Genomic DNA, 72089 nt, shown 5'->3' with positions numbered 1-72089 from the left:
CTTTCTGTTTAATGTATAGTGAATGTATCATACATGTCATTGTTGACCTTGAAAATTGTGAAAAATTATTTTGTCTCAAGTTCATTTATCATTTTACTTAAACCCATTCTCTATATCAGTTTTTTAATTAAATCTATCCATAGCACCATACAGAGGAGAATTCTAACAATTGCTATAAAGACTGAAATAGTCTCCGGAAGATGAAAAGATAGTTCTAATCCATTTAACTCTGACCCACTTGGATCCCCACTGATCTAGCATCTAACTAGGAGCAATCCTATAACTGGAGAAGAAAACACTAAGCTAGTTGTAGAGATTACATTTTGGGCAGTTCTGAAACGTCATTTGTTCACCTCTGCTCCTATAAATCAACTCCGGTGGTCCATTATTTTTCATTTCAGCAAATAACAATAAACAAATTCCACTACACAGAAGCATTTTATTTTATGGCAATTTGAAAGAGGATGAACAGAACATTTTAGTAACTTGAAGATCTTCATTTATATCAAAGCTCAGTTATTGTTTCTCAAAGTAATTATCTTGCCTAATATGAATGTCCATAATTGAAAGCAAAGAACAGACAACATTAACTATCCATGTTAGCTGGCATCTGTAGTAATACTATTTGCCAGGAATTTTTCAAGGGGGTATTATAGATATTGTCATATGGAACCAGATTGTGTCGACCACAGTGTTCCTCATAATTAAAAAGATTGGTCACAGGTGTAAATTGGAGTACACAAGAAAAACAGTAAAAAAACAGGTTTTTAGGCATAAATGCAGCTGCACAAAGGATAGAATTCAGGTGGGCATGCATTACGAAGGAAAAACAGCTGCATATCTGCTTCCTGCTTTATGAGTATCATGAGTATATTTGATACTCAATTAAATCATCTTAATTATAATTTAGGGTACCACCCTCAACAAAGAATATCTTAACTTTAATTATCTGTCCAGGAGTTACTATTCTGTTTTGCATAGATATGAGTAATCATGTTTAATCATAACATAACAAACCAATTTTAAAACTGCCTTGAAGACATTTCCTATAATAAACAAAACAGCCATCCATGCAATGTAATTTTTATCTACCATTATTTTTACAGGAAGCTCTTACCTTGATACATACATACATACATACAAAACCTAGCAAAATTATCTTACACTGGAGGTAAATGAGGAATAGAAGTGGCTCACCACTGTGGAAATTTTTTATTTCATAACAGAAGGAATTTGAGCAGTCAATTTATGAAGTTTCCTTTTCCTAGGGCTTCACCTTACGGGAGTTATATAATTCTGGCTAAGTTGCTGAATCTCTGTGTCCTCAGTTTCTTGTTCATAAAATGAGAGTGATATCTATTTATCAGGATGATTTTATGGAGTAAATTACTAAATGTAAACTTCTGATAGTAATGCTTAGCACATAGTAAGAAATCAATAAGTGTAACTACAATTTTGAAGATAAAACCAAGAAATGGACCTTTGTCTAAATTATTTACTAAGGTGCATACCAGAACAAGATAATTTAAAAGCAGAATTCAAATTACAGTTTATGCTAAAAGTATAAGATGCTATGCTTCTGTTTCTTAAATGTTTCCTCATTTTTTAATGAATAATTTACAAAGACCTTCAATTAACAAAAAATGTAACTTTAACTAATAGAGAAGACAGAATCACATATGAAAAACAGTAAAAAGCCCAGTGTTACCTTTAGTTATTTGACTTGATTACTAGTAGGGATTTGGACAGTTGAATCACCACTGAGATCCTGAAAGAGGCAATTAAGATCCAGAAAGGTAAAGCATTTCACACAGTCTTCCTGATAGTGCAAATCTGGATCTAGATATACATTTTTGATGCCAACTTTTGTGTTTTTGTTCATTTAACTACAGACTTCTCTATTAATCTACATCACACCCCCACTAACATCCCAACAAGGAGGTACACAGCACACATCTCACACACACATACACATACACACACACACTCACACACACACACACACACACACACACACACAAGTCACAAGTGCACTCCCTTTCCCCCCACACACATACGCACCTGCATTTATGCTGTCGGTCTTTTATACACGTGTCCTGAACTACCTAGTATATCCTTTGTTACTAGTGATGTAACTAATACCCAAATTCGTTATCAAATTAGCACCAGGACAGACTCCCTAAGGATTACTAAAATGCACTTTTAAGGTAACTGAGTATGACATCCATTCCATAAGGGAGATCAAACAAAGATCAATGACAAGAAGTGACAAAGACAAATGCTGATTTATTTTCTATTCAAAATGAGAGCTCCTTCCCCATTCCAAATGTTTAGTCCTGTACCTCAAAAATCCTCTTTAATTTTGCACTACCTTTAAATCATGTCTTTCAAAAGCTAACATCAAATTATTTTTTTCCTCCATCAGATTATTTAACTCTCTCCATCATAAAATGCTGTTCCTACCATAGCCTATATTTGCTTATATCTAAATACCTATAACGCTTCATTATGTTTATTTGTTTAGATATCTGTCTCACATTCCTAAATAGTAATCTCCTTTTATGGACTGTCTGGCTTTGTACATCCAGCATGCAGTATAGGGTTGGTACATAAAAAGATGTTATGGAGGGATAAATACATGAAAATATAAATATGATATAAAGAAGGTACTTGATATCAAAAATTGTATGTAATAAAACATGTCCTGAAGACATCACATGCCTATTTTACCTTTAGTTTCTTCATATATAAAAAGATAATACCAGTAATAGAAGTCTCACATACTAGTTGTACAGAACACAAGAAGCGTTACGTATTCAAACTTTGTTACACTAAATAGTATAACAACATGAGTTGTTTTTTACATGTATTTTCTATTAGCCTTCTGATGGAGAGTTATTTTTCCCTTTAAATTGTAGGTCTAATTAATTCCACTTCTTTTACTTTCTCCAGATCCCACCCTAGTCCAAGTCATCAGCAACTCTGTAATGATTGAGTGTAAGTAGTCAGTCACAGACTATTACATTCTACGCTAGTTGTGATGGGAATATCAGAAATTTTGGATACATACTTCTTTCTCACTAGAAATATTTTTAACCACATTAAACTCCCAGTCTCTTCCCTCATTTTACACTACTTTATATAAGTCTGCAATTAGTATTTATCAAATAATTTAGGTTCATAACACCAAACTAAATTATCTTCATATATTTTATAAAATTCCTGATGTAGTCAAACACTCGATACTTTCGGTGTTTCCTTGGGAGATGGGTGATTAATCTATCCACAGTACTTTCCTCATCTATTCCCCTCCCTAGGTGTGAGCTTCTCTAGACTCTCCAGAGAAATTTTACTTTGGAAGCACCAAATCCGACTTCCCTGATTGCTGACACTGTAATGAAAGAATCTGGGAAAAGTCTTCCAAAGGAAGATGAAGAAGTATTTATGTAACAATATGTCCTCCCTTCTGAAACTCCCAGAAATATCTAAAATACCATGATATTGTCTCACTTACCTAATAGATTAATTAGATTTGAAAGACTTGAATTGCTTATGATGATAATTATAGTTGAATTAATGCCGTTTCTATCATTTTATCTTTGGGGGTTCACAAACACTACATCACACAGTTTCTTCTGAATGTTTAGCAGGAATGGGACAGATCAAAATAATTCTTGTCTTTAATTTTTATTTTTAATTTGGCTTCCATTTTTATTTTAAGGAAAAATAATCTTAAAGCATTTAACCTATACACAGACACACACACACACAGACACACACACACACACACACACACGGTGGAATTTCTAAACATAGATATAACTTCATTGGACATTAACTGGCTAACTTATTTAAAAGTATTTGTACTTGCTCATTGCAAGAAGTACAAATATTCAGGTGCTTAAAAATAAACTGAAAGAAAAATTTGAAGATAGGCAGTTCTATTTGGGAAACAGGGATCAAATGAAACTCTTAAGGAGATGATTAGTGTAATTTATCTGTAGAAAACCTGACTCAGTGTTTCAGACTTCTCTATACATACCCTGAGGCACTAGTCTCATTATGGAGGGAGAAAATAGTGCCCTATATCTCAAGTTAATACTTTTAAACTACAAGATCCTTAGAGAGAACTGTTAAAATTTTTAAATCATTTTGGTTTCAAGGATAGAAAATAATAAATGGAATTCCACAAAGTTAAATTGCTTTCTGAATACTTTTGCATTTGTCAATATCTTTAAGTCAAATAACACTGGATTTCACAGTGTTGTCATAGTTCTTTTTTTAATATCATTAATAATAGCAAATCTCTGTTAGTATTAAACGTGAATGAATTCTGGAGAAACCTAAATTTACAGTTGAACACAGCTGTTTAGTATATTTCAGCAACTCAAAATTATAATTCAAATTATTAGAAGTCAAAATGCAAGAAGATTTTGATATTTCATTACCTTCTGTAACACCAGCTGCTAAAAATGAGCAAAATACTGACAAATCAAGCTCATAATTCCTATTAAGTTAAGCTTATACAAAAGGTGACTTGAGCAAATGTTAAAAAATAAATCCTAAATTCTCTCTCTCTTTGTAATTAAAAGCCCAGCTGAAATTTCTTTTGTTTTCCTTTCTAGGCTTATACAAACACATCCTTTATCCTTTTACCTCTCTTGTTCCACACAATCCCAACAAATGCAAATACTATTAGCAACCTTTGAATTAGGCCTAAATGTTTTTTACTTTTTCAATACGGTTCAGTTATCACAATATGCAGTAAAACATAATAATGAAAATTTCAATAATAATAAGCTAATATTTAATGAATGTTAAGCTCCAAGCACTGTGTTAACTGCTACATAGTATCACTCAATTTTAATCTCATAACAAGCCTATGAGCCAAACGTGATTATCCCTTTTTTACAAATAAGTAGACAAGGCTTAGAGAAGTTGAGTAACTTGCTCAAGGTCACAAAGCTAATAATTGACAGATTTGGTATTCAAAGCTGGATGTATCTTAACAAGTACAATATATTACCCCTATATTATTTAAGAAGAAAGCACACTGCTAAATTGAAACCCATGAGGATTTATATCTTGCCTGTCTACTTCATGATTGCATTCCCATGTCATAGAACAGTGTGGTGCTCAATAAACATTTGTAGAATGAATGAGAGTATACATTATATTGAGTCTAAAATTTTCAATCATCTGAAAAGTCAAAGTCATTGTGTTCTGTGTTTCCAAAAGCAAAAATTATGGTGTTATTGAGACAGGTTAGTTAGCATGAAATCAGGCAGTGAGAGGCGCCTTTGTAGACTCAGCAAAAACAAAACAAAAACAAAACACAGGGCAACCATACCAAGACAACCATACTAGGATAAAAGTGTCATCAATCATACTCAGGGACAAATGGGTTTGTTTCAAAGGCCTTACCCAAGCTGAGCAGGAGAGTGAGTCTGGGAAACATTGTATCCATAAGCATCTACACCCCAACATCCTCCTCCCAGGTAGAAATAAAGGTATATGAACACAAGCTTTTGCCTTAGCTAGTGGGCATCCCAGCTTCAGGTACCCCCTCCAGCTTGGGAGCTGCGACTCTTTGCTTGCTATAATAAACTATCTTCCTGTGCAACTCTTTACCTCTCTTTAGTCCATGTATCCATTCTTCAGCTCCACTAGACTACGAACCCAGGCATTCACTAAGCAATATCCTACATCATTATGGTATCAATCTTTTCATTTTTGTTCTTTTTTCTCTAACTCATTCCCTTTAACCAATCTTACTCCAATATAACATTTTCTCCCAGATTTCTCTTGCTTCTGTTATACTGTCTCACCTTTGAACAGATCTTCATTGTCCCATATTTCTTAAATAAACACTGACTTCATTGTCTGGCATTTTATTCTCAGATAAAGATGTATAATCTTTGGCAAGTCAATTACCATTTAGCTTTCTTCATAAGAGGATCAGAGAAAATAATATATCTACATATTATAAAAACTTTTTTTTTACCTGAAGGAATATGGCAGTCTCTCTGTTCATTGAAGAATGGACCAGCTAAGCCCCTCAACGTCCACTATTCACAAGTGAAGAACGAGGCCGAGAATTCCTTCATAGAAAGAGAAGAATTAGAAGAGGAGCATTATGGAGAGGACAAGAATTGCTAATGTGGTGAATGTGCTGCAGTAGAATACATAGACTTTGAGTACAATTATCCTTTATAAAGATCAGAAACCTTGCCTGGAAGTTCTTTTATTTCTCATTTTTCTATTTTTCTTGCTTCCTTTTTTTCCTTCTCCCTTGTGAGTAGCAATTGTGTAGCACAGGCACAAAAAATCCATGTCAGACAATGATTTTTTTTTTCCATTTTATATCAACGATTAAGATTAAAATTCATGTATTTTGAGAAGTCACCAAATGACTAAAACTCAGTTAGGCTTATTTGTAAACAAGATTTAACAAACAAACAAAAAAATCTGTCTACTGGTCTATTATCTTAGCTCTATAACAATGTTCAAAATTATGTCCCAGAACTTAATGATACCTTTACCCTAACTTCTTAATAGAGTCTCCTCTTCTTACCAAAATACCCACTAAGAGTCCTGTTGATTATTTTTTTCCAGGCCCACCAATATTTATAACATTGGGGGGGGAAAAAACGAAAATCTTCATGACTTAAAGTTATTGTCCAACTTTCCCCCAAAAATATCTTGTAGTGAGATTAGTAAAAACAATGCAAGGGCTATGCACTTTCTAACTAGCATCTGCAATTTTAGAGGAAATTTGGGCAGAAAATTAAGACATCAGGCATGTGCTTGAGGGAAGATGCTATTAGAACACAATGAGTCAAAGCCAACACAAAACGGTCTACCCCATCTCTGGTGAAATTAGGGTTCTTAGCACCAGGATGTAAGGCAGGGCACCACAAGTGTCTGATACATTTATAACAAGATTTTTGGTATACATGCTATATGAAATAAAATTTATTTTGATTCCTGGTTAAGCAGGAGTGATTTTCTTTATTGGTGTCGTACATTACAATTATAGGTTATCTCATGTCATACTATGCTTGCATTCCTAAATTGAACACAATATGTTTAGCATACAGACACGTACACACAAAGTTGGATAAGGATTGATGAAATTTTAAAGGGTTTTTGCATACCAACTGTAATGCAGGATCTCTGGTCCCACACACAGAATGTGGTGAGGCCAAAAAGGAACACCAACGGAGCCATAGATAGGGGGTCCATGCCAATATATTCTCGCTGGTGGCTGGGTTGGAGATACTGGAAGCAGTATCCACACGATCCACAATCTGCTGAATGCTTCTCTGCCAACCATGCTTGCTAGCCGCAGTCTGCACTTGCTAACCACACTTGCTAACCATGTGGTCCGCAATCTGCGCTTGCTTGCATAGCCAGGGCAGTTATATTAGTGGCTGATAGCTAACTGGTTACAGCTGATGGCCATCTAGTCACAGCTGATGGCCATCTACTACCTGAGCCAGCACCTTTCCACGTGAGGCCAAGAGCCTGGAAACTGCTCTCTGGGACTCCGTCCCTACATCAACATTCCAAAATTATATTGTGGCAGGTAGAATAAGGCTCTCTTCCAAGGCATCCACTACCTAATACTTAGAGCCTGTGAATATATTACTGCATACCAAGAGACTTTGCAGGTGTGATTAGTTAAAGAGCTTGAAATGGGGAGATTCACTTGGTTCATCCAGTTGGGCTTAATCTAGTCAAATAGTCCTTAAAAGCGGAGAAACATTCCCAGCTCTTGTTGGAGGGTATTGAGACTATGGAGAATGGTCAGAAAGAAGCAATGTGCTACTTTTGCAAATAGAGGAGGGGGACCAGAAGCCAAAGTATGTGAGAGACCTCTAGAAGCAGGAAAAGGCAAGGAAACAGATTCTTACCTAGAACATCCAGAAAGGAAGGCAGTCCTGAGACATTTTGACATTAGCCCACTGAGACCCATGGTGGATTTGTGACCCACAGAACTGTTAAGATACTAAATTATATTAAACTGCTAAATTTGTGGTAATTTGTTATAGCAGCATATAATACTAATACAGAGATTTATCTTAAAGGTTCCTATTTAATATGTACTCTCCCAATTTTGATAGTTTGATAGTTTTGATCAAGTTTATTCTGGCCTTAAGTATTGTGTTGGAAATCATTGCTTCTTAATACCAGTCTTAGAAATATTTTTTTCTTAACAACTTTGTAGACCCACCTGTAATACCAGCTGTAACATGAGTCATTGGTGCAAGTAGATTTATTTACTAATTCAATTTTTCCATGATTTTTAGGTTATTCAAAAATTACATTTTCGTATGATTTATTTTTCTAAGATGAAAGATCATTTTACCTTTTTAAATATTTTTTTTTCATGATGATTTTCCCCTTTTTCTCTTGATCATTCTTAATTTATCAAACTGATTGAATTTTTTTGTTGTAGTTGTTGTTAAGAATCAGATTTTGATTTTGATTATCCTCTCCAATGATTCCTGGTTTCTATATCATTGAGAATTTTTTCCCTCCTTCTTTCTTTGGGTTTTTTCTGTTAAAATGTGTCTAGTTTTTTGAGAAAATTTATATTCAAATTTTTAAAAACTAAATTATAAATTGTTTAGACCAATTTACCTACATTTCTCTACTATGAAATCCAATGCATTGTTAGATTCTCATCAAGAAAGATCTCTGAAATATTGATATCTTTATCGTCTCAGTTCACTTGGCTTCTGAAATAACATCATTTTCTTAGTTTCCTACTTTCCTCTCCCATTACAACACCTCAATCAAGTGTTATCCCACAACATTCTGTCTTAGAGTTCTTATCTCATTTTATATATGCTCTTTTATTGATGTAATTTCATTGTTAACTCATCTATATCTAATGACTTCCACAGCCATACTTCAGGCTTAGTTCTCTCTTCCAAGTTTGTGGGGAAACACATCATAAATTCAACAAAGAATTAATAGCCTGCATTTTCAAGACTACTTTATACTTATGATGAGGAAAATTTAGAAAGAAACATAAGGAAGCAAAATTTAGTGTCAAATTATGCTATATTGTGTTAGTGAACTAATTTGAAATCTACTTAATAGGCAGTAAAAAAATCATCAAATGTTTTCTGAAGAAGATAGTGACTTGATGGATAATATGCTTTATTTTTAATCTTTTTAATTTTTCAATTACAGTTGACATATGATATTATATTAGTTTCGGGCATACAACATAGTAATTAGACATTTACGTAACTTATGAAGTGATCACTTTGGTAAGTCTAGTACCTATCTGACACCATACATGGTTATTACAATATTATTGACTATATTCCCTATTCTGTATTTTACATCCCCATGACTGTTTGTCTTTGTCTGACATGTTTCACTTAGCATAATACCTTTTAGGTCCACCCATGCTGTTGCAGATGGCAAGATTTCATTCTTTTTTATGGCTCAGTAATATTACATTATCCTCATATATCTACCACTTCTCCTTTATCCATTCATTTATCAATGTTAGTTCATGTAAATAGTACTGTAGTGAACATAAGCATGCATATGTCTCTTGAATCAGGTTTTTGGGTTTCTTCAGATAAATGCCCAGAAGTGGAACTACTGGGTTCCTCTTTGTCTCTTGTTATAGCATTTATTTTACAGTCTATTTTGTCTGATATAAATATTGCTACTCCTGCTTTTTATTTGTTTCCATTTGCATAAAATATATTTTCCCATCCCTTTATTTTCAGTCTGTGTATGTCTTTCAATCTGAAGTGAGTCTCTTGTAGGCAGAATATGTATGAATCTTGTTTACTTATCCATTCAAGTACCCTATATCTTTTGAGTGGAGCATTTAATCCATTATACTTACAGTAATTATTGCTAGGTATGTAGTCATTTTAAATCTATTTACATTTATAGTAATTATTGATATTTATGTAACCATTTTATTATTCATATTTTTTTTTATCTTTTTTCCCCCTTCTTCTTGTTAAAGAAGTCCCGTTAATATTTCTTAGAATACTGGTTGGTGGTGATAAACTCCTTTAGTATTGTCTTGTCTGGGAAGCACTTTATCTGTCCTCTGATTCTAAATGATAGCCTTGCTGCGTGTAGTAATCTTGATTCCAGGTTCTTGCTTTTCATCACTTTGAATATTTTGTGCTGATTTCTACTGGTCTGCAAAGTTTCTGTTGATAAAACAACTGAAAGTCTTATGGGAGCTCCCTTTTAGGTAACTAACTGTTTTTCTCTTGCTGCTTTTAAGATCCTTTCTTTGTGTTTAACCTTTGGCATTTTAACTACGTTGTGTCTCAATGTGGGTCTTCTGGGGTTCATCTTGTTTGGGACACTCTGTATTTCACTTTACTTATTGTATTCTTAATTTTTAACTGGTTCTTTTTTTTTTTTTCTATGTTCATTTTTTATGTTTCCTCTTTGTTAAAGTTTTCACTGAGTTCATCTACATTTTCCAGAAGGTCATTGGGCATCCTTATAAGCAGTTCTTCAAACTCTGCATCTGGTAGATTGCTTGTCTCCATGTTTAGTACTTTTTCTGGAGCTTTGCTTTGTCCTTTTATTTGGGACATGTTTCTTTGTCTCCTCATTTTGGTTGCCTCCCTGTGTTTATTTCTGTTCTTTTGGTAGATCTGTTATGTCTCCCAGTCTTGGTAGAGTGGCATCATGTACTAGATGTCCTGTGGGGCTCAGTGCTGCAGTCTCCCTGGTCACCTGAACTGGGTGACCCAGGTGTGCCCCTTGTGTGTGTTGTGTGTGTCCTTCTGTAGTAATTGAGCCTTGGTTGATGTTGGAATGTCAATGGGAGTGATGGACCCTTTGGCTGATTGGCAGTGAAAACTGGCCATGACTATAGCAGAGAAGCTGTTGTCCAGGGGCTGACCCTATGGAGCAAGATTCACTTTTGGTGGGCTCTGGTTCCTGTCAAATCTTCCCTTTGGGTGTGTCATTTTGTGGAGGTGGTTCTCTGGTGTTGTATGAAGGTGACTACCTGGTGTTTTGATTTTGAGGACTCTTGGAAAGGGCTCCATTACAGACCAAGCTCAGCTGCTGGGTGTGCTCTGCCTGGTCTTCATGGTATGAGCTACAAAGTGATTTGCACATGGATGCCACTTGAGCTGGCTTTGGAAGAGCCACGGAGAGAATTATCAAGAGGTATGCCAACACCAGATGCTGCTTGTTTGGGGTTTGTGAGCCATTGAGAGATCTTAGCAAGAGCACATCATAAACCAAGACAGGTCATTTGTATGAAAAAGTTACTGGAAGTGCCTTGGCTGTGCCCAAATGTTGGGTGGGTCGGAGTCTCAGAGAATCACCAGGGTCGGGTAAATAGTGTTAGGTAAGTTGATGGAGACTCAGAAATGGTGTCCTCCTGTGTGCACAGAGGGCTGCTCATAAAAGGAACAATGACTTCTGTTATTTCTGTTTGGGACAAAGCTACCCTTCAACCCTTACTTGAGGTAAGATAATTCAGTTCCTTCATGTATGTCCTTGGTAGCTTTCATGATGCTGCCTCAGAGTTGGAGCTCAGAATGAGTCTGTCAGAAAGTAAGTCCATGTTTGAGGCCTTTAAGAGGAGAATATGGGACTCCAGACATCTGCTGTCTCACTCAGCCACAATCTCCACTAGTTTTTAGAGCCAGAAATAATGGGGACCTCTCTTCCTGACACTGGAATTCTTGGCTGGGGAGCTTGGTGTTTGGCTGGGGACTCTTACTCCTCAGGGAACAGCTCCACAGCCAAGATATCTCTGCTAAATTTTAACTGTCATGTGTGACTGTGGGACCAGCACATTCTACATCTCCACCACTCCTACAAGTCGCGAGGTGGCTTCTTCTGTATATCTGTAGTTATAGGAATTCTGTTTAGCTAGACTTCAGGCAGTTTTCAATTATGATTGTTCGGCAGTTTTGTTGTAATTTTGATGTGGTCATGGGAGGATGTGAGCACAGTGTTTACCTACTCTGCCATCTGGACCAAAATTTTTGATAATATGAGTTAGTGAAACTAATGTATCACTTTATGGTAGACAAATTAAAGAAAGAGGAAAGAGAATAGAGATGGAGAAACATTCAGTTACAAAATTAGTATAAGGAATCAATGGCCTAAAGTGGGATGGCAAGAATTGAAACGTAAAGAGAAGGAAAGATTCTAAAAAGTGTTAAAACACAATATGTGATGACTCATGAATATTGAAGTGTGAGAAAAAAAGACTAAGTAAAATGCTTACATCTTCATTCTGGCTGAATAGGAAAATACTATACCAATGGGGAAAACAGTTAGTTCATTTTATCTCATATTTAAGATAGAAGACATCTCTGTGAAAAAATTCTGTAGGCAATTTGAAAAATAGTTCTGATGATATTCAAGGAAGAAGTCATGCTAGAGACAAAAATTAGGAAATTACAAAAACTGATTGTGGATACTCCATAAATATAAAAGGTTCTCCAGAGAGAGTATATTAAAGAGACTGAATTAAAGTGAGTTAATTCTGGAGAGTGACTGCACTTGTGAATAGGGAATAAAGAAGACATTGATAAAGGCAAAAACATGGCAGTAATCACAGAAAAAGGAAAGACACCATTAGGCAGGCTAAGGAAAGAGTTTCAGAAAGGAAAATATAATCACCAGGGATAAAGTTTGTTAAAAAATCAGCACATAGGAGGTTTGAATAAAGGGCTCTGGATATAATACTTATTTGGGCAACACTGAGAACCATAGAATACATATTTTTGTTTCATTTATTCAAAACACATCTATCGAAGTTTCACGAGAGTGGAGCCACAACTCTTCCTGATTGAAGGTTAGCACTGAGACATACAAAAGGCACTGAAAAAGTATTATGCCTTCCATTTGAAAGACACAATAGGCACTGGAAATAAAGCAAGTTTACTGACCTCAATGGTATCCTAATTAGAGAGAAAGAGCTACTCTTATTTTAGGTAGAAATAGCTATATAACTAAATCAGTACACTAAAGTATACACTTTAGTGTGTGTGCTGTGAAAAACATTAAAAAACCTTCTTTCAGTAATCATCATTAAGGAATTGATATTAGATTCTCAAAAATAAAGTAAAGCTTAGGAACTGCTTAGACATAGGGATAGTTCAGTCTGAATAGGTAGGTAGAAGCCAGATCATGAAAACCATTGTACCCAGCCATGTGGACTGTTGTAGCATCTTAAGAATAAGAACCATTTTCTAGAGAATATTTTACTAATAAAACATTAATGATTTCCCCAATATTTCTTTCTCTTTAATAGTCTTGTCTCTATTCAAGCAGAAATTAACTGCTAGAATATTCTTAACAGTTGTACAACAGAAAGATATTCTGTACAAATTGATAAAATGAAGGAAGGTAATCTCACCTCTTAGGTAGAGAACCAGAGAAGAAGCAACATTCCAGAAACAGAGAAGGCTGCTTGGCGTGTTTATAAGATAGGGCCTCAGATAGCCCTATTGGGATTGTCTGTTTTCCTGCATGACAGCAGAGCAGCAGAATGATTTCTGAGCATGCAACAACATATAGAATATGTACAGAATCCTGCTAGACCTAAAAGGACCTGTGAACAGGGTCCTTGGGTATCTCTAAAGACACCTGTCTGGACAGATGCACAGAATACAAGATGATCCCAACACTTAGTAGTGTTGACTATACATAAGTAATATCAACTTCTACAACTCAACTTGCTTTTTTCATTCAGATTACAAACGACTTCACTTCTTTCATATAGTAAAAATTTAACACAAACCCTCCCTTTGATACTTCATTTCCTTGAAAGAGTAGGCTATACTTACATTCTCACCACTCATTCATTGACTAATGTGTCACATAGATGTTACTTAATATTAGAAACAAGAATGAAGTCTCTCATAAAGAAATAACTATTTCAGTGAGTTTAATTGGATGGCTGTCTAAAGAAGATGAGCTGTTGGCCTACTGAAGGGAAGAACGAATATCAATATTTCTAAGTCAACTATATATATATATATATATATATATATATATATATATATATATATACCCATATATCCTTCTATACTATTTCTCAGTACAATGATAAAGTACTTATGCTTATGTGAGAAATTCTGTATTACACGATTTCACTGATTAAAAGCCAAATTAAACATCGTAGAGTTAATACCGAAAAGGCACTCTGTAAAAGGTGGCCTAATAATGCAATGAAAGTATATGGGCATATTAGAAAAACTTTTGATCACTCTTTTCTTTTTTATGTCTCCCTTCATGTCTGAAGATATAGTGTAAGTAGATGATACATTGTAAATGACCTTCACAAATCTATAATAATGACTGCCTAGAACAAATTATGGTATTATGGATTACCCAATGAATAATGGTTGGTTTTAATGAAAAGGCAGAGCAAAGCTTATCTGACCCTTTCCTTCTATATGTCCTTCCAAAGATTCACAGTAATATCTCACTCCATTCATTCCCCATAGCTTAGTGATTTCTGATTTAGCATGTCTACATCTGCAAGGGAAAAAATATCTCTGGAAAATGTGATCCTAGTTAATAAAATTAAGTTAAATGGTAAGGCAAAGCAGTAAAATTTCAGTGATGTTATTTAAATTAGAACCTGATTTATCTGTACTATTAACCATAGATGGAAAGCAAGAACATTCCTGTGTGTTATTTTAATAACAAAAACATGTTAAAGAAGAAAATCCATTTCTATTAAAATAATTACAGTGACTTTCTTTTCCCTAGAAGCATGTTTTAAAATGGCATGTAGGAAGAGAGAAACTGAGACGTCGAGAAAAATATTTCTATGATTTGAAAGAGATGTAGTTGTAAGACTAAATAATTAATGGCCATTTGACTGTCTCAATTTACTAAGACATCTATTTGAATGAACTGACTATAGTTTGAGATTATGGGATCATGTACGTTTTGCCATTGTCAACGATATTAATGAGCTTTAAAACTGTAACAGTAATGCCATTGGCATAGAAATTAATAAATCAAAATCAGCATATTTCACATTAATACTTTTTATAGTGTTCTAAAAGTTAACAAAATGTATCAGACCAATTCCATCTGTATGATTTGCCAGAAGTAAAGTGCTCAAGTAGAATGAAGCTAACTTTTCTCTCTGAAAGGAGTTAATATTTTTTTTTTTTATTTTTGCTGCAATAAAGATGGATTCATATTTTAGGTTTCAATGTCATATTGCCAATACCCAATTTTTATTGTCTCCTCTACTATAATGCATGTCCTCTTCCTGTCAAGCTCAAAAGGGCACTGTGATGAACCTTGGATTGCCTCAGCTCATGATGCTTTTCCTGTCAACATCTATCACAATAGTGCAGAAAGGCTGTCTTTCCTACAGTTCCCTCAATGAGATTATTATACGATCAGCACTTATGAGGCCTGAACATCACTGCTCAAAATTGCATGTATCAGGATTTATGTGTCAAGTAATTATTTTCCAAAAGAACCCCACATTTAAAAGCAAATTTGCTCAATTATCCAAAACTCTCGATAAACAGTGAGGATAAAACAAATGTGGTCAACTTCAAACCTGAATGTAAAAGTGGCTTTACAGTGTCATGAAACCAGTGGGGTTTATGTCTTTAGAGGAAGCTGATGTTCTGAGTCATTTAACGGGGAAATTGATGGAGGAAAATACACAAGGTTCTGAACTGCAAATGGACCAGATGAACAAAGTTCATATGGTGGAACTATGAAGAGATTACACTCTAAGAAAACTGAAAGACTAGTCTATGAAACATGGTTGACCGAAAGATTAGTCTATGAAACATGGTCGACCTGCCAAGTGAATACTCTGTGGCAGAGATATGGGCAATCGGGGTTGTTCTCTCTCCACCTCTCATTTTTCAGGTGACCTAAAAATGTTCCATCTTGAAATTGGACTGCCCAGGGTTCAGTTCTGTGTTCTGCTGCTTTCTTACTAACAATGGGAAACAGTGACTACAATTTATATTGCTTGTCCTTTAGTTTCATCATTCTTCAAGTGATGCAAGCTTGATTGGATGGATTTGAGCTATTTTTTCAGAGTATATATGAAATTACTCCTGGTGATTTTTAATTTATTATTACGATAAAAACGGGCATGAAGAGTGTTTAAATAGTAATATTAATGAGGCTAGTTTAGCGATTCCAATCTCAGGTCAGAGAACCCTCTTTAATCTTATGGGTGTATCAAAACATAAAGAACAATTTAAAGACTCACTCTGAGGTTATCCTGGAGAGAGAGCTTTCTAATTGGCCTATTTCCTAATGGGAACTATTCCTTCAAAGTTAGATAAAACGCCTCTTACTTGCATGTAGAGAGGAATTTTTGTTTTCATGTTTATGTAGAGGTTGTGTTTCCCACGTAAAAGTGAGAGTAATTTCAGCCTTCTGAAGCAAATAAAGAGAACAAAGACAACTAAAAAAGAAACGGTTCCAATTAAAAACACAGGAGTTGGTTTTGTCTTAAACAACTAAAACCCAACTAAAGTAGCTTTGGAATTCACTAGTTCAAAATAGTCTACTGGCAGCTACCATTAAGCACTGTCAAGCCTCCCTTTCTGTTTTTGTTTGCGGTCCAGTTCGTCAATCTCATATTTGAAATTCAGTTTTCACCATAGAACTAGAACCATGCTTACAAACAGCTCTGGGATCAAATATTTCTAGCAACATTACACAAGAGAAACTTATCTCCAGTATTGACCTCCTAAAGACAGTTTCTAACTGCCTCAAGTTAGATTAATTTGCCAGGCCTGAGACAATTATCAAAACCAGGTATTTGAAACACCAGAATTGTCCCAGGCTTGAATAATTTCATTGTCATTGTGAGTGATTAGAAATCTATGTTTTTCCCCTCAAATAGAAGAAAACTTTGGTCTGAAAGAGTCTCACTTCTCTGGAATATAAACTACTAGCACCAAAAAGAAGGAGAGAACATATACTGTAATAGGAGTATAATGTAAATATTATGAATGTATTAGCATATATTTATATAAATGTGTATATTAGAGTGGAAATCCCTTTTTCTACTAATGTTTAGCAATGGAAAATCCCTGTCCTTCAAACCATATGCAGTGAACAACAACATAACTTATAAAAATGATGATCATAAAGGAAAGACAGTGGGGATAATAAAGAGAAAAAAACCCAAGATTTGATATACCATGTTTCCCCGAAAATAAGACCTACACCAAAAATAAGCCCTTGTTAAGATTGTCAGCCAGCCAGATGTATTTAGTATGTTATGACAATGTTCCAGAAGAAGATGACACGACTGAATTTGAATAAATGTAGATCGTTGTACATGAAAAAAATAAGACATCCCCTGAAAATACACCCTAATGCATCTTTTGGAACAATAATTAATATAAGACCCAGTCTTATTTTCAGAACTATGGTTTAAGACCTGATCTTATTTTCGGAGATATTACTGACCTTTAAATTTAAAGTAGACTTCTAATGATTACTTCTATCTCGATACATTTATATATGTATATAGTTTATAAAATGTCTAAATTAGTTTTTAAATACAGCTATATATGGAACACTTAAATAAAATGTAATTCATTCATCCCAAATTTAATAATCCTTTTCACAAGTTGCTTTAAAGAATGATTCCCCATACACACTATTTTCATAGGGTCGATGGTGTGTTACCTGGTCAGATGCTGCACGGTTTGTCAATTAAGTTCGTGAACTTGTTGCAACGCTATTGCTAACCTTTTTTTGATATCAGAGGGATTATTCATTTTGAATTTGTACCAACTGGACAAACAGTTAATCCAGTTTACTATTTGGAAGTTCTGAAAAGGCTGTGTGAAAAGATGAAAACGACGTGAACTTTTCGCCGACAATTCATGGCTCTTGCATCACGACAATGCACCAGCTCACACAGCACTGTCTGTGAGGGAGTTTTTAGCCAGTAAACAAAGAACTGTAATTGAAAACCCTCCCTACTCACCTGATCTGGCACCCAACCTCTTCTTTCTTTACCCAAACATAAAGGAAATATTGAAAGGAAGACATTTGGTTATATTCAGAACATCAAGGGGAAATAGGACAACTCTGATGATCATTCCAGAAAAAGAGTGTCAAAATTGCTTTGAAGAGTAAACTAGGTGCTGGCGTCGGAGCATGGCTTCCCAAGGGGAGTACCTCGAAGTGACTATAATGATATTCAGCAACGAGGTATGCAGCACTGTTTCTAAGATGAGTTTGTGAACTTAATTGGCCGACCTCATATACTACATAAACACTATTAATTAAGGTATGTTCAGATGGAAATAACAGAAAACATTACAAACAGTGGCTTAGAAAAAGTTGATTTGTCTTATACAATAAGAGGACCATGGCTAAAGAGCCACATTGGTACGGAACCTCATTCATGTCACCAGGCATCGGTGCACCTTCCATTATCCCACACTAGCACTTCTAGCTTGTGACTTTCATCCCAGTGTTCACAGAATGGCAGTGACACTTCCAGGTGTCTGTCCAACTTTCATTTCAAAAGGAGAAAAGGGAAAAAATGGAAGGGTAAAGGGCACATAAAAAGGGAGAAACAAGCTGTATTTCCTTTTACAAAGACTATCCCGGAAGTTTGACCCAGCAACTTCTTAAAGTTCATTGGTCAAAACTGATTACATCACAATGGTCTTCTTTGGTCTCAAAGTTATGTGAGATGAGAAATATTTCATTAGCATATTTTCACCCAAGGAAAAATTAGAGTTCTTATTAGTAGATAAGAGAGAATGTCAATTGAATAAGCAATTACTTATGTTGAAAGTGTTATCATGACATAAATGTATCATCTATAATTTACATCCACACAGGCATTAAACACTTCTGATGTTACAGGTGAAAACAATAATCAAAAATCATGTTATCTACATCCAGCTAATGCCTAAAACACAAACTGCCAGTTACCATGGTCAATTTAAAGTTGATGTCTGAAGAAGTTTTCAATTTGCTATGCATTCCATGTGCCTTTTTAAAATCCTATGTGACAAATTTATTATGTAGGCATACTTTTTTTATAGATTAGAAATCCAACTTTCATAGAGTTGAAGTAATTTTGCCAAGTTCCACAGTTAGAAAATATCAGGGTCAAGAATTTAACCCAGATATTTGAAATTTCACATCTCTTTTTTGTTCACTATACTTTCTTTTCCATTCATACACGTGTGTGTGTTACATGCCATTGGCTTGGCTCTGACTCCTAGCAATTCTATGAATGAGTGACACCCACAGTGTCCTGTCCTCATCATCCCTCCGCAGCTCCTGTAGACTCATACCTACTGTTTCTTTTATGGGGTCAGTCCATCTCATAGTTGGTCTTCTTCTTTTCCTGCTGCCATCTGGTTTTTCCAGCATTACAATTTTTTTCAAAGAACCCTACCTTTCATGATGTGTCTAAAGTAGGACAGCTTCAGTTTTGTCATTTTTACCTCCAGCAATATTTCAAGATTAATATGCTCTAGAAACCACTCGTTCATCTATCTGGCAGTCCAAGGTATTCATAGAGCTGTTCTCCAACACCATATTTCAAAGGAATCATTTTTCCCCCTCTATCTATTAGCCTGCTTCACTGCCCAACTTTCACATCCACATATAATAACTGGGAATATTATGGTGTGGATGATCTTAGCCTTGGTTTCTAACAACACATGTGCTTTTGGTGACCTTTCCTAATTTTTCTTTGCTGCCCTCCTGAATCACAGCCTTCTCTTGATTTCTTGGCTGCAGTTTCCATTTGAATTGATGTCTGAACCAAGATAACTAAAATCTTTCACAATTTCAATGTCATCATTGTGTATATTAAAGTTGTGTATTAATTCTGTAGTCATGATTTTTATCTTCTTGATGTTTCAAATACAATTCTGCATTGGCACTTTCTTCTTTCACTTTCATCAGAAGTAGTTTCAGAACTGTCATTCCTTTAGGATAAACTATTTTGCCTTTTGTTTTTCCCTCACGTGTGTGTTGATGTTCATTTCAACCAAACCCAAACTTTTGAAAAGAAGTACAGATTAGGATGTAGCTCATTTTTAACTAATTTTAGGTTTGAACTCTTTGGGAAATAAACCTGAAGAATCTTTACCATATTGATTGCTGCCAAAAATAATTAGCATACAAATAAATAATTAAGTATATTGTTGATTAATTCATGGAATACTTCTCTAGTGTGCTAAGTGTAACTGATAAAGAAAACTTTTTAATTATACCAACACATGTATGGCTTCAGCAACAATAGAGTTTTTAAAAAATAATAGTGTTTACTGTGCTGATACAGTTTTAAATATACATAAAGATCTGATTAATTCTGACAAGAAAGATACTTCTAAATGAGAATGAATTCTTTGAAAAAATTATTGAAGGAAAACACAAAAGTTATTAAAGTTATTCAAAATTCAATTTTACTAGCATGTGGCTACAACTATGGAAGTTCTATGGAAATCCAAAATTGTTAATATAATGTTTTTTTTCAAAGAAACAACAAACTGTATCATCATGAAATACTTAGAAAATGTTATATTTTAAGAAGAAAGTAAGAAAACAGTCACTGTATTTAGTACTCACTATAATCCTTGTCCTTTGCTAGGTAGTTTATGAGCAAGTTATCTATGAATAATATTGATTGTACATTGTTATCACTGACATGTAAATGCAAACTGTGTTTGAATCTCCCTACTGAGGGGGTTGACAAGAAATTATTTGCCAGATCAATGGCAATATATCAAGAACTAGAAGTTTTCTGTTGTATCTGCTCCAATAAAGATTTCCAATTCAACACAGCAACTGCAGATGGGGCTATTGCCTATTGCTATTTATGGCACTCCCCTCCCTTTCTCAAGATCCATTTAGTTTCTCTTGGACAAAATAGGAAATTAAAAAGGATAACATAGGGACCACTACCCCAACATCTTTAAGTATTTTATGCTGACACTAATCTCTGTATTCCTTTCTTCTTGAAATGCTGTTTCTACTTACTATGCAGGCTGGGGTGGAAAAGGTCAATTTCAGGATATTCTTATTTACTCTTCCTACTTTAATCTCTCTCTCTTTTTTTCTTCTTATTCTTTCCCATAGGTTTCAAGGAAACATGCTGTATTAGATTTTCAGGCTTATGAACCCTGAAAATCTATAAGTTGTTTCTATCTTAGATCTCGAAAATACGTATTTAGTCTCTGTTGTAGCTCTGCCAGCTTCACAATTACATCTTTGACCCCCTCTCCTTTTTCTTTGGCAGAGTTTACCTTTCAAATATTCTATTGTAGCTCACAGCTTTTATAAGATCTTAGTGTTGACAGTTGGCTGCACTGAATCCACCTTTTTATTTTTCCAAAGTGTCCAGTATTTACAACAGTCGCCGTCCTGATCCATAGTGATACTTATCACCATATACCATTCCAGTACCTTTCAGTTACCATGCCCGTGGCATTTCTAAACACTTTCAATCATGCACTTATAGTCTGTCCCAATTAACCGTAAAATAAAGCCTTGGTAACTGGATGCCACTATGTGCAAAGTATCATCACCACCTCACTTGTCACCAGAAATAAGGTCCTAATTGCTGTACTAGTGGAAAATCTGGCTCTAAATCTTATCCATAGGGGCTGCTTTTTAGGCTCATCCTGGTTCCATTCACCTTAGCCTTAGTCTCCATGTCAGTAGCCTGTGACAAAGGCTTGTCTGCTCTTATTCTATTAGGGTTTGCAGTCCCAAAAAACAGAAACGAGAGAAAAGGGAAGCAAAAGAGAAAAGAGGAAAAGAAAACCTAAAGGAGTTAGCTGTTTACTGTTTACTGTCTTGTGCATCGAATTGCTTAAATTTTAGGACCATCACCTTTAGACTATATAAATGACTGCTTCTCTGGACAGTCTGTTAGAGGAAAGGGTGAAAGACTGTTCTTTACTAGCTCTCATTTCCCATTGATTAATGGTTGTTTCATAGAGCACTAATTCGCCTACACTTTCTGATACTACAAAACCAGTAGATTTCAGAGAGTGCCAGCACTTCAGGTCAGCAGGAGGGCCTGGAGCAGGAAGAAGACATGTGTCATGAGTATGAGGTGAACTACTGTTGGAATTTGCCTTCACACAGGTATCTGGAACCTGTGCAGACTTACTCCTGCAGTAGCACCCAGGAATAGAACATGCGAACCTAATGTCCGAGATAGAGATGAAACCAAAATGACCCGATGGAGAGCATAAGACTTATGTAACACCTGAGAAGTGGTGGTAAAGCAATCAGCTAAACAGATATGACTGCTACCTTCCAGCTTCTAGCCTTGCTTTCTTTTCACAAAATCAATATATATTTATACATTTTTTGTACACAATAAACAAATGGATATGTCATAGTAAAATGTGACATATTTAGATGAAGAAAATAATATGGTCTCTCTGGCAAAATATTCAAACTCTAAAGCCAATCAAATAATTAGAATACCAAATGTGTCATTTTCAGCTAAAAACATATTACCCATGTAACATCATTGCACAGAATCTGCAATTTGTCCCATATAAGCTGTGAGTAAAATTTCTCAAAAGAATTAGTTTTTTGTTTGTTTGTTTTTAATAAAGAGATCATTCTCAAAAAGACTTGCCACAACACTGAAGTTATTCCATAAACTTGTATACATAGTCAGCCCTCTCTATCTACGGTGCCATTCTGCAACCTGGGAGTCAAACAACCAGGATGGAAAATATTTATTTTTAAATGGTATGTTCTTGCTGACGTGTGCTATATAGTTAGGCCAAGGATGGTTGTGTCTGAGCTGAACATGTACAGATTTTGTCCTAAACAACACAATATACCAACTCTTTACATGGCATTTATATTGTATTAGGTATTACAACTAATCTAGAGATGATTTAAAGTACATGGGATGTTTTGTATGGGTTACATGCAAATATTATGGACATTTTATATAAAGGACTTGAGTGTCCTTAGATTTGGATATCTATAGAGGTCCTGGAAACAATCTTCTGCAAATACTGAGGAAGGATTTTCTTTTCACTGAATTAGGTTGGCTTTCATATGTTGATTTTAATGTGTGAGTGTGTGTGTGTGTGTATGTGTGTGTGTGTGTGTGTGTGCGTGTGCGAGCATGCGTGTATATGCTGTCTCTCAGCCTGATAAGCTGATTTTGATCTTCCTAATTGCATTTAAATTATATAATTTGTATCTTTAGCGGTCTCTTACTTAATATGCTACCATTACCTGCACAGATATCTCTCTCTCTCTTTTTTTGCTTTATTTTTCATTTGATTTATCCATCTGTTTTTCCACCCAGGTTTTAAATAAGCTTCTATGTTGTGCTAGTGATTTTTATTTCAGCTCTATTTTTATTTCTCTTTTAGAATAATAAACTATGATATGTGTTTGACAATGTAATCTGTATGCTGATCCTCTAAAATGGCCAAATTAAATGTAAGCATATTGTTCTTAGAGTAAGTCTTCAGTATAGAAATTTGAGTGGTTACATATCTTTACAGAAAGTAATTAACGCTCAATAGGTGAGAATTTTGTTTATTTATATATTTGAGCATGTATTTCCTGTCACAACTGACACTTGAAAGTAAATTGTCTATTCGAATATGAGTCTATATCATAAAACTTTTATTATATTTTTTCTTCTGTCAATAATTTTAACTTGTTTCTTAAAAAAAAAAAATTTAGATAGAGTATAATTCAGACCATCGGTATACATTTCCATAGATCTTTACATCTCATTGTATTGCCTTTTTTGAAGAAATTTGGCAAGTAATGTTTCATAACAAATAATAATGCACACTGGTTTTAATAAGATTCCAAAGCATAATCACATTGCTTGATATGGACATGTCTTTCATTTTTTAATATTCTTTTCAGAGGAACAATAAGGAATGATTTTTACGTCAAGAAAAAATTCTTAATACTAAAAGGAGCATTGGCCTCAGGCTAACATGGTTTCAGTATGCACCTATTCCTTCTTTTATTCATTCATTTAAAAAATATTAATTGAATATAACTATGTAACTAACATTAACAGCATAGCAATTGTGTAATAACATTCCCAGAAATATGCATTCTAACTTCACCTGCTATTACCATAGGCAGAAAGAGTAGGGTCAAGGGAAAAAATGTGGAGGAAGGGAAGGAGGAAGTTCGGAAAAACAAAGGAGAAAGACGATGAGATCATCCTTAAGAAAAAGTGCAGCTACCAGACCAGCCAGAACTAGATTTTGGTGACTAAGAAGAGATGCAGGTTGCCATTTTGACCCTCAAGGTGAATTTTAGCTAATTGTAATGGATTGTAATACTATTGGCATTGAGGTCAGGGAAAATCTCCACCCCCTGTGTCGCCATGACAGTTCAAACAAGGTCTAAATAAGGACAAGAGAATCTCACATCCTGATGGGAAGGGGTGGTCAGCAACGACCAGCCTGGGAACACCTACCGTGTTTCCTGGAAAATAAGACCTGACTGTACAATTAGCTCTAATGCATCTTTTGGAGCAAGAATTAATATAAGACCCAGTCTTACTTTACTGTAAGACATGGTACAATATAATGTAATGTAATGTAACGTAATGTAATGTAACATAAGACGGGGTCTTATATTAATTTTTGCTCCAAAGATGCATTAGGTCTGGCTAGGTCTTATTTTTGGGGAAAGACCATATAATGCCACCTCTAAATCTTGAATATTTCGTACCCTCATTCTAATAAAATTCTAAGTCTCTTTGCTCTTCAGAGCATTTGCTCTTCTCTAGGCCTGCCTGCTCTCCTACCATCCAGAGAAGGTACTATCTCCTTTTTTATAAAATAAATCCACTGCTTGCTTGGCTTATTCAGTGTGTCCTTGAATTCTTTCCTGTAGCACAAACAAAAAACCTGCTTTTCAGCAACACTGTTATTTCCAAGAGCCTCTTTTGGTTTTGAATATATAGCTCACCCCAGTAAATTTTTGCCTGCCTTATAATGTGTTTACAGGTTTTATATCTCTTTAAGCTATCATCTATTCTCACCTGAATTTGTTAATATATGCATCTATTATAGACAGTCCTAAAAATGTAGAGCTGATTTTAGCTAACGATGATAAATAATTCTACCTTGGAAATTATAGAGACCGACTGTTTTAATGGGAAATATTCACCCAAATTTAAATAGTTAATTGATGAGGTTCACAAAGAAATAGCAAACACTAGTGAATCCAAAAGAAATAGCAACAATAAAACTGGTTCTCTGAAAAAATAAAAAGCGCTGATTGGCAGGTAGTGGTCTTTGTGTATATAATAGCTGTAGCTATTTGCAGTCTGCTATTTTGTAGAGATTTTGTGTTTTTGCTAATAAGGTATATAACTATTGGTTCTTTCTGTTTGTGTTTGTTTTTGTTTTAGGACAAAAACAAAACAAAACATTAAGGTTGAGGATAAAAGAATGACGGAATGGATGGAACATCCAATTCTTCTCTTCCCAAACACAACCAGCCTACTAGTTTTGTATCACTGAAGGAGAAAGGTTGGAAGAAAACATCTGAAAAAGTTTGCTGAACTACAGAGATATCAAGATGGTTAATTAGGGCAATCCAAAAACTAAAAGTAACAATCCCAAGCCTTTACACACTTACTGTGATGGTGCAAGTAAGAGGCCAAAAAAAACAAGAAAACAAAAACAAAACACAACAGAAATGTTCCATTTTTTCCCCACAGAACAGCATCAGGTGTGGGTCAATTTGATAACACATAGTACAGGCATGGACAAGTTCTCACTGCAGAAGAGTCCTGGACAAAAGGTTGCTGCTGTTTTGTGGACCTAGAGAGGCCAGGAGATTGCAAAGGGGAAGACTAGCAATGGAAAAGTACTAAGTCAAGTGGAATAAATGTAGTAAGGCCTAGATACAAGACCTCCTAGATACAAGGAGGTCTAGGCAGCGTTGCTGAAAAGTGCCTCCATCAAGACCCGTAGATAAAGGAGGATTTTAAAATTAGATGTTTATGGTAGAAATGCATATTAAGTGATAGCATGTCTGGCCTGAGGAGGGCCAGAGAGCACAATCCTTTGACTGAAACTCCCTCCAGAGATTGCAGTGCAGTTACTATCACCAAATCAGGTGTGGGGAAGGCAGCTTTCCCTCCTGAGGTCTGTCAGGCAAAGCCTTTGTAACTGAAAGATCATAATAGTGTTTTGGCCTGGAGCCAGACACATGAACGTTCCAGTCACCAAAGATTATGTGATACCCTGGGAACAATCCTTATGCTGAGGTTCCAGGCGACAAGCCAATCATAGATATTAAAGAGTCGTTTTTTTCAACCCTTAAATATGCAAACAATAAAATGAAGGTGGGCATCAAACTGGCACGCAGGGGTTATTCTTATGAGGGCTCTAAGAATGGTGGTGTTGGTACAGCAGATCATCACAGCAAGTTCCAAACATCAGCTGAAGAACCTGAGTGAAAATGTCGGCCACACAGGTAAGACTCTGGGGACACTTTAAAACAAATTTGAGAAAAATTTATTTAAGTTATGAATTCCAAACATGGTGAGATGCTTGTTTTAAATACTGTAGGACTCAAAAAAAAAAAAAAAAGGTTTGGGGAAATAGCTCTCTGTATGAATAGAAAGAGCTGTTTCCACCAATAGCTGCAACACTTAATGTCTCCAGCCACTTGTTATGGTACATTAATCAACTGTTAATTGGGGTATAGGGACAGCACCCTTCCTGTTTCATGAAGTGACGACTACCTAGGCTGTGAATCTACAGTTGCATTAAAGTGAGTAGGTATGGGACTGTGCCCCAAATCCTTTCCTTTTAACTCTCTTCTGGTTTAATTCATATGGCATTAACCTTGACAAATGTATTGTTCTGCTTTAGTGTGACAGAAGAAATTGTGGTATCTGATCTAAAACTCCTGCTTGACCCACAGGTATCAGGGTGCTTGACAAACCCAGATCAAAAGACAGAGATGAACAGATTGAGAAATCTTATTCTTAAGATTTAATAAATGGCAGAAGTTGCAGAATCTATCCTCAAGGATTCGCATCTCATCAGATGTGCTTAGAGAAAGCCAGAACAGATAGAAAAGATGTATAAAATTCTAGACATCTTTGGAAGTCCTAGAAATGCCTGAATTTTCTGCTGGTTAAGGTGTGGGCATAAAACATTTATGAGTTTGGATAACCTAGGAGGTACGCAGAGATAGTATACAATCCCAAAATCTTAGTGAGTCAGTACACTAAAAGTTTATTTTTAAGCAAAGCTGAGGCTCTAAGCAACTTTGTAGGGCAACTGTTTACTCTGTAGCAATTTAGCAATCCAGACTAATAAAGTTCCTACCATTCTCTAGCTGCTCAATTGGAATGCAGTTTCCCCTCTTATATAGAAGAGAAAGACAGTTCTGGGATGCCTCCCTCCAGTAATTAAAGTCTTTGGCCCTCAAATGACACATTACTTCCATTCACAAAGGCTTTGCCAATGCTAGTCACATGACATCATCTAACCACAATGAGAAATCACGGGTGAGCAGGGGACGTCTGTAATGCAGAGTATCAAGCTGTGAGATATTGTAAATGCAGCCTAATTTGCACTCAGGATGGTGGAGCTTTGAAATACTAATAGTTGGCATAGCCTTCATGAACATTAAAAAGATTGGAGGGTGTGTAGAGGGGTAAGGATGAAACTGTTCTCAGGCTTCTTTCTCCACCAAATAATTATTTTCCTCCTCTTCACATACACTAATATTGCTTACAATTTACAGCTATGACTCTAATGATTCCAATATGATATCCACCACCCTAGGAGTGATTAGTCAAGCAGAAATAGAAATATATTTATATCTACAGCTAACTAAGCTCTGGTGGATTCTGACAAAAATCAGAATTTGTTGCCAGATGTTAACTCCTCTCCCCAAACAATATAAAACATTTTTGGTGAAATTTAGAATTTTTTAAAGTTTTAACAACTATTGCTTTAACATCCAATAAGCCAATGATCATTTTACATCCAAAATTTCTACTATTACTCAGCTTCTTTATTGACTTTTTATTTCTATAGGGAAGAAAAGCTGAACTGAAATGTTGTAGCAAATTATGGTCAGCTTAAAGACACCTGGTGTCAAGAATTTTAAGGAAAGCATATTATTAACTCAAGTGTTTTTTTTTGTTTTGTTTTGTTTTTTCAATTATTTTGTATAGATCATCATTCTGCCTTTCTTTTTTTGAGGGGGAAACTTATGGAAGTTGTTACTGCACAGCTGTTATTTCCTCTCACTAATAATTAGGCCACTATAAAATTCAGTCTGTTGTTACTTTAAGCCTAGCTGTTTCACTGTCAACTGCCAAAAGCATTATCAAATTTACTTATTCATTTTATTTCTTAAAACGGTGTGAAAATATATTGTCTGATATTAGCACAATTCATTTTTATCTTTAATGATTTTTATCTGTCTTTTGCCTCCCTCTAACTCCTATCCTCATGGTATAACATACTCGTTTAGTAATTTTGGGAATTTTATTAGTTTTGTGCTAGCAAATGTTAAATGTCTTCCTATACCTCAGCTCTGTGTTCTCATCTGCTATTATAGAGTACAATCTTGATTGTAGGGAAAACTTGACATGGGAGAGAGGTGGCTGGGCAGGATGGAATAGAATGAGTCCAGACAAAAGAATGGCTTGGGACATGACTGGACATTAAGACACAGATAAGCATCAAACCATCAGGCAAGAGAAGAGGCAATAATATGCGATTCACATTTCATCTTTATGAGCATTTCTCCAATATTCCTCTGATTGTAATTATTTTCACTCCTATCACACACATGCAACAATAACATGTTAATATTTTTTCAAAAGTGACAAAGAGCCAAGGATATTAAGTACATTATACTACATACAGGGTGCCAAAAAAATGTATACACTTTTAAGAGATGTTAACACTGGACAACATTACTCAAGCAGTAGTTCGCTGTAATCAGAAGTGTCTGGACGCTGATGGTAACCACTTTGAGCACCTCTTGTACTTGTAGAAGTCAAACATGACTTGTATTCATCTTTAGTTATTGGTATATATTGAGTATTACAATTAATACCAATTAATACAGTTTTTTCCTTTCTTAAAATGTGCATACATTTTTGCCACCCTCTGTATATAGAATATGTGTGTATGCACACTAACACAGCATGCCCACACATATAACACACATAAGCACCATCTACATACATGTATTTCAAATACACTATACTCCACACACACACAAAAAAATTTACATCCGTAATATAGCACATATCCACCCATATCCACACATACATACAACACAAACTGCATTATACATACCACTCACCAATCTCACATGCATATTGCCGATCCCACCCTCACATTCACACTTAGAATCCTAAAATCGACAAACTTTTCATCACCAGTACAGGCATATGTATATATCATGGTCCTTCACATTTTTTCTTTGTTGCACATTTGTGTAAAAAAGGAAAATTTTGTTGTTTCCTAACACCTATAAAAATAGTTTATGTTACATATTGTTATTTACACCTTTGTTTTAAAAATGATGGGTCAGTAGTCTCTTGGAGTCTCCGAAGAGTACAATATTTGCTTGTAAGGTTTTGTAAAAAAAAAAAAAGTTATTTTTTCAACAGTTTTTTTTTTTTATTTCTCAGAAAGCAGTTAATTATTTCTAATATTGTTAAAAGTGTTATAATAAAATATTAAAATTGTGGACTTAGTTCTTAACCTCATAAATAAGTTTTACCATTATACAATTTAGTATTAAGAGTTACTGCAAAAATAAATGTTCAGTCTTAAGAGGTCTGAACTGAGGAATGTTGCACTAGCTGGAAAGTAAACATAAAAGCAGGGCACAGGACAGATTCCTCAGGTCTGAAATAGATGATGAGAACTCAGAAAAATACAGACGAGCACCAAATTAAACCAATTTAAATCTCTCTTTTTGTAATATAAATGCAAGAAAATCCAAGAGAAGGGCAAATCGCTTAGATCAAAATGTTGACTGAGCAACCCTTCAGCAGCATCTGACTTACTTCTGGAGTTCATTACCTATTTCAGAATTGGAAAAAGGTAGACTAGAATATTTGCATGGCCAGTAGAGGAAATTGCTCTTCTAACTCAAATCTCTATAGAGGGTCACAATAAACTACCAGCATAATCGGAAAAGTGGGGAAAAGTAACTGCTATTTTAAAAAACACTCACTACAGCCATTCAGCATTCTGTAATAAGAGAGGATTTTGTTTTATTGCACAACAAAGAGGATTTTGTTTCATTGGACAGATTGATTGAGCTGGATTGATCTATGTCTTATAGGAAAGGAATTCTCAGTTTTATGCTTACAGTTTCTGGTTTGTGGCTCTGGAGAGATCTGAATGAATAAAGGGACGCAGGAATGAAGAGGCATCTGGAATTTTTTTTTTTTAATTTTTAATTTCAATATTTGATTTATACTCCAAACATAATTTATTATCCTTTAACTTTTCTGGCTTTAAAGAACTTAATTTATCAATAATATTTTAATAAACCCTTCTTAGTTTATCTCATTTAAAAAAAAATAAACATTTGGGGGTGATATTTGTTAGTAAGATTATATAAATTTCATGTGTATGATTCTATAATACATCATCTGTGTATTGCATTGTGTTCTCATCATAGGGTCAGAAAAGGAGGTAGGGACCTAGATTTTGGCTGCCAGTAAAGATGGATGTGCCCAAAATTTTTTAGGAAAAGTGGTGATGTGCTTGTTCAATCTGGTTAGTGTTCCATGCTCTAATTTCATTCTATTATAGCAACAATGTCATGAAAATTTTGTATCACAGAACACATAAATGTTGACTTGAACCATGGCATACAATCCTTATTCACTCCCAAGTAAAAGGGGCAAGACAGAAGAAGAGACCCAAAGTGATTGATACATGAAGCTGAAGAAAACATACTTAAAAAAAAATTAATTTATTAATTTCAATTACAGTTGACATTCAATATTATTTTACATTAGTTTCAGGTGTGCAGCATAGTGGTTAAACATTTATATAATTTATGAAATGGTCTTCCTGATAAGTCCAGTACCCACCTGGAACCATATGTAATTATTCCAATATTATGGACTATATTCCTTATGCTGTATTTTACATCTCTGTGAATATTTGTACTTCTCCCTCCTTCACCATTTTCACCCAGGCCTCCACCCCTCCTTCAACTTTCAGAACAAGATGTTTAGGTGACAAACAAGAGAGAGTTCTTTTTCAAACTATATATGTGTGAATTCTAGAGACCATTAGGGAAAGCCTGGGCTTTGAGCAAGCAAAGGGATGGAAGCCAATGTTATTTTATATGCATATATTTAAAGAAAGAGCCAACCCCAGAGAAGGAGGATATGTGGGTGCTATCTGTTGGTTCTTTAGTGAAAGACACTTATGCCGCTCGCTGAAATCCATCTCAATCCCTGGGCGTATAGCTAGAGTTTTCCCAGCCTCCTTTGTAGTAAGGTATGTCTGTATGAAATTCTCTCCAGTGGAGTATGATTTGTACTGATGTATGCTGTTGTAAAACAAATGTGCTATAGAATATAGTGCTATAAAACAACCCACATGGATTATGTGGTTCTAGATTTTGAACAGAGACCACCAGAGATTGTGTGTCCTTGTTCCTCAATGTCTAGGGTGAAGAAAACCAAAATTTTGCCACTCTGAACCTGCTTTTTCAGGTATGGCTCTCAAGCTATTTATTAAGAAACAAGACTTAGAGAGCACCTTTGACCCTCCTCTTTGCCTCCCTCTTCATTGGGAACTTGAGGAAGGAAAATGTTTACAAGAGTCAACGTATGTGATATATAGGAGGTTACTATGGTTTTGTGTTTTTTGACACATTTCCAGAAGTCCCATATATTCCTATATCTCTTTATTAATCCCCAAAACAAATACATCAAATGAGACTCATGCTTTCTTGAGACTGAAGATAAAACTTCTACAAAGATCTTGCAGTTAAACTCAATAGGTAGAAAGGTAATTAACTAGGTAAATACAATTATGTTGAGATAAGGGCTTGTGATAGCAAATGTAAGTCTCAGGGAAGAGACAAGTTGTAAATAAGAGAGAGGTGATATCAAAGGTCAATCTGAAGGGCTTAGATGGAAAAGTGGATCCAGACAGTGGATGATGCAATTGTGAATATGAAAATAAAAATAAAAAGAGCAAGGTATTTTCCAAGAACTGAAAGTAATTAAGAACTTGAAGAATCGCATGTTCTGTGGTCAGAGAGTGATCTATTGGGGTTACTGTGTGAGCCAGGATTGCATAACGTGACTCAGACTCAGCACTTTTATCTTGAAGGCTGTGGGAGGCATAGGAGAATTTTAAGCAAAAAAAAAGTGATATTGCATTTTCTGTGTAAGAAAGATTACTGGTGACCATAAAGAAGAAAGATTAGAGGAGGAGAGAGAGAACTGATGACAGGAAAAAGGGAATGCTAATTTGGAGGTTGATGCATTAATCCCCAAAAGAAATAATGAAGCATGAGCCATGCCATGGCAGTGGGTATGGGAGAGAAGCACAGTTTGGAGAGATGTTGAGGTATTTTCAGTAATTGGATACATCCGATTTAAACACCAGCAGTTTACTTTTATATGCTACTTTATTTATCTGTCATCACAATCTTCCCTGAGTCATTCCTAGAGGAAAAACATATCAGAGATGTAATACTTGGTGGCCAAACCAACGTCTGCTGGTTTTAAACACTAGATGATAATAAATAATTGGATTCATTACTTTACTATGTTAGTGATCCAAAAGAAAGTTGCAGCTGGTATTTAGAGGCTACCATGTGTTCTCTTCAGAGAAATATAAAAGAAGTAAAATTGCTCTGAGGGTTAAAATATAGAATATAAAAGTAGTAAGACAAAGTCACCTTGCAAAGACAGAAGCATCTCAAGTCATCACGATTTGACTGGAACCAGATTATTTTGTTTTTTATACCTCTCATAACAAAGAATTGTGTTTTGGCTTTTAAATCAGTTGTATGAAGCTGCTAAGTCTGAATTTCCATCTAAACCATCATTCCATTCTCAGTTTAACAATTTGAAATGTTTGATCGGTGGTTACACCCAAAGTTCGTTTTTAGGGAGTGTTGGTTCTATTTTTTGCCTAATCTTCAATATTTTTTATCCTTGTCATGCCAAATAAACATAAAATTGAAGTAAATTGGTGTTTTACCAGGCAATATTGAGGATATCATGCTAAGCAAGCTAAATTATATGGAAAAAGTCAAGAACCATATGATTTCACTCATATATGGGATATAAAACTGAAAGTGACAAACAGACAAACAAAAACTCATAGATACAGACAACAATATGGCCGTTACCAGAAAGTAAGGTGGGAGAGGGGAAGATAGAAAAGGGTAAAGGGGGTCAAATGTATGGTGCTAGAAGGAGATGTGGCTTTGGGTGGAGAACACACAATGCAATATACAGATGATGTATTATAGAATTGTATACTTGAAACCTATATAATTTTATTAACCAATGCCACCCCAATAAATTTAATAACGTTTTTTAAAAGGTAAGTTCTATAGACTCTACCAGTCCACTGGACATTGCTAATTCAAAAGTCCCTCCTTTAGAGAAATTAAAGAATAGTCAGATTTATTCAGCTGGTAATGCATATGGCCAGAATCCCTTAGAAAGTTCAATAAGATAATAACACCCGTGAGACTCCTGGGGACACAGCCAGCTTGTTTTGCCTCTTAGTTAACTTCTTTAATTTTTTAACCTATTTCAAATGGCTACACATTTAATGAAAGTAAGTGCTCTCTAATTTATATGTTGGCAGTGTTTTGTCCCTTTTAATGTAGAAGATAAAACTGGAGCAGGAAAGAGCACTGGAAGAGAACGAAGTTGTTTTTACTATGACCTCGCTGTGTGTCCTGCACAGCATTCCTGCTAAACCACCAAGTTAAGGTAAAACAGAAGAAGTTGCTTTCTTAGCAGCGGAGCCTGAAGAGTAAGTGCTCCCTTCTGTAACACCGAGCTCCTGAGGCAGCATGGGCTCTGCTTTAGTAAAAAGGCAGAACAGAAAGAACATTTACGTAATTTTGATTCTCATCAATTTAGAAAGTGATAATCTTATTAATCCTTATTAGTACTAAATGTTAACAAGTGTGTTCATTTTCTTTTAAAAAATACCTTGAATTATCAAGTGTAAAATAGGAAAGGATGGAGATCAAATAACTCAAAAATCTGACTGATAAGAAATGCACAATTCTTAATATAACAAAGGCTGTATGAAACCCAGGGACAGACATAATTCAACAACTCACGGAATGAAAAACTTTATAGTTCTACCAAGAAAACTGTGTTAGTTCCCTATTGCTAGTGTAACAAATTACCACAAATTTAGTGATTTAAAACAACACACATTTATTACCAGGTACTCTGGGGGTCAGAATTCCAAAATGGGTCTCACTAGGTGAAAAGTAAACTCAAACAGGCTGTACTCCTTGTGGAGGTCCTATGGGAAAATTATTTCTCTCATGTTTTCCAGCTTCTAGATGCCACCAACTTTATTTGGCTCAAGGTCCTCTTTCAGCTCTAATTTCATCACTCCAATCTCTGCTTTATTATATTTTTCTCTTATTCTCTTGCTTCATTTCGTCATAGGATTCTTATGATCAGATTAGGCCCACCTAGATAATCCAGGATAAACTCCCCATTTTAAGACCCTTCATTTAATCATATCTTAATAGTCCTTTTGTCATATAAGGTAACATTCATAGGTTCTAGAGATAAAGACTTGGACATTTTTGGAGGGCCATTATTCAGCCGACTGCAAAGTTATACTACATAACTATGTAGTTATACTACATAACTAGTTAGTACTAGTCAGTCAGAAGTGGACTTTTTGTTGTTGCTGTTACTTTTACACAAAAAGAAACATTATTCTTACAACATCAAATATCAGATGATGGAACTTTTCTACAATTATTAAATTTACGTATTTGTCATAGGACACTCCAGAGCTAGTTTCCAGTTTGTCTTCCTACTTGCACAAAATTCAGTGAGGAATAAAAGGGAGAATATGACTTTATTCTAATCAATTCTCAAGACTAGTCATCCCTTTTTGTAAATGATAACAAATTATAACTTTAGGTTACAAATGTCACAGGACACTGTATCATTCCATATTCAGCATAAAATATGATGGAAAGTTTGGGGAAAGTATTCTACTTTAAAAATTATTAAATGAAATTGCACATACAAAGAAATGTTTTTGTATAGAATATGGACATGTTCCAATATTCCTGCTCTGCAAACTAGGAACCTAAGATACATGAGGTCAGCAGCCAATTCAGATAAACACTAACCTCTGTCCCTGGACACATTTTAAGATAGTCTTTCTCAATATTGCTTTTTCTCATTTTCTTACACTCATAAGATGAGCTCAACTGGCTTAACTGTGCCAGTTGAGCAAAACTATGGGAGTTTAGCCAAGTTAATTTGACACGAGTTTGAATAATTACAATAATCCAGTCAGTGAAAACAACCAATTTATGTGTTCATGTAGAAACACAAAGTTCTACAACAAAGTTCTACAAAATCAAGATTGAAAGGTTAAAATAATATATTAAAGAAATTTGCTCTGTAGGGGCTAACGTGTTTAGTAAATATTCTTTTTCCTGACCATCAGTTATAGCTTTAATTTTGACAGTGATCTCTCACACATGACTCAGCCTCTGGAGAGATTTTTGCATGACTTAATGGTATTTGTAAAAATTGATGATTTTGTTTGAAAATAAATAGAAAAATGTAGAAGTGACTTAGTATTACAACCTTCATATAACAACAAGAAGAGAATTGAATAATAATAAAAACAATGATAATACTAATTGAGTACTTACACATGCCAGGCTCTGAGATGACACTTTTAAATACTTCATCTTCATAAGAAATTTACAAAATAAGTATAATTATTATCATTTTGCATTAGCAGTTGAAAACTGAGGTTTTAAAGAAGTGACGTACGTTTTCCAAGGTTGCTCAATTGATACACTGAAAATATCGGATGAAGACCCATAAGATAGAGGCATCCCATTTAACTATACTGCAGACTGTCTCTGATTAAAGAACAACTGGAAATAATGAATGGAAACAGAAAGTTTACCACTAGGATTGATTTTAAATGGGTTATCTATTTCGAAAGAAATTAAAAAGGAGAAATAACCATAATTACCATGTGGTTTAGTCTAATATTAATCCTTGTCTTAATCACTTAATCTCTAGCACTCATGCAAGGCCAGAGCCACAGGAGGTCTCTAAACAAGGAACATAGTTTACTGAACTTGACAGCTGAAATTGAAAACCATTAGAACTATCTCAGCAAATTAAACCTTTAATGGGTAACTTGAGTTGTAGAATTTTTTCTTGACACAGTTTCCTAAAGGCCCATAAAAGGAATAAGAACATTTAATGTCACAATAATGATATCATTGTTTAATTGTTAATACTCAAATTTAGTAATTAAATTGCTTTTTCTGTTTTGCCCCAACATTTCCTGAATTTGAAAGGTTTGCTTACATGAAATAAAGATTAGTCAGCTGATAATGTTATACTACAACCACTAAAATTTAATTCCCCTTGGTAATTGTAATTCTTAAAACTCAATTTCAAAGTTAGTATGCTTTGGTAAATATATACAATAAAATAAATAGTCACAGGATGAAATACTGCCATTTACGACAACGTGGATGGTTTTGAGGTGATCTTGCTAAGCGAAATAAATCAGGCAGAAAAAGTCAAAAAACCATATGATTTCACTTATATGTGGAATATAAAACTGAAAGCAATAAACGAACAAGACAAACAAGCACTCACAGACATGGAAAACAGTTTAGTGGTTACTAGACAATAAGGGGGCAGGCAAGTGGTAAAGAGGGTAAAGGAGGTCAAATACGGTGATGGAAGGAGAATGGACTTTCGGTAGTGAACACACAATGCAATATATAAATGATGTATTATAGAATTGTAAACTTGAAACTTATATAATTTTACTAACCAATGTCACTCCAGTAAATTTAATATATATATATATTTCCTAGATGTCTGTGAGTATAATTCTACACACACACACACACACACACACACACACACACACACACACTTGTATAACATACCCTGTTTCCCTGAAAATAAGACCTAGCTGGACAATCAGCTCTAATGAATCTTTTGGAACAAAAATTATTATAAGACCTGGTCTTATTTAAAAATAAATCATGGCATTTATATAAAAAAATTATTAAACCATGCTAAAAATGTTCTACCAAGACCCCAGAGAGTTTATGAATTCAAGTTAAGCACGGAAGAGAAGTAAGTACATTTTGGCTACTACTTAGAAGTTAAATCAACATTTTACATGATTAATTATTTAAAGGTTTAACAATCTCAAAAGATTTCTCACTTACAAAGGACCTTATAGGTGTTTCCCATTAAGTAGTTTCCCACTAATCTTTATCTGAAAATATAAATTCTTGAAACACAAACATTGGTTTGAAGCTTTTTGATCTCCATAATAGTCATTCATTTCTCCCCAAAACCCACTCTCATAGCTACGTATGTAATTATTGATTTTCAAACAGTATTTGAAATATCATTTATTTCCAAAAGCTAATTTAGTTTTTAGAAATACATTCATTATATGATATCTTATATTTGTATAGGGAGAATTAGACACCATATGTAAAATTCTAACGCACTGTGAAGATGTATTTGATATAAAACAATGTCCAACATTTAGAGTTACTTATAACCATGCCTACAAATTTCATAAAAGATTAAAATTGTATATAATCCATTTAAAAGATTCTGTATATATCATTACATAAAGTGTGAAGTGGAATGTCAATGATTTGTATTTAATTTCATGAAATTAGAAACTTGTTTTTAAAATGTAAGAAAATATTCTATAATTATATACGAAGGAAATATTCTCAAGATCAAAAAAACATGGTGATTGCAATGATGATGATGGAAATGATGATAAAGACAATAGCTTGTACTAGTGTAAAAAAGACAGTTAGCTCCTTTTGAGACTATGAAAAAGTGGAAATATCTTCTTTAGATATTGAAGTTTGTAAAAGAAAAATTGAATCAGATTCATTTCTTTCCAAACGGTCTGCTGAAAAAATTAACTCAATACATGTATCATTTATAACTCTACTAATCAGAGAATTATCATAGCGTGGAAATAAGTCAAGTGTACTACTTTGTTCCTTTAAACACTTAGCTTACTATAGTGTCTCAGCAGAAGTAACCTCCTTGCATATCATCACATCTTTACTTAGAATAATGTAGAACAAAGCTTCATTTTAAACCATTAATGATCCTAAACTGCTTTATAATGATGGGGTAACTCCTTTCTTCCTCCTTCTATGGCCAATATCAAAATAAATATATTTTCAGTGATTTTGCTGTCTTATTTAGAAGTGACCTAATCAAGAATTGGCCTTGTTACTAAACTATTTCATAAGGAATCATGTAAGAGCTTTCACTCAAACTAAGATCATTGTTTTTGGTATATGTTTTCCAAAATTTAACTGACTTATAATCAACAACTTTACAGAGTTAGTCAACTCATAAAGTTGCTAATGAGTTAATATGGTGATTTGAAGGGAGAGAGGTAAGTTTACTGAGTATATATTAGATATTTAATTGGAATATTATTGATGGAATTCTTTTATTACTACGTGGGAACTTAATTTACCTGCTCTAAAATATATTCAATTTAGACTTGATTCCATATGGTAGATTGAGCTGGCATGGAAAGGTCATTCTGTAACTCCAGATTCCTTTTAAAAGTACTTCAGAAAAACACTTCTAAGGAATTAAATGTTGGCTTTATGACGTTCTTTATGTTGAAGGAAAATAAGAGTTACACTGACTTTTTTTTCTAGTATAGATATATATTTAAAGATATTTTCTACTATGTTAGGAATTGTTTAGGAAAACATACACAGTCAATGTTCATCTGTTATAAACCTACTATTCTGGAAGGCTTAGTTTTCCCAGCACATTGGCTTCACCTACACAAATTATGTTCAATATTTAAGTAACGTTTATTAAAATATCACTAGGTGTTAGTCAGTGTTTTAGCATTTTACCTGCATTCTTACTGCACTTAATACTCACTGTCACACACGTAGCAAAGCTGTAATTCAAATGCAAATCTCACTGGCAAAATCGCAGGATTTTAACTAATTTTTGTGTTATACGTTTTCTTCTTAGTTAACGAAAATGTGCAATAATGGGTTATACCGTATTTCCCCAAAAATAAGACCTAAGTAGAAAATAAGCCCTAGCATGATTTTTCAGGATGCTCATAATATAAGCCCTACCCCAAAAATAAGCCCCAGTTAAGATCATCAGCCAGATAGGCACATTTAGTACATCTGTTGCAACACACGACGATGTATTGAATTATAAAATAACATTAATATGTAATTAAATATAAATAAATAACATTATTGAAATTAATACCTAAAATAAATGATAATATAAATTAAAATTAAAAATTTGTAAATATCTAAGCGGGTGCTTTGGACAAGAGGTAAACGCCTATGTAAACAGATGGACTCAAGACTTATTGCCGAATGACCAATCTGAGTACAGACACAGTGCACGAATAACGTGCATACTTGATAACAAACGGACGTGGTTATGTCTAATATGAATCTTCATAATTCAATATTTCATGTGTTATAACAGACGAACTTAATGCACCTGTGTGAAATAAAGAAACATTTTCTGAATTTTGGTGCCTGCAATTTTTTTGTCGCTTTTGTTTGGACCATCATTCTTAACTGTCATTTTTGTTGCCACTCCAGTCTTTTAAGACTTCAATTAACACTTGATTTAATGGTAGATTTAAAGGGAATAGTATTTTGACCCCCAGACAAGATGAGTGCAAAAGAAAGAGCTATTTCATTGAGTACAAGAAAGGAATCATGGAGGACTCGCGGGGCAAGAATCTTATGGCTTTCTTCAAAGAGAAGTTGGATCTCTGAATGGTCTGAAAATGGCGAGCAGTATGATAACCTCAGTCAACAAGTGGATGAGGGAAATGCTAAGAAGTGCAAGTGTGGATAAGGTTGGCAACCATTATTTCCTGAGCCGGAAGACATCATCTGTGAATGGATTGCTGACAAGAAAGCAAAGGCTTTGGTTGTACACAGGCTTGATATTCAAGCATTTGCCTTTGCAATGGCACCACAGTTAGAAATATCCCCAGAAGAATTCAAAGCATCACGACACTGGCTAGATGGCTTCCTTCAGCGATATAAACTGTCTCTAGTAAGAAGATCGACAACACTGTTCAAGCTGGAAGATACTGAAGTTATTAAAGGTGCACTTGCATTCAAGACCTTTGTTGATGGCATCAACTTTTTTAAATACCAACTCTCCAACATGATTGCTATGGATGAAAGTGAAGTGTTTATGGGCCAAGGATCTCAAACAACAATTGCTCAGAGGGGTACCTTGTCAATCTGCATTCTCTCCACTGCTTACAAAAGTGTACGTGTCACCTGTATTTTGGCAATTCATCTGGATGGAAAGAAAGCCCCAGCTCTAATCATCACAGAGGGCAAGAAAGATAAGGTTGAATATGTTTCGGACATTTATGTTCTTGAAACCGAAAAAGCCTGGTGCACACAAGCAGTTATAAGGAAGTGGGTCAATTTAATGCTGTCATTTGTTTTGCAAGGTGGCCAAAGAGGTCTGCTAGTCTGGGATTCAGCCAACACTCACCGCACTAACGACATGAAGAACTTCCTTGCACAGAGAAGAATAGATCAAATAATGATTCCTGCAGGAATGATTCCCCATTTTCAGACTCTTGATATTGCAATAAAGAAGGCATTCAAGGACCGTTTGCACATGGAAATCAATGATTACCTTGAAAATAGAATGGAGAGATATCAGCCTGGAAACTTTGTGAAGCCTGCAAGAGGTCGTGACTCGGGTGAAGAATTAATGGGGTAAAGTCATTGACAGCTGTGTTGTCAATGCACTATGAGCAGGCTACATGGCAAGAAGTGTTCATTTAAGAAGAGCTCTATTGCTGGACATGAGAGATTGGGGCCAATGGTGCTATAGAAAATGGAGTCACAAGAAATTCAAGCTGAAATTCGGGGTTTGGAGATGTATGACGATGTTCCAGAAGATGGCATGACTGTGTTTGAGTAAATGTAGATGTTTGTACATGAATAAACGAGTAAATGTAGATTGTTCTACATGAATAAATGTGGATTGTTGTACATGAATAAAAGACAGCCCCTGAAAATAAGCCCTAATGCATCACTTGGAGCAAAAATGAATATAAGACCTGGTCTTATTTTCAGGCAAATATGGTAAATAAATCATTACATGAGCAATTCATTTTTTTGTGTGTGTGTGTATGAAATAGTTTCTTTAAAATAAAAATATTTCCTTATGGAAAACAACTGGACCAAGTACTTTAAACTGTTGACATTTTTAAAGAACAGATTCAAGGGTGCAAGCTTTGGGTTGAAATTACTTAGATGTATTATTGCTTAGACAATGTTCAGTCCATACCAGTACACTGAATCAGTGTTTCCAGGATCTCTCTCTCTCTCGCTCTCTCTCTCTCTCTCTCTCTCTCTCTCTCTCTCTCTAATTCAAGAAATAGACAATTTCATGAGATTGCTAACTAAAGATCAAGTAAAACATAGTTAACTACATAGGATTGAATGAATTGATGAAGGAAATTTTATTGTGATAATTTGTTTAAAATATTTTGATGGTAGAGGAGGATCAAAATGGCGGCGTGAGGTGAGCCTCTGTAAAGCTCTCCTGGAATTTACAACTAATCGGACAACAATAACTCCACAAAGGACTCCCTGCACAGCAGACAGGCAAGACGAAGAGGTCCACTACTGAATTCACCTCCAGGTGGGTGAATTGCGCGAGAGGGGGAGGAGGGAAGGGAGAAGTGCGGGACGGAGCCCCGCGGGCGCAGGACAAAGACCTAGCTCAGTGCTCCGAGCTCGCTGCATCCCGGAACTACCGCAGCTGCGGGAGAGGGAAGGACTCGGACTGCTAGGGCTCCGCTTACGGCCCACAGGGCTGAGGGGGCAGCATATAGCACAGCTGAACCCAACGTTCACGGCAGACCTCGGAGAAAAGACTGAGGGAAGAAGGCTGAAAACTGTGGTTAAGCCCTCACTGAGAACGGAAGCCTTAGGCACTGAGACTAGCCGCCCCTCCCTACCCTCCCAGAGCTCGCCCCACCCCCACCTGCCCGGTGCTAGAAGCGATAAACTAGCAGTGTCAGATCACAAGGACAGGATCTTTGCTGTTCTGAGAACTGTGGACCGCAGAAACAGATTCGCAGCCCAACTAGTTACGGCAAAGGGGAGGGAGCTGTGGAAGCAGGACCGGCTGTGGTGGTGGTCGCCGCCATTGCTCTGGGCCACCTCTCACAACTCACCCCGCCCCTGGCCCCACCTATCTGGGCGGATCCCTGCAGGAGTAAACAGAACTGCTGAAACAAACGGGCTCTGAATCTGGTGCAGAAAGAGCTTTGGAACTTCAAAAGCTCTCCGCACCCCCACAGGGACGTGACGCCCTATGACCCAGGTGAACTGTTAACAGAGGAGAGGCCAGTCTCCCAGGGAATCCCCCCATTGTGTGAGAAGCTGGAAAACTGCAGAGAAAGTATAGCACTACTGTGTCAGAGAGACCTCTTCCTATCAACCTGTTGAAGAAGCCACTCCTGTAGATGTCTAGGAAGAGAAATAATAAATCAGTAATTGCCATGAATAACCAAGGCAACAAGACAGCTCAAAAAGAAAGTGAAAAGTCTCCAGAAAAGGAACTTAGAGATATGGAAATATGTGACTTAAATGATAGAGAATTCAAGATTGCAGTTCTGAAAAACCTCAAAGAGATGCAAGAAAACACAGAAAGGCAATTTAATGAACTCAGAAACGCAATCAAAGAACAACATGAGCATTTTACGAAAGAGATTGAAATTTTAAAAAAGAACCAAATGGAATTTCTGGAGATTAAGAACTCAATAGAAGAAATTAAGAATGAAATAACCAGCTTAGGTAGTAGAGTTGACCAGATGGAAGAAAGAATCAGTGACATCGAAGATAGAAACCTGGAAATTACACAGATGGAAGAAGAAAGAGACTTGAGACTTAAAAGAAATGAAAGAACTCTACAAGAACTTTCTGACTCCATCAGAAAGAGCAATATAAGAATAATGGGCATACCAGAAGGAGAAGAAAGAGAGAAGGGAACAGAGAATATACTCAAAAAAATTGTCAATGAGAACTTCCCAAATTTGTGGACAGAACTGGATCCTCGAATCCAAGAAGCAAATAGAACACCTAATTACCTCAATCCCAACAGGCCTTCTCCAAGACACATTGTATTCAAGCTGTCTAAAATTAACTCCAAAGAAAGAATCCTCAAGGCAGCCAGGGAAAAGAACACGGTAACCTACAAAGGAAAGCCCATTAGATTATCATCCGATTTTTCAGCAGAAACTCTACAAGCCAGGAGGGAGTGGAACCAAATATTCAAACTACTGAAAGAGAGATATCATGAGCCAAGAATAATATATCCAGCAAAGATATCCTTTAGATATGAAGGAGGAATAAAGACCTTTCCAGACATACAGAAGCTGAGGGAATTTTCTAATACAAGACCTGCACTACAAGAAATACTAAAGGAGGCTATTAGACCACCATCAACAGGGACAATTTGTGGCAACCGAAACATTAAAAGGGGGAGCGTAAAGGCCTGAACCAGAATATGGGAATGGAGAAAGTAAGCGTGCTGAAGAAAATGGAATACTCTAAATATCAAACTTTCTTTTACATAATCTTAAGGGTAACCACTCAAAAAAAATCCAGAACTGAAATATATACTGTAATAAAAGAAGAAACAGAGGGAAACATCATAGAATACCACCACACAGAAATAATAGACAACAACAAAAAGGCAAAGAAACAATGGAGACACAGCCTTACCAGAAAACTAAACATAGAATGACAGGAAATCCTCACGTATCAATAATCACCCTAAATGTAAATGGACTGAACTCACCAATAAAAAGGCACAGAGTAGCAGATTGGATCAAAAAACTAAACCCAACCATATGCTGTCTCCAAGAGACACATCTCAGCTACAAGGACAAGCATAGACTCAAAGTGAAAGGGTGGAAATTGGCACTCCAAGCAAATGGTACCCAAAGAAAATCAGGTGTAGCCATAATGATATCAGATGAAACAGACTTCAGGGTGAAAAAGATAACAAGAGACAAAGATGGACATTTCATAATGGTAAAGGGGACTATACAACAAGAAGACATAACAGTCATCAATATTTATGCCCCCAATCAGGGAGCACCAAAATACACCAAGTAACTACTAACAGAACTAAAGGGAGAAATTGACCAAAACACAATTATACTAGGGGACTTAAATACATCATTGACAGCTATGGATAGATCATCCAAACAGAAAATAAATAACGAAATTGCAGCCCTAAATGACACATTAAATGAAATGGACATCATTGACATATATAGAGCACTTCATCCTAAAACATCAGACTATACATTCTTTTCGAGTGTACATGGAGCATTCTCAAGGATAGACCATATATTGGGACATAAAAGCAGCCTCAGCAAATTTAAGAAGATTGAAATCATACCAAGCATATTCTCTGATCACAAAGCTTTGAAATTGGATATCAACTGCGAAAAGAAAGCAAAAAGAAACACAAATACATGGAGATTAAACAACATACTTTTAAAGAACGACTGGGTCAAAGAAGAAATTAGAGGAGAGATCAAAAGACACATAGAAACAAATGACAATGAAAATACATCCTACCAAAATTTTTGGGATGCGGCGAAAGCAGTTATAAGAGGGAAATTTATATCATTACAGGCCTATCTCAAGAAACAAGAAAAATCCCAAATAAACAACCTCATGTTACACCTCAAAGAACTAGAAAAAGAAGAACAAGTGAAACCCAAAGTCAGCAGAAGAAAGGAAATAACAAAAATCAGAGCAGAGCTAAATGAAATAGAGAACAAAAAGACAATAGAAAAAATTAATGTGACAAAGAGCTGGTTCTTTGAAAAAATTAATAAAATCGACAAACCCTTGGCTAGACTCACTAAGATAAAAAGAGAGAAGACACTAATTAACAAAATCAGAAATGAGAAAGGGGAAGTTATCACGGACACCACAGAAATACAAAGGATCATCCAAGAATACTATGAAGGACTATATGCCACCAAATTTAATAACCTAGAAGAAATGGACAAGTTCTTAGAAACATATAGCCTTCCAAGGCTGAACCATGAAGAACTGGAAAACCTAAACAGACTGATCACCAGTAAAGACATTGAATCAGTCATCCAAAACCTTCCCAAAAGCAAAAGTCCGGGACCAGATGGCTTCACTAGTGAATTCTACCAAACCTTCAAACAGGATCTAATACCAATCCTGCTCAAACTCTTCCAAAAAATTGAAGAAGAGTCAGTACTCCCTAACTCATTTTATGAGGCCAACATTACCCTGATACCAAAACCTGGTAAGGACAACACAAAAAAAGAAAACTACAGACCTATATCTCTGATGAATACTGATGCAAAAATCCTAAACAAAATTTTAGCAAATCGAATACAACAATGCATTAAAAAGATTATTCATCATGACCAAGTGGGGTTCATCCCTGGGGCACAAGGATGGTTCAACATCCGCAAATCCATCAATGTGATACATCACATAAACAAAATATAGGACAAAAATCATATGATTATATCAATTGATGCAGAAAAAGCATTTGACAAGATACAACATCCATTTATGATTAAAACACTTAATAAAATAGGTATAGAAGGAAAATACCTCAACATAATAAAGGCCATCTATGACAAGCCCTCAGCTAATCTCATAATTAATGGTGAAAAACTGAAGCCCTTTGCTCTACGTTCAGGAACACGACAGGGCTGTCCCCTATCACCTCTGCTTTTCAACATAGTGTTGGAAGTCCTTGCCAGAGCCATCAGGCAAGAGAAAGAAATAAAAGGCATCCAAATTGGGAATGAAGAAGTTAAAATATCACTCTTTGCAGATGATATGATGCTATATATAGAAAACCCTAAAGACTCCACCAAAAAGCTGTTAGAAACAATCAATGAATACAGTAAAGTTGCTGGCTACAAAATCAACGTACAAAAGTCCATTGCATTCCTATATACTAACAATGAAATCTCAGAAAAAGAAATACAAAAAACAATTCCCTTTGCAATTGCAGCAAAAAGAATAAAATACCTAGGAATAAATTTAACCAAGGATGTGAAGGATTTATATGCTGAAATCTATAAGACATTTTTGAAGGAAATTGAAGATGACACAAAGAAATGGAAGGACATTCCGTGCTCATGGCTTGGAAGAATCAACATAGTTAAAATGGCCATATTACCCAAAGCAATATACAGATTTAATGCAATCCCCATCAAAATCCCAATGGCATTTTTTAAAGAAATAGAACAAAAAATCATCAGATTTGTTTGGAACCACAAAAGACCCCGAATAGCCAAAGCAATCTTAAGAAAAAAGAACAGTGCTGGAGGTATCACACTGCCTGACTTTAGCTTGTACTACAGGGCTACAATAATCAAAACAGCATGGTATTGGCAGAAAAACAGACACATAGACCAATGGAATAGAATTGAGAACCCAGAAATAAAACCACATAAATATGGACAGATAATTTTTGACAAAGAAGCTAAAAACATACAATGGAGAAAAGACAGCCTCTTCAATAAATGGTGCTGGGAGAATTGGATAGCCACGTGCAAAAAAATGAAACTGGACTGTTATCTGTCACCATGTACCAAAATTAATTCAAAATGGATCAAAGACTTAAGCATAAGACCTGACACAATAAACTGCATAGAAGAAAACATAGGTACTAAACTTATGGACCTTGGGCTCAAAGAGCATTTTATGAATTTGACTCCAAAGGCAATGGAAGTAAAAGATAAAATAAACAAATGGGACTATATGAAACTTAAAAGTTTCTGCACAGCAAAAGAAACCATCGACAAAATAAAGAGGCTACCGACTGAATGGGAGAAGATTTTTGCAAATAGTTCCTCCGATAAGGGTCTAATATCCAAAATATACAAGGAACTCATGAAACTCAACAACAAAAAAACGAACAACCCAATTGAAAAATGGGCAGAGGACCTAAAGAGACATTTCTCTAAAGAGGACTTAGAAATGGCAAATAGACATATGAAAAAATGCTCAACATCACTAATCATCAGAGAAATGCAAATAAAAAGCACAATGAGATATCACCTCACCCCAGTCAGAATGGCTATCATCAACAAGACAAATAGCAACAAGTGTTGGAGAGGCTGTGGAGAAAAAGGAACCCTCGTACACTGTTGGTGGGAATGCAGACTGGTGCAGCCGCTATGGAAGGCAGTGTGGAGGTTCCTCAAGAAATTACGAATAGAATTACCATATGACCCAGCAATCGCTCTCCTGGGTATCTACCCCAAAAATATAAAAGCATTTCTCTATAGAGACACATGTACTCCAATGTTCATTGCAGCTTTGTTTACAGTGGCCAAGACATGGAAACAACCAAAATGTCCTTCGATAGATGAATGGATAAAGAAGTTGTGGTATATATACACAATGGAATACTATTCAGCGTTAAGGAAAGATGATATAGGAACATTTCTGACAACATGGATGGATCTTGAGAACATAATGCTAAGCGAAATAAGTCAGACAGAAAAAGCAGAGAACCCTATGATTTCACTGATATGTGGTATATAAACCAAAAACAAGACAAACAAATGAGAAACAAGAACTCATAGACACAGACATATTTTAGTGGTTACCAGAGGGTAAGGGGGGTGGGAGGAGGGAGATGAGGGTAAGGGGGATCAAATATATGGTGATGGAAGGAGAGCTGACTCTGGGTGGTGAACACACAATGGGATTTGTTGATGGTGTAATACGGAATTGTACACCTGAAATTATGTAATTTCATTAACAATTGTCACCCCAATAAATAAATTTAAAAAAAAAATATTTTGATGGTTTTTTTTTCCAGATTTATAAAAAAGGTCTTTCTGTTTCTTCTTAAGATACTTAACTCATGACAACTTAGATTCTCCTTTTATAAACTACATTGAAACATTTAATATCACATTTGATTTTCCAAATTTAAAAAAAATATTTGACGAGTTTTTTTTTGTTTTTTTTTTTACTTTCCATGCAATATAGTTATTTGCATAGGTTCAATAAGATTATGTTTTCTTTCACCAGAATACAATTTTAAAAATTATACAAAATAGACGACCTGGAATGTCATATTTGAGAATCATGCTGTTTTAATCAAGTTTGACAAGTCACTTTTAAGCAACTTAGTTGGCTTTACTTATAGACTCCAGAGGAAAATAATTTACCCATGGCTGGGAAAATGTGGTAAAGAGTTTCTTGGGCTTAGTTTCCAAACCTCAGAATATCAAATCATAGATGATTTTAACTATCCAATCAGGGATTCTTTATGAAAACTTCCAGACAGATTAATTTTGTGGTCTTAATATTTTCAGTACTGTACAACTCTAGATGTTACAAAGCAAACTTAAGGAGGCTTATATGGTAAATCAACATTTTCTATACCTTTATAATTAATCAGGCCAAACCTAATGTGACCAGTCTTATTTTGTAATCAAGAGTTACATATATTTTAGGATTATTATGATAACAAAATGGAGATGGTAGGTTGTGGAAGACTTCAAAAAGTGTAAAATAAGACTAGTAGGTATACTCCAGACCACCCTTTCACTTTCCCTGCATTTCATTGTCTTGAGCTATTTTATAGCTCTATAATTGTAGCAAACTGAATATAATGCAAATTATTCTTGATTATAGAATCTCAAATTAATTATGTCCTACGGAATGCAATTAATTAATGACCTGTGGATATCCATTTTGCATCTATCTGTAAATTTGTTTCAGATTTCCATATGCCCAGTATGTTTCTGCTGTTCAAATTCTCCTTTGCACCAGCCCTATATAGTATACTACCAAAAAAAAAAAAAATCCTATAGTATACTACCAATAGTTAAGTGAAATAAAATCATAGGCATGTGTTCATTTCATGTGAGAACAAGAACCACGATTATACCCCATTTTCCCATTTTTTATTTAACATAATAAACACATCCAAATAAAAATGATAAAATGAACATCATATTTTAAATTTTGCATATGTAAAATATGATGCAGTCAAGGATAGTCACTTTATTATTATAAAACTTCTATTTTCCAGAAACACACAGAATTAAATCATGAACTATTGAGAACGTATAGTCTACCTTAGTATTTCAAAAACAACTTTTAGAACAAAAAGAAGTCTCAAAGATTGAATGGATGAAGGCAACTGTTAGGGTGACATAATCCTCACTATCAAGAGGATTCTTTTTTGCATGGACTAAAAAAAGCTGTAAATATAAACAGGCAGAGGAGAGCTCTGATATATATATACACACACATATGTATATACCTATGACCCCCAGACAAGATGAGTGCAAAAGAAAGAGCTATTCCATTGAGTACAAGAAAGGAATCATGGAGGACTCACGGGGCAAGAATCTTACGGCTTTCTGCAAAGAGAAGTTGGATGCATGTATATATATATCAGAGCTCTCCTCTGCCTGTTTACATTTACAGCTTTGTTTTATGTACATATATATGTGTATATTTTATTTTTTTTTTCTTTTCATTTTCTGTTTTTTACCACAAGAAGCAGATCAGGCCAGAAAGTCTCATAGAGTAATTAGAAGATCATTCCGTTTACCATAAACTCTGAGTTTCCACGGAATTACTGCAAAGATGCTTGGAGGTTTCCAGAGCTAATTAAAAATTCTAAGAAGCAAATTAACACATTCTCTCTAATAAACTGCAAACACATAGTTAGGTCCCTTTAATAATGCTCCAAAGCCCCCCAAACAGCTGGAGCAAGCTGAAAAAGACTGAAATAAACAAAGCAGGAAATGCAAAATAAAGCCGAAATGCCTGGGGAATGGATGGCCTAACACTGGGAAAAAGTTAGAGGTCCATTTAGAAAGGAGACTGTGAAGGAGCTTGACCAAAACAAACAGAAGTTAATAAAAATTAAAATTTAGTAATGGATTCTTTTCTTTTTTTGGTATTTGTTCAGTACCATTTGCTGATTTGTATTGTTATAATTCTTCTCATTGTTACTATTACTGCTTATTTGTCATTTTCTCCACCTAAAGCATATATCTCTCTTGCTTTCTGTTAATTTTCTAGCATCTAGTAGAGGGCAAAGCCAGAATAGAGCTTCCATATTTTTTAAATAAATAAATAAATAAGTTAAGGAATAAATAAATTGATGAAGGAAAACATGTTAGGCAAAGCTTAGAAATATCAAGAAAATATTTATGTTTTAATTACAAATTAAATATTTCGACTTGTAAAAATTCATTCTTTTACATAAAACTATGTTTGTTTGTATGTCTCTTTTTTCTAACTGTATTTGTTTTTCAAGATCACCTCTTTTAAAACAACAACAAGAACAAAAATATACAGATCACATCCCTCCCCTGTCCAAAGATCCCCAATGATCTCTTATGATAGTAAACTAACATTGAAACTTGGCCCTCCACGACTGAGTCCCGCACATTTCCTACTCACCTTTTTCCATGCTCACTTTCACTCCTCTCACTTACTTGGTTTCAGCCACACTAGTCACCCTGTGTATCTCTAGGTCACAACAGACTCTTTCTTGCCTCAAATTCATTGGTTTTGCTCTTTCCTCCACATTAAATTATCGCTTCCCTGAGTTCATCCCAAATTCTGATTCAATACCAATTTATTAGAAAGATTCATAAGCACTGTTATCTATAAAAGACTCACTCCCCTTGTCAGCCACTATCCATTTACCTTGCTTTATTTTTCTTTATGCCATGAATCCATTAACTGAAATTATTTTATGTATTTATGTGTTTATTATGCCCTGCTGCCAAAAATAAGCTCTCAGTTTGTTTACCTCTTTTTCTCCAATGTATAGACCATGCCTAAAACATATTTCATACACAATATATCTGTTTAATTAACATTTAAATATAGGTACATAAATGCATACTTTATAAGTAATAATGTTATAGATGGCAAGATTCAACATCATAAAGGTTGAATTAAATTCCAAGTTTCACATGGTAATTAGGAGTTCGTTGGCTTATCATATTAATTTGTAAATTCAATATAATTCCACCAGACACACACATACAAGCACAAACAAGATTTTTTTTGAGATTAACATGGATTCTAAATTTTGTATAGAAGATTAATCATACATAAATAGTTAAAACAATTTTGAAAAAAGAACAACAATCATTAGATTATATATCAAGATATTGTATACTTAATTATATCAAATTTAAACTGATTCGATCAGTTTGATATTGCTACAGAAATAGAAAAGTAGATGCTGAAGCAGAATACAAGGTCCAGAGTCAGAGTCAGACCAATTTCGAGGTTTGAGAGTGGAATATCCACAAAATTATCCTATCTGATACCAACTGCAAGTGTAGGGGTTTCCCAAAACTACCCTCTGGTTAGGTAACTTGCTAAAAGTTTTCAAAGAATTTACTGAAAGCTATTATACTCATAGTTACAGGGTTTATTACAGGAAAATATATATTTTTTTCCCTTTGAAACAAGCCGAAGGAAAAGGTATATAGGGCAGAATCTAAGAGGGGTTCAAATGCAGAGCTTCAGGTCACCCTTTCCCCATGGGGTCATGGACAGCATTACCTCTTCCTGGCCAGGATGTGTGACAATACTCACAAAGTATTACCAACTAAGTAAGCTCCTGTGAACTTAGTGTCTGGAGAGTTTATTGGGCCTTTATTATGTAGGCACTGTTACTAATTGATTGCCCATGGGTTGAATTCAGTCTCTAGCAGTCTCTTTCCTGGTGTTGGGTGAGGGGCCCTTTGGACTGCTAGCAGATGGAGACTCAACATCTCATGTGCATAAACTATCAAGTGTGGTCAGAGGGATGAACCTTGAATAACAAAGACTCTCCTCTCACTGGAGGAATCCCAAGAATTTAGAGGTTACCTTCTAACAGGCCAGGACTAAAGCCAAGACCTCTCTTTGAGTGAGGCTGAATTCTTTACTAAACAGACTTGTATATCTATGGTTATTTGGTATAGGACAGATTGGTATCTTTTGTGGGAAAAGAGATATAGTAAATCATGTTTTTTTAAAAATTGACTTTTCTTTAGGGAAAAACAAATAAAACTGGATCACTACCTCCTATGCTAAAAATAAATCCCAGGCAGATCAAAAACCTACATGTGGAAAACAAAATTTTATAACGATTAAAAAAAAATAGGGGTGGCCAGTTAGCTCAGTTTGTTAGAACGCAATGCTCATAACGCTAGGGTTGCCATTTCAATCCCCTCATGGGCCAGTGTGAGCTACCCTCCACAACTAGACTGAAACAACTACTTGACTAGGAGCTGATGGGTCCTGGAAAAAAATGCTTAAAATAAATAAAAAGTTTAAAAAAAAAAAGAGAGAGAGATAAAGTAAAACAACTTAATGGCTTTGTGGTACAGAAGTCTTTCTTAATTAAGAGAGGGAGAGAGAGAGACCGTATACCACATAGGAAGTAAATAGATAAATTCAGCTATAAGAAAAGTTAAAAACTCTGTTAAAAAAAAAAAGACTCTATAAATAACGTTAATAGATAAGGAACAGTCTAGGAAGGTATATTTGCCACTCATATAGGTGAGATAGATTTTCATAACCCCTACATATCAATAAAGAAAATAAAATGTATGTGAAGTCAGAGGGGTAGTAGATGGGGGAGGGGGTTATCACTGTGTGAGGGATATAAATGCTAAATGTCTATTACATTGTTTTGTACACCTGAAACTAATTAAAAAATAAATAAAATAGAAATCAAAGAAGGAAAAAATTATTAAATACATTTAAAAAAAGAAAAAAGAAAAGAAAATAAACAGTAGAAAAATGGGTAAATGATATATACAAGGGATTCATAAATGAGGAAATGTGAATAATTCCTGATTTAAAAAAATATATTTTCATAGACAAACATCTTAATTATCAATTCTCCTTTAGCTTATTTAACTGTAGTTCTGCCAAGGAAAGAGTATCAGATCTACCCTCATACAGAGTCAAAGCCCTTAGTGTAGCAGAAGGATACCTTTTCTTTTAGCCTGTTTCCTCCATATCCTTTCTCAGTGGTCTATAGCTCAGCCCAAGAAGTTAATTAGCTGATAGTTTAAGTTCAAGTTTGCAGGTTAATTAGCTGATAGTTGAACTTACTTACTGGCTTCTACTTCAACCCAAATTATCACATGTGTGTATGTTCCCTGGCACAAAGTAATTTCACAAGGACAATTTCAAAACAGAACCACCATTCATTCTTCATAGCATTAGAAGTGGATTTCTGAATATAATGGTGATTTGTGCAAAAATGTTCATCTAGTCGGTTCTAACCATTCTACTGGAATAGCAATTAAATATTGAAATTAGAAAAAATATATTCATTGGTTGTAAAAAATAGAGATGGGTAGCAACATTTGCTGGAATAATAAAAAACAATATATGTATATATATATATATATGTATGTATGTACACATATATATATGTATGTATGTACATATGTATGTATGTGTATATATATATTTACATATATACATATTTTAGAAAATAAACTTTCCATGCAGATTGTATATGGACAAAATGCTTAAAAGTATACTGCTTTTAATCATACATACAATTCAAGAATGGAGAAATTAACAAAATGGGATAATTAACAAAAAAGGTGTATTTTTTAAAATTATAAAGCATAGAATAAATTCTAAAATAATCATTATCAAATTTTAATATACATACAAACAACTTTTTTGAGAAAAATTACAGTGAAAATTAATAAGATTATTCTGCACCTAAAAATTGAGATTATATTTTAATAGGGATATATTTAAAATTAACCACAATGAAAAATTGTGACTTAATTATAACTTTCTATCTGTAATGAAATAGCTTGTCTATGTATTAAATGGAAGAGATTATAACCTCAGAAATTCTCAATAATTCTCCCTAAGCTGAAAAACAAAGACAAAATGTGGGGCAGTCAGAAGGTGCATTTGAAATGAACCCATTTTTCTAGATAGGACATCACAAGTTAAAGGCCACTGGTTTAGATGAATATATCAAGCACAAAAACATTACTATTGGTGACTTCTAATGAGGGAGGCTATACTAGGCCAAATGAGAGCATTGCTCCAATTGCTAGTTACTACTTAAAGTTGAGAAAGAATATTTCTTCACTGCAGTGACCAAGCTAAGTGATATTGTGTCCTTCCCTTGGGTGTATTCCTTCTCTGCTAGGGCTGTTCTGACTGCTGAACTAGCAACATTATTAACAACAAATCAAATCTCTTTTCCTCTTCATTACAGTCATTTCTTCTTCACTGATTAGGATTTAGAAACATTATCCCAATGCTGGATAAGCCTAGTCTTTCTACTATAAGGATGAGCAAGAAAATCTTTACATAGATTTAAGGTTTCTAAGCAAATAATCAGGAAAAGTCCTTTCCTATGTAATAGAATTATTGTACAATTGTAGGAAAAGATTGTACAAAACATTTAGTGGGTGATCTCAACATTACAAAAGGACATGTCATCCATGGTACGAGAGTTTAAAGTGGTTAAGTATTCAGAAAACAATTGCTAAATGTGGAAGGTTATTTTTCCCTGTTGGCACACTCAATGGTGAATATATGAATAACACTGGTGATACCTCAACATACACTATTGTGATTTTTCAATTTCAAAGACTAAAAAAAAATCTATGAAGAGACAGAAAAGCAAAAACCAAGTAAGAAAGAACTTTTCCCTTATCCTTCTTAAAAAAACATAAAGTAATAATTTAAAAACAGTGTATAATAATAAATTTAACCCTCTGCTTCTGTTACCTCTAGAAACTATGACTATTCAAAGGTAGGGCATGTTATAGTTTGTGAATGACAGAGTCAAGATTAAGCCCTTGTTTATCTTCAAATTCTGGATTGTTGACAAGTCCCTCTATAGTGTTTTGTGTGCAAAAACTGAGACTCAAAAAATCCTATTTTTAACAAACTATTCTTCTATTTCAAGAACAAGAAAAGATATTTACATATATTCATATTTTAGAAAATAAACTTTACATGAAGATTGCAGATGTACAAAATGCTTAAAAGTATACTTCTTTTAACCAAATATACAATTCAAGAATGGAGATATTAACAGAATGGGGTAATTAACTAAAAAAAAGGTATATTTTTAAAATTATAAAGCACAGAATAAATTCCAAAATAATCATTATTAAATTTTAGTATAAATATTAAACAACTTTTTCGAGAAAAATATAGTGAAAATTAATAAAATTATTCTGCATTTAAAAATTTAGATTATATTTTAATAGGAATACAAATAAGAAGAAAAGGAAGAAAATACTACGCTAAATTATTTATGTAAAATGATGATTTCAATCATTATATAGATAATTAGAAACATTTAAAGCTAAATATATATTTTTATTCTTAATTTAAGTAATCACTAATAGATTAAAATAGGATGTTTCTGCAAAAAAAAAAAAAATGAGTTTTAAAGTATTTACTTCCCCATCTTCACAAATTTAGTAGTAAAGATTTTTGGTAATCAGGAAAACAACATGGTCCCAGGTCAATTTCAACTGAAATTCTTATTTCTCTTAGCCTGTTCCTATACTCAGACAAAAATCTTTTTTTCTTTCTTTTGATTCAGAACCTTATCAAGACTGATTTAGTTTAGTAGATAATTGCTGTGCTTGTCTTCTCTCACAACCATATCAAAATTATAATTAAACTACAGAACAACCATTATTGAGAATCACCTGAAATCTAGCTGAACAGAAATCCTGTAACTATGGGTATACAGAAGAAACCATGTTGAGACTAGTAGGAGGGGCAGAACAGGCTGGTTCCACACCCATGTGTGGCAGTTAAAAATCAGAAGGGATATCTTGGCTGCAGACATCACCCCTGAGGAGAGAGGGGTTGAAGCTTTGCATCAGACTCTCCACCCCAGGGTTCCAGTTCTGGGGAGAGAAGTTCCCACAACTGTTGACTGTGAAAATCAGCAGGGATAGTGGCTAAGATGCAGGGCCACTAGAGTCCCAGGCATTCCTCTTAAAGATCCTATACATGAACTTACTTGGTGAAGAACTCATTTGCTCTGAGCTCTAGTGCTGGGACAGGAGCTTGAAAGGTGTCAGGGACATTCAGGGAGGAACTGAGTTGTCTGGTTTCAGGGCAAAGGCTGGAGGGGCAGCTTCCTGCTGGGCAGAAGTGCTGGCAGAAGCCATTGCTCTCTTGTTGATCCCTCCACCCCCAGCATGCAGACTTAGACGAGCACCATATCTGAGTTTCCATCAACTTGGCTAACACCATACATCTTGCTGTGGTGATTCCCTGAGACCCTGCCTCATGCAAATTGCAGGCCCACTTTAGCTGCTTCTGGTAGCTTTCCAATACAAATCGCCTGACTTAGCACATGCTGTGGAGATTTCTAAAATATCTCAAAGGTTCACAAACCCCAAACCAGCAGCATCTGGCCCTAGTGTGCCCCATATCTCTTGCTAAGTAGCCCCAAGCCCAGCACCAGTAGCAGCCAGCAGCAGTTTGCACCTTAGCCTCTTCCGGGGACCTCTAAGCACAGCACTAGTGGCATCCTCCTGCAGATGACTTTGTAGTTCTTTCCAAGTGGACTCAGGCAAGGTACAGCCAGGGGCTAACCTTGGCCTGCAACAAATCCCCTCCTAAGAGTCACCAGAACCAACATACCTAGTCACCTTCAGACAATACCAGAGCACTATGAAACAACCTCCACAAATGTCACACACAAAGGGCGGACTCAGCAGGCACCAGAGCCCTGCTAAAGTTAATCTTGCTCCATAGGGTCAGCCCCTGCACAACAGGTCTTCCACTGTAATTATGGCCAGTTCTCACAACCAATCAGAATGAAGGTCAATCCTTCCCATTGATGTGCCAAGACCAACCAAGGTTCATCTACAACAGGAGGGGACACACAACCCACACAAGAGACATGCAAGGGGCACTGAGCTCAGATGACTAGGGAAACTGCATCAGTGAACTCCACAGCACATTTACTACATAAGGTCACTCTAATAAGACTGAGAGACATAGCAATTCTACCTAATACAAGAAACAAACACAGAGAAATGGGGAGACAAAAAAACAAAACAATAACAACAAAAAACATGTCCCAAATGAAAGAACAAAACAAAGCTTAAAAAAAATAGAACTAAACAAAATGGAGACAAGCAATCTACCAGATGCAAAGTTCAAAACACTGGTTATAAGGATGCTCAATGATCTCAGGGAGGACTTCAACAAAGAGATTAAAAAAGAAAAAAAAAAACTTAAAAAAAAACACATAAAAATGGAGATCGAAAACATAAAAAAAGATCTAGTCAGAAATGAAGAATACAATTACTGAAATGAAGAATATGTTAGAGGGAATCCACAGTAGATTAGATGAAGCAGAGGACTGAATCAGTGAGTTGGAAGAGAAGGTAACAGAAAACACCCAATCAAAACTGAAAAAAAAAAAAAAAATCCCCAATGATGAAAAATTAAGGGGCCTCTAGTACAACATCAAACATACCAACATTCACATAGTAAGTGTTCCAGGAGGAGGTGGAGGAGAGAGAGACAGAGAGAGATTAAAAACTTATTTGAAGAAATAATGACAAAAATTTCCCTAACCTGGTGAAGGAAATAGACATACAAGCCCAGGAAACACAGAGAGTCCCAAACAAGATGAATCCAAAGAGGCTCACACCAGGACACATCATAATTAAAATGCCAGAGTTTAAAGACAAAGAAAGAATCATAAAAGCAGCAAGAGTAAAGCAGTGAATTACCTACAAGGGAGCTCCCATAAAAGTGTCACCTGATTTCTCAACAGAAACTTTGAAGGTCAGAAGGGATTGGCAGGAAATATTCAAAGTGATGAAAAGCAAGGACCAACAACCAAAATTACATAGCAAAGCTATCATTTAGAATCAAAGCACAGATAAAGAGCTTCCCAAACAAGTAAAAGCTAAAAACTTCATCACCACCAAACCAGTATTAGAAGAAATTTTGAAGGAACTTCTTTAAGAAGAAGGAGAGAAAAAAAAAAAAAAAAGATAAAAAATATAAATAATGAAATGGCAATACCAGTAAATAAATGGCTAAAAACCAGCTCACACAGCACTGTCTATGAGGGAGAGTGTATTGGGACTCTCTACCTACTCACCTGATCTGGTCCCGAATGACTTCTTTCTTTACCCAAAGATAAAATAAATATTGAAAGGAAAACATTTTGATGACATTCAGGACATCAAGGGTAAAATGACTGCAGCTCTGATGGCCATTCCAGAAAAAAAATTTCCAACATCGCTTTGAAGGGTGGACTGGGCACTGGCATCAGTGCATAGCTTCCATGGGGAGTGCTCTGAAGGTGACTATAGTGATATTCAGCAATGAGGTTTGTAGTACTTTTTACAGGATGAGTTCACAAACTTAATTGTTCAATCTTGTATGTCTTTAGAAAACCCAATTCTTTAACAGCGTTTCCTACCATTACCTTTACTTACAGAGGACAACTAATGCACTTCTCAATATTGCCTGTCTGGTCAGGACATTCCTTATTGCCTTGGTAAGTGAAATGTTTTCCAGCCCTTCTATGGAATATAATCAGCTGGGGAATTTTGGATCCTATGGAGTATACTGTGCCTTTTCCTATAAAGCTTATCATAAGATTTATGGCATCATTTAATGTGTGTCGCCATTTTCATAAAGCCTCCATGATCCATCTAAGCATTGTATTAGAATAATCTCCTGGGTCCTTGCCAGGATTCAAAACCTATGCCACAGAAAAAAGCCCCTATATGAATAAACTCACAGTTTGGGTTAAAAAAAAAAAATCTCAGCATAACCCAACTAGGTTTTTAAACAAACTTCCCCTTATCTAGCTATATATATAGCCACATATATATTAGCTCCAGGCCTCTCAGGATCCATGATTAGAGTCTCAGGCATCACATTCTCAGTTCCTGCTGGTAATGTTACCTAGGTCCCACAGGTTCTTAGTAACTAAGCCGTTTCATTCTTTAATAGGCCCAGAAATACCCTATTTGAGTTCTGCAGAGATTTTCGCCAATTATAGGATCTGAGGGTTCAAGGTTCTTAATTGCATGTATCCAGGATCCTTGTCCCAAATCTCACATGTGACCACTTTCCTCTTAGGTCCCTGACTTGCCTGAGTTAAATAATAAGCCTTCTGTGAAAATCTGCTACTTAATAAAATAAATATTCAGCTCTGCCTGCTATCCAAATGCTAGACAGGAATGCCATGCAATGCAGCAAAGGAGGTCTTCTCATTCTCACGCTTCCCATGAAAATGTGCAACTAAAATAATGTGGTATCATCTAATAACAAAATATGAGGGAACACTAAAACATTGGTAACATTTAGTATTGGCACAGACATAGGAAAAAGGAACTTATATGTAGTGCTTTTATAAATTATATACTGAGAATATGAATTGGTATATTCACATTTACTTGACTAGAAGCATGGGCCTAATGTGATAGATTAGATTATTTTGTTCAGCAAATATTTACTTCCCCTTCCCATCCAACCTCTATAGAAGAAGTGTGTTTCACCATAACTTTGATATTGGGCTTGGCCATTGATTTGCTATCATCAAAGAAAAGCTAGCAAATGTGACATGATCAGAGACTTCAAATTATGCTTGCCTTCTAGTGTTCCTTACTTTTATCATAAGAAAAACATTCTTTAGGAAGCTGCTGGTCCAAGCAGGATAACAGAAACATGGAGAGAACTTTGATTCAACCCTCAGTTTAGAGCAAACTCTGCCAGATTTAACCTGGATGACATGAATTGCAACCAGCTTGCAGACACGTAAGTGAAAACCCAATGTCTTCTGTCATATGCCATTGAATTCTGCAATGATCTGTCATACATCATTACTGTGAAGTGAGTGCTTCATATAACTTCTTAAGTGGAAGATACACATTGTCTATGACCTTGAAATCATTTATATCTCTCCTAGACACACCCACACATGTGTATAAGGAGATATGTAAAATGGCATTCAAGGTAGTACTATTTGTTCTACACAACATGCCTCACCTGCAAGGTTAAAATGTTTCTAATGCTGTATCACTTTTTGAAATACATGAGCCAACAGCAATAACTGAGAAGAGTTTATCATTTTCCAAATCCTGGGTAATCTCACAACAGTGCTGTCCACTACACATTTTTATTTTTTTAAAATCGCTTGCCATCTCATGAATCCATAAATTTAGCCACTTATCATTTTTTTCTGTAGCTTCACAATACACTATAGTTGTTACTTGAGCAATTTCCACAGTGGTCTCATACACAATCAGCAAATTGTTCTTCCTTTTTCTAAATATACCTTTTTTTTGATTCATTAACATTGAACTCATGACCAACAGAACTATAACTCATGCCTGAATGAAGCTAATCTAGCACACATATTTTCTCCATGGGGCACATCGCAGCCTTCTTGCACTTTGGAACAGTGGAGAGCTGTATTGTTCAACCTCAGCAGGAAACAGGTGCATTGGCAATTCACAATATTTGTGTCTCTGCAAGTGTATGAATCACCAGGAACGTGCCGTGAGTATTGATTTTAGTATTACAAGTAAATTTTAGTGAGTAGGCAAATTTGCAAATACATACTCCATAAAGAATGAGAATCAACGTGAATTTAGTTTTAGTAAAATGCCAAAATATACATGGAGATATTACCAAACCTCAACATAGTGCTTATGTCTAGCGAGAGAGGAGGTAAAAAGGTGCTTATGAGAGTCTTAGTTTTATCTTTAATTTTTTAATAGAAAAAAAGGAGAGATTTTTAAACAAACATCTTACAATGGTAGTGTTTCTATAATCTCCACAAATTGCCTCTAAATTTTAGAATATTTGAAATGTTCTCTGACTTAATGTATGTAAAACTTTTTTTAGGATATTTACAAATTCTCTTTGAAAAAAAAAATCTTCATAGAAACCGAGAACTGGGAACTTAAGCTAAGATATCAATCTTGGCACAGAGGCAAATGCTGAGATAACATCTGGTTGAAAAACAAATCCGGTAAATGAAGCCACAGAGGCACAGTTCTCTATCGATTCCTGAAAGGGCCTCATACCATACATTTAGAAACCATTCAACTGTTGTAGTTTTCAAAGAATATTTTGATTGCGGGCTACTAATATTGTCGGTGTTCAGTTGACTCCCAAACTTAATTCTGTTAAAGCATCCTGAGAAGGCACACAAGGAAGCTCCAATTATTGTTACCATTCTCTTCATATATGCCCCGTATACTTTGGACCAACTCAAAATGTTGATCCTCTACTCCTTACAAAACATTGACTTATTTCTCTCCTGGATATTCCATCTAAATAGAATGCCAGCTATCTTCCAGAACAGGAGTGACCTGGAATCACCAGTTGAATATTCTGACTGAGGAACAGGATGACTTTAGTTACTGCTTTTCCTCACAGATCACTATTATACCTAACTATGAACTCCCCCAGGAACAACATCTTATTTTTTATCTTTTATATTGACCCTTCCTAGACCTTGGGCCCTGGGGCTAGACATGATATTTACAGTCCAATCTGCACAGCCTTATAAAACACCAGGTCCTCTAACTTTTTCACGCAGCACTTCCAAATAGTAAACTTGGTTAACTGTCCAGTTGATACAAATTACTAATGAATAAGTCTGATATCAAAAAGTTAGCAACATCATTGGAACAAGTTTGCAAACTTAAATGTAGACCTCATATTCCAAAGCCAGAATAAATTTTGTTACATACTTAAAATATTTAATATGTTTATATATGCCACATTCTATTACAATAAGATAGCTCACTTGTATTCCTTGGTGCATATTTACCAAAAGTCCACCAAGAATTGTTGTAAAATGGTAACACCCAAAGTGATACACTGTTTAGATGGTTACTTGTTGGAAGAGGTCAGTGAGAGAATACAACTTCCAGTTGACCCACTAGCCAGACCTGGATAGTCAGAGGCTCTTCAGTCCCTCCCCTGGCCTTGGAATGTATGTTCCGCCTACCGTTCCCACACTAAGAGCTATTTCAAAGAAATATCCTTAAGGGAGTAAGATGTTGAGACAATCTGGACTGTGTACATGCCTCTATATAAACTTTAGGATTCTGTTAGGTGGATGCAGAGATCTACTTGTCTTGCAGCCACTCAAGACAAGCCTCATATGTAAGTTTCCTTGTTTATTAAACCTGTCACCTAACAATGTGGAGTACTCTGCCCCCTTTTTGTTGTCTGTTCTTGACTTCCGTGTATGGGCTAGTTTCAGATTTCACCTGGGAAGCCCCCATGATTGTGAAGCAACAAGATTTTGTACAGATTTGGTTTAGGGTCAGAAGATACTAGGTTACCCATGACTTACAAATCTTTCTGAACAAAACCATTTCAATAATGTTGAGTGGAAAATAACTTCAGAGTATTAAGTGGTCATCCTTTTAAAAACTGAAAGAGAGTCAAAACAATTATCTAAAAAGAATCCAGGCTCTTTCTGACTGTTTCCTAAGCTCACCTAAGACTAAAAGAAGAGACAAACTCTACTGTGCTACCTATATTAGTGAGGTGCCTGATCTTCCATTTAAAACAAAACAAAACAAATTCCATGACGGTAATCTACTTTCAGCTTGATTATTTATTCAAGTACATATCTGTGCAACTAGTAATATAGAATAACTCTTTCCGGGTATTTATTAGTGAGTGTGATTTGAGCTCATTAACAATCAAATAAAATCTCAGTTAATAGAAACAATATTCATATTATATAAAATACATGTGTCATCTGTCTTTTGATATTCTGAAATATCTCCTAGATCAAGCCATACCCACAAGGAATAGAACACTGTGACAGTGACTGCCCATTCCCTGCTAATCGTTCTACCCAATCACCACAAAAATAAAGCAACAACAACAACAACAAGAACAACACACCACCAACAACAACAAATCATGATTTTAGCTGGATACATCACTGCCCAAGATAGATACTGCATTTTCTATTCCCTTGTCTCTCAGTGTGGTTTTGTGATACAGATTTTCATGGTGGTAGCCGTGGAAGTATAAAACAGTTACTATGGCATACAAGGCCACAAGGTGACCGTCAACGATAGAAATAATATGGTGCCCTCACACCCGAGACTTTGTGATCAGATGATTCCCAAATAGCTGCCACTGTTTGGGGAAAGAGGAAGGACTGGCATGGAGAGAAATGGATAGAGCAAAAAATAAGAAAAGACCACAATTGTCAGACTCAAACATTACATCTAGGCAAAATCTCTAGCTTTGACTACTGACACAGAGACCTAAAACTAAGTTTTTAGAGAATAACTTGGACTGTGAACCAATCTTGGCTTGCAAAGGACAGTAAATGTTCAATTCCTAGAGGTACCAAGAGTAAAGGAACCCCGCCTCCCTGTCCCATACTCAAATCCCCACACACATACTGACTGCTTCATCAGGATGCTGACTACAGAAGTGTATAACTGTATAAGTCTTCAAAAAAGGCATTCTTGACAATGTTCATTTAAGTTAGGACCACGGGAGAAAGTAGTCAAATAACATTTCCAAGAGCCAGGGATTACCAAGTGGAGTAGTCAAAGAAATTGTAATTTACTGCTCAGCACAGTTAGATGTGATCATTGCTACAGACCTATAATTACTATGTGTTTCTTAGGCTTCTTTCCCTAGAAGGAGAATCTCGTGGTTATTTTGTGTATAGGCTGGGGTAGGAAAACTATGGCCCACAGGCTAAATCTGGTTTGCTGCCTGTTTTTATAAGTAAAGTTTTACTAGAACAGAGCCATGCCCATTTGTTTTTGTCTCTGGTTGCTTTCAAACTTCAATGGTAGTTGAATAGTTGTGTAGAGATATTATGGCCTGCAAAGCTGAAAATATATGTCATCTGCTTCCATACAAAAAAAAATTACTGACCCCTGGTCTATGTCAACATTTTATATTGAGCATGCTAGGAGCAAATGACTTGCTTCTAGATTAATGATGACTATATCAGACTTAAGGGAAAAGATTGCACAACTACTAGAGATACTGGACTTTTAAGATGGATACAGTAGTAGCTGGGTGGAACTTTGTCTGCCTTAGAAAAGGGATGACACAGAAGGAAGTGCATGGAGAGTTGGGAATTCAAAAGCACAGACTGTGTCACATAAAATATCCATTATTTCTTTTTCCTATGGAACGTGGAAATTACACAAATATCAAAACTGCTGTCATTGGCCCCCTGAAAAACAGAGGTTACTTAAATTTTTCTTTTAAATAATAACATATGCTTATATTGAAGATTCTTATAAGAAATAGTCTTAGGAGATTTTTAATTGTATTTATTATAAAAATATTATACTGTCTGTTTATTATATTATTATACTATGCATTCATTGCTCCCAAGAGAAATGATCATGGCATCTAGTGATATTATGTCTTCTCAGAAATATTTGTCTTTATCTCAGGAATGTAATAAGTTATGTACATAATAAAGTTTCTCTTTTTTCAAATTGACTGCTTGCAAGTCATGATAAATGTATGATTTTCTTATAGAAAATGTATGTCATTTTTCTGAGTATACTTTATTCCTAGTTTCATTTCATTACAAACTTGTTTTTCTTCTTTTCACTCAACTTTATTTTATTCTAGGTACCTTATATAACATTATAAGACACTTGACATCTTTCCTAGAGCTAGCAGATAAAAAAATGCAATAAGTCAAATAATAATGCACTGTCTCACTTAATCCTAACAGAAATTTTAATTAGTTATTTACATTTTACAGAGAAAAAATATAAATTAAATAATATGTAAAGGCAACCAAAATAAGTAAGAATATAGAATTTCAACATATACCTAACTTTAAATATCACAATTTTTTCCTCTTTATCATGTTGTTTCCCCTTTGGACTAAAGGTGGTATTAGAGCAATATTATTCTAAAGTCTAGATCAAATCAAGTTAAAGTTTGAAACAGGTCTGACAATAATTCTAAAACCTTGAATTTAAAGATTCTCATTTTTATGACTGACAATGTTGAAGAGATTAGTAAGTGTATTGGTTACTCTAAAAACCTTTCAGAAAACTGTGACTTTGATAAAGAATCTATAAATTTGAAAATTGCAAACCACTCCAAATGTCTGTGACATGTAATAATTTTTAATATTGCTGAAACAGCTGAAATATATGAATCATTAAGCTGATATGAGATATAGGCCCATAGCTAAAGAGGAAGTGTGTTCTGCTATCGAGTATTCAGCTTTCAATCTGGTTTCCTTGGTCTCATCTTATCTTATATAAGCAGTAACTCACAAAAATAAAAATAAAATGTTATTTTTATAGGATAAAAAAAACAAACATTGAATAATGTTTGGGACATATGCTTGAGACCTAAACTGGTTCTTTTTTCAAATAATTTTTCTGAATGAAGACTAAAACAACAAATTCTCAAAGAGTCTAGTTCTAACATTTCAAAATCATTACTATAGAGTCCCTTACTAAAAACAGTTTATGGAGTTTTACCACCACTGCAAAAGTTGCTCAACAAAATAGAGAGAACTTTAGTGAAATTTGAAAAAAACAGGTAACTTGTCCTTTGAAGTTATATAGTTCCAGGAATCATGGGACAATTTCAAAGAATTCTTTGTAGCTGTGGACGTACAAGAGAGAAGAGACAGGGTTAGTGTTTCTTCCTGAGGGGCAAGGATAAAGGGGTGACTCAGCAAAGAAGGGTTATATGCAGGAACAAGAATTCAACCCTATGAAATTCACCTAATTTTATAATAAAATATCAACAAAAGGGCAGCAATATTATTGAATTCATTAAAGCAACACTTATTATTTTTTCTTGTTCTTATATTGTGGCAGTGTGGAATGTTTGAACTAGGCCTACTCTACAGACATGTTAATCTCAATTCACTCCAAAAAAAGAAAAAGAAAAAAAAGAAATCTTATTCTTCCATTCAGTCTATTAAAACATTGGCAACATGGCACAATTTATTTCAACATGATTTCACAATTATATGTGTGCTTAAATGATAATTCTTCAATGTGTGGCCTTAAAAATATTATAAGCGACTTTCCTTATGACTCTCAGGATTCTACTCAGGTTTCTCTTGGCAAATCCACTTAAATTGAAATGATCCCGAGCTGACTGCCACCCTCTCCACTACCAGTCTTCAAACTGTTTCATTTCAACAATCTAACTGAAATCCAGCTGGCTCATACTCAATTATGGTAAAAATCCAGTGTTGCTAAGTGACTAGGGAACAGAATTTGAAATTCTGGCAAGAAATATTTCCTCACCCTTGATTGAGGAAAGCAGCACACAGATGGTCAAGACAACGGACATTCTTGGTCCCTTCAAAGATTAATTTCTTCTCAGTTCCTACATAGAAATAGTGCCCTATTAAAAAACATAATAAATGTCATTTTTAATCTCTAATTCAAAGGGACCATTGTTAACTCTTATTGTAATTTAGGTTTTTAACTGATGTGTTCACCCTTTCCTCTAGTTTAGATTACTGGACGCACTTCTAATTCTGCCATAAGCAGAAATTTCTGTGTCAATTATAGTTCTTCCGGAGGACAGAAAAACTAAGGTCACATTACATCAGTACTTCCTGCCTTGTACTGATGCCAATCAAATTCTGAAAATAATTTAAAGTTTCAGTCCTTAGCCTAAGGGCATAAAACACGATAGAATCTAGCAATTTCAGAAACCTTATCAGGTTCAACACCATATTACTCTTAGCAACTATTTTCCACAAGCAATCTGTAGTATTGATCCTAAACCTGAAATGGACAAGATTCTAGGTCAGAATATTCCTTTCAAATCCATAAAATTGTGGAAGTTAATTTGAAAACCTTTATCGGGACTTAGAGCATTGTCAAAGAACTTGGCAACAATGTAGCAAGTTCATTCTTTCATTTATTTATCAAAATATCACTCTTCAACCCATAGCTTTGTTCAGTTCCCTCTCTCATTTCTAACAAGAGCTATTTCAGTCTCTTGAAGGCCCCTCATCCATTTATGCAGCCTTAATTCTCCATCTCTTTACCTCATAGTTGACTAGGAAATCATAAAATCAGGAACACCCTCTATTTCCAGCCCTCTAGTCCACCCAATTTTTTTTATATTCAAGTGTCTCTTAAGATTCACATTTGCAAATACTGACACATCTTAAACAGTTTAAACAATCAAGCTATTTATTAAAGATATATTAACTCCTTATCTCTCTCCTCATCTTTCTTTCCCCTCTCTCTTTCACCAATTGAACATGAAAGAGGAAGTATGAAGTGTGACAATGAACTTCACAAACTTGTTGCAACAATGTTGCTAACTTTTTTTTTTTTTATATCAGAGGGATTGTTCATTACGAATTTGTGCTAACTGGACAAACAGTTAACCAAGTTTACTATTTTGCAGTGCTGAAAAGGCTGCATGAAAAAGTTAGAGACCTGAACTTTTCGCCAACAATTCATGGCTCTTGCATCACGACAATGCACCAGCTCACACGGCACTGTCTGTGAGGAAGTTTTTAGCCAGTAAATAAATCACTGTATTGGAACACCCTCCCTACTCACCTGATCTGGCCCCCAAGGACTTCTTTCTTTACCTGAAGATAAAGGAAATATTGAAAGGAAGACATTTTGATGACATTCAAGACATCAAGGATAATACGATGACAGCTCTTATGGCCATTCCAGAAAAAGTGTTCCAAAATTGCTTTGAATGGTGAACTAGGAGTTGGCATCGGTGAATAGCTTCCCCAAGGGAGTACTTCGAAGGTGACCGTAGCGATATTCAGCAATAAGGTATGTAGCAGTTTTTCTAGGATGAGTTCGCTAACTTATTTGTCAGACTCCGTATGTCATCAAAATTGCCACTTGTAGCTGTCTTTTAACTATAAAGTCAAACTAGACGTAAGTTAAAACAAAAAATAAGGGAACCAAACAAATACAAATTATCTGTAAGAGAAGACTACCTGCATCTCTGAGTCATTGGCCTGGGGAATAGATATTGACTCCATGCAGCCATGTGCTTCAGACCAAACATCCCATCACGGAGAGTGGTTTTTGATAATTTGTAAACAATATCCTGAGACATCACTAGGAAAAGTATACTGGGAATCTCTTGGAGGGTTCTATTTATTCTTAAACAAAGATAAAAGCGTAGGAAAGAGTAATTTCTGCTATCAGAATAAAATCACTGATTTTTAAAAATCATTCCACATTGTATACAAGTATCATTATATTATCTACCTGAAAACAATATAATGTTATATTTCAATTATACCTCAATTAAAAAAAGTCATATAGCAATAGAATACAAAAAAATGTCAAAACATTACCCTCCTCTCAGTCTCAAAAAGAAAGGAAGAAAGGAAAGAAAGAAAGGAAGAAAGGAAGAAAGAAAAAGATGGACTATACTAATTATTTTAACTCTTATATGATGACTCTAAATCTTGGATTAGTTACAAGGTAATAGTTTACATTGTCATCAGTAGATAAAAGGACAGGATCACAAAAACAATGACAAAGCAGCACATTCTATCAGATTCTCCTATAATTAATCATTTTTATCATCCAAACCAATTGCATAATGCATGAATACTAATAACCTGTTTTGCTAAGTAATCTGGAAAGATGTAATTCATTTGTACGCAGTATGGTGGAAAAGGCACATGAAAATAATACATCAAAGTTTAGTTCAGTAATATCATTAATTCACTAAAATATGCCTATAGTAATTCATCATAAATAAAATAAAGAAAATATCAGTGAAGACAAAGCAAGATGAAGATCAGAAATCTCCTTGCCTTTTTATTAAATTTTATGTTCACTAGTGAGTGGCTTATGTTGGAGATACATCTGAAAGTTCCTTTGGTATTCTCTGATATCATGAGATGCCGCAAATATATCTGTACAATTGTGCTTCCTGCACAGTGCCAGAGAGTGCCACTTGACTTCTCTGGAACACCTATTATCTGGTTGTGTTTTCAAGTAATCTTGTTGCCTCTGATGTATCTGAAGAATAAATGAACAATCAAAAATCATGCTGCAGAAGTCTTGTCTTCACTCTGTCTTCTGCGTGACTCAAGGGGATGCGATGTACAAACCTAATATGGCATGTGACGGATGTTAAAATAACGTCCTGATTGCTGAATTCATATTATGCTCTCACTAGGGAGCCATCAGCCTCATAGATTAAATAAAAATAAATAAGAGAAAGAACCCATTCTTTTGGTTGCCAGCTGAAAATAAATTAAAAACTGCTTCCTTTTTAACTGTGTTCAATTGTCCTTGTCCTCAAGGACCATGCTTTGGAAATACAAAAGAACATATTTAGTTCTTGATGAAAGAAAAATAATTTGGTAATATCTCTCAGAAAAAAAGCATTGAGCTATTAGTTATACAAAACCATTTTTCTGTCCATAAATTTTTCAAAACATAAGCCTCTAAAATGCTTTGGAGAACATTATCACAACACTCCAGTGGCACAATGTTTTAAATTCCTCATTTAGAAAGAGGAAACAGAAAAATATGAAGCATGAATATGCTAACAGACTTTTCTGATCTCCAGGAAGTCAGCAGTAGAACTGAATATCTAGGGGATCTTTCTAGCAAAATGTTTTTTAATCAGAAATAATTTGAGGAAAGAATAACAAAGTTGAAATAGTATCTTCAAAAGCATAAGATAAGCTTTAAAATTAAAAAAAATATATATAAATCAGATGATCAATTTTTGCTGTCATTAAACTATATGAACTTTCCTGAACTTTTTTTTTTACCATCATTATGCATTTATTTATTCTCTTTAAAATAAACAAATAGATAACTGTGGCATTATTAACTCCGTAAGGAGTTTCTGGTGATAAGAAATAAAAGAAAGGGGTAGAAGAAGCAATTTCTATTTTTAAAATGTACTGAAGTAAATACCATTATATAAGTCCAACTATATAACTTATATAATCAAAACATATTAAAAATCTACAATACTTTCAGTGCAGCATTCTCATTAAAAAACTATTGGAAAAAAGATATAGGTAGTCATCAAAATATAATCTTGATCTAGGAACAAGGTGAACCTCTGTTCTTAAACAATGTTTCTGGATATTGAGTAGAGTTGATCTAGTTTTTTTTTGGTTTGTTTGTTTTTGTTTTGTTTTTTGCATATTCATTTGCACTCTCCAGGACCTGTGTTATAAATCTTCACATTTAATTGCAAAGCTGAAGTGTTTTCATATGCACCTACAATTCAGAGTGTGTAGCCATAGGTTTGTTATAGTACAAAGTTCATATTTCTGTACTATTTCACTATTTTTGGTATAGAGTAAGGTTGACAAATGTCTGGTTTAAACGTGGGTTTAGATATTCTTGCTTGTATTACCGAATAAAAGTACTTGCTCTGTTACTCAGACTTTATACACATTCACAAGAAGCTCACAAGTCTTCCTGAGGAATGTAAATGGACTCTAGACATCTCTTTTCCAAATCGCTGGATGAAATTCATGCTGTTTGTTAAAAGGGCCTATTCCTGTCATCTCCTTCCACTAGAATACTGCTTACAGCTTTGAGAACTTTGAGAACAAGAAAGTCGAGTTCTCATCACATACATTATAATATACTCTGCTTATTAGAACGTATTAAACATTCTATATATTTCATCTAAAATCATGACAATGACTCTGCCCTGTAAGAATTATCTTCATTTTAAAAAATAAAAATGAAACTAAAGCTCAGTGGGTTGACCAACACAAGTAGGTTCTAAATAGCACATAATATGTGAATGTAACATTATCTGTAAATAAATTGCATGTTCTTATAAATCAATATTTGACTTCAATCAAAGTCAATTCTCTGATCATTGGTATGAACTATAATTTCCTCTAATTAATCTAAATGACAATTGTTATACAAAGACCTCCTTATAAAACAACTTCAGTGTCACCATCAAATATATGGCATCTTTGGATTCCAATGTAGACAAAAGCCTGTATCAAAGCTGGCTATTTTGATTCAGCAGTTTTAATATTTCCAGTAGAGAGGACTTTTAAGAAAACATAATCAAATTCCAGATTATTTCACATAACCGCATGACAGTCCAGAAATTCTATTTATAGGTATTTACTAAAGATAAATAAAAGCATTTCCATAAAAAGGTTTGTACAGGAACATTCATATCAGCTTCATTTGTCATACAAAAAAGTGTAACCAACCCAAATGCCTATAAAGAGGAGAATGATTAATCAAGGGCTTTATCATCATACTTAGGATGATACTTAGTATTTAAAAAGAAAAAAGAATTGCGGATATAGCAACAATATGAATAAATCTCAAAATATCATGTTGAGCAAAATAAGTCACATGCACAAAAAAAGTATAGCATGATTTCAGGTACTAGTTCTTTTGAATGAATAGCCTTGAAAATATGGGAGCAGATCATAGGGTTCATTGATGCCTGGCTCAATTCTGAGAGGCAAATAAGAAAGGCCTCTTATGTACGGCAAATATTTTGACAACATTACTTACCAAATGTATTGTGATGCATCCGAGCTTAAAATCTGTGAATTGCTATTTTTCCAAGTGAAAACAAAGTCACTCAGCAGAAACCTTCCCAGAGGAATAGTATCACAAAAAATATTTTTTGAGATTGTTGATCGTTTTCAACAGGAGAAGTTAACACGGAAAGAATATTTCACTAGATTATTTTCTATTTGCAAACAGAGATAAAAT

Source organism: Rhinolophus hipposideros, assembly GCF_964194185.1.
Source record: "Rhinolophus hipposideros genome assembly, chromosome: 5".
Lineage (NCBI taxonomy): Eukaryota > Metazoa > Chordata > Mammalia > Chiroptera > Rhinolophidae > Rhinolophus > Rhinolophus hipposideros.
Note: the sequence above shows the minus strand (reverse complement) of the source record.